Source organism: Euprymna scolopes, chromosome 16 (assembly GCF_053919585.1).
Source record: "Euprymna scolopes isolate OS-2025 chromosome 16, ASM5391958v1, whole genome shotgun sequence".
Classification (NCBI taxonomy): Eukaryota; Metazoa; Mollusca; class Cephalopoda; order Sepiida; family Sepiolidae; genus Euprymna; species Euprymna scolopes.
Window position 1 is genome coordinate 20,084,271 of NC_136497.1, and position 72,089 is coordinate 20,156,359.

General features: G+C 38.0%; 3 protein-coding genes across 4 annotated transcripts; 2 read left to right on the forward strand and 1 right to left on the reverse strand.

The window, feature by feature from the left end:
• The first annotated feature begins 16,336 nt into the window (after window positions 1-16,336).
• On the forward strand, window positions 16,337-30,280 carry LOC145295868 (alpha-ketoglutarate-dependent dioxygenase alkB homolog 4-like). Its single transcript, XM_080141602.1, has 3 exons — window positions 16,337-17,043; window positions 25,161-25,367; window positions 29,401-30,280. Exons 1-3 carry the CDS (start codon window positions 16,927-16,929, stop codon window positions 29,980-29,982), a joined length of 906 nt encoding a protein of 301 aa, XP_079997728.1. The 5' UTR covers window positions 16,337-16,926; the 3' UTR covers window positions 29,983-30,280.
• Window positions 30,281-55,679: 25,399 nt separating this feature from the next.
• LOC145296303 (uncharacterized) lies at window positions 55,680-56,504 on the reverse strand. Its single transcript, XM_080142503.1, has one exon. The coding sequence runs from the start codon at window positions 56,502-56,504 to the stop codon at window positions 55,680-55,682; it is 825 nt and encodes a 274-aa protein (XP_079998629.1).
• A 3,909-nt stretch (window positions 56,505-60,413) lies between these two features.
• LOC145295869 (uncharacterized) lies at window positions 60,414-69,683 on the forward strand. 2 transcript variants are annotated; one of them, XM_080141603.1, is made up of 3 exons: window positions 60,414-60,512; window positions 66,159-66,258; window positions 67,058-69,683. In XM_080141603.1, exon 3 carries the CDS (start codon window positions 67,152-67,154, stop codon window positions 69,552-69,554), a length of 2,403 nt encoding a protein of 800 aa, XP_079997729.1. In that variant the 5' UTR covers window positions 60,414-60,512; window positions 66,159-66,258; window positions 67,058-67,151; the 3' UTR covers window positions 69,555-69,683. The 2 variants fall into 2 exon arrangements, with proteins under 2 accessions (XP_079997729.1, XP_079997730.1); XM_080141604.1 differs by lacking the exon at window positions 66,159-66,258 and having other exon boundaries at window positions 60,451-60,512.
• The last annotated feature ends 2,406 nt before the right edge of the window (window positions 69,684-72,089 follow it).

Sequence of the window (72,089 nt, forward strand, 5' to 3'; positions counted from 1 at the left end):
CTTTTCGCAGTTTATTGAAAATACACCTTAAAAGTGAAAGATCATTGTATTATTTATTCTAAATTTTAGAAAGTGGAACAGAATTTGAAGCAAAAATATTTTTGTCAAACATTTGTACTTTTTTCAGAGCTTAAGAAATCTAACTATTAAATCAGATGTATCTATTATTCACATATAATTTAGGGAAATTATACAATTAAACTGTGCAGTAAATTTTAGGTCAGAAAGCAGTACATACCACATAAAACCTGTTTCGTTGTAAGACAAGTATCCTGATACTAAATTTGATCTTTATTTCTCTGGATTCAGCACTGTTTTCATGTAGTAAAAAACATAATTTATTATTATTGGTTATGAATAAAAAACAGATTTATCAGTTTATGACTTTCTCCTCTTAACCCTTTTGTGTTGAGTGTCATCCTCCATTTTTATATTTCAGCAGTAATTTAACAACGTGACATGGTTCCGTTTTCCTTTAAAACATTCATGCATCACTGAAATATCCTGATGGAATCTCTCATGTTCAATACTCAACTCACTAAGATTCTCAGCAAAATTCTCGAAGTGACATTTCTGAAACAAAAACTCCTTATTTTGACAAAAAGCAGGCCAAAAACGGATTTTCCATGCCATTGTACATATAAAAATGGTCATAGATGTCCTGTACTTTTTCAGGTGTTGCACAGTGTTATTAAATAAAATGTATTTATATATAAATTATGGAAATTATTGTTCGGCATTTTTATAAAATTGATCAGTATTTTCAATGAAGTAGTTGACATTTGATGAAAATTTTAAGCATCAGAATCTTTTAAGGCTGATGAAAGGATTTTTTATATTGTTTTATTCTCTACTAAAGGAGTCATTTTTGTTGGCTTCTCAAGCACTTACACATCACTATTAATGCAAATCCTTAATGTAATTTTGATCTACAACCTTTGAGGAGATTACAACCTGATGAAAAGAAACTAATCTCCCTATACTTAGTCAGTTAGAAGACAATTGTGCAAATAAAATAATGTACTAAATTAATTAGCATTTTTCAATATATATTTTATCTCTATCTCTACAATTATATAAATGCAACTTTATCTGCATGTGTGTGAGTTCGTTTCTTATAGACTCCGAAATGGCCGAACAGATTTTCTTCAAAAATTACAGAATTTTAGTGCATAAGTCTGGGAGTGATCTTAGTTAAGTTTTGTCGCAGAATACCCCCGATAATACTGATAATCGATAATCAAAACCACTATTTTAATTTATTTATCATTGGTAAAGCCATTTTTTTCTATGTCGTCGCTTAGCAACAATGATAGAACAATGGGCCGGGAAAATTCTACTGTGGGTAAGTTGATAGCATTTGGGGGGGGGCATGACGTGGTCTGTAGGTTCAAACTGCACACAAATTTCTTTTTTTTTTTCATTATCTGCAAAGAATTTTTTAAGACTTGAAAATTTACGTGTCTTTTTATTTTTTATTTTTTTTATTTTGCATGAAGTAACTTTTTCATTAATTTTTCATTAACTGGAAAGAAGTTTATATAAAATAATTTTATAAAAGAAACAGTAAGTTCTTTAGAGTGCAATGTAGAATAACATATATTTTGGACTAAGTTACTGCATGGAGGCAAGTGAAGGTTCCTCCCGGGCGATTACATGGATTTCGATGACAATAAAAATAATAGTGTAAAATATTCGTTGATCATCATTCAATCCCGGGCAACGTCGGGTCTCCCTGCTAGTATTTAATAAAGTTATTTTAAATTTGTGTAAACATGCATTAACTCTAACTCTAGACGTTCATTAGACGATACATGCAAATAACAGGATTTTCTGCAGTTCCAAACTATTTAGTAAGAAAATAGAAACCCCCAAGATATTAAAAATAGGTCTGTAATTTTGACTATCCGGAATTTGAATTGTCTATTTGAAAAAAATCAGTGTCATTTTAAACAGGAGTGCATTCTGAGAGTAATATACTTAAAGAAATGATTAGATAGATATGGAGAACCCCTAGACGAAAGGTTTTTATTTTCATAAATTGGCATGATTAAACTTTTCAAATAGCAATTGTCTCAAGTCCCGGTGATATCTACATATATTCCAGTATATTGGAAGAAAAGGTCAGTTATAGTTGGCTCTCTCACCGTCTCATGATCAGTTCAATTTTCTGATAGTTGAGTTTTATGCTTCTCAAGAAGAGGTGAGCTTTTCAGCTCTGAGCTATCAGATTTGTGTTTTGCTTTGATTGGGCTAACATTTTTCATTTTCATGTCATTGTCACTTTGAAAAAAAAATTTTGTTACTTGTTTTAAGTTGTGATTTTATTTGGAAGGATTCTTATATTACAGTATTAACTGACACCACTTAATTAGTACTGTGATTTGTGTTACAATCAATCAACAAATTTAGACCAGCACCACAAGTGGATGATCATAGCTTTTGCAGTGAATGTATGTTGACTCATGTTCACATCTATTGCTAGTGACCAGGATTGACCTGAACATTACAACAGATTCTAGAAGCATATACACAAGCTCATGCACAGTGCTCACGGAAACAGGATCAAATCTGCAGAATGCAGCAACTGATATTTGCATACTTTCAGAGTACTTTCTGCGATGCAGACAGCACAATCACAAATTAAAAGTTTGGAAAATGAAGTTACAGGAGTAATTTTGAAATGAAAAATAATGCCTGTAAAATGCACATATGGTAAATTTCCATTTTACAATAAAAACGATTGCCCAACAAAAGATGCATGCTGAAGAATTTGTGCAGAAAACATTATGTAATTTGTATGAAAATTCCTTGAGATGAGAGAATTTTTTTAGCATGATAAAAAATGTTCATTTGGGTACCGCACGTGGAAACAAATGGGAGTTAGGAGTATATTATTTAATTGGAATTCCTTGAGATGAGTATTATTTATTAATTTTATTTATTGCGGACTATTATCCTCATCTTTTCTTAGTTGTTTCATGACGCTTCGGTCAACTATTCCTCTGGCCTTCGTCAGGTGGCGCAGTTGATAGAGACATTGAATCCCTACAGTTCAAGGTGGGAATTGTCTTGAGATAGCGGTTTCAATCCTACCCAAAGCCGACCAGAGGCTTACTTGGCCAAAACGTAATGAGGCGACAACAACTATGGAAGGCAGTAATTGCAGTGAAGGCAGTAAGGAGATTCAGAGTTCCTATCCGTCGTGGTTACCATCTGATGAAGGCCAGAGGAATAGTTGGCCCAAGCGTCATGAAACAACTAAGAAAAGGCAAATAAGTGACAAATACTTAGCAGATATTAGACAAAAGCAAAATTTCAACATAGTCTGCAATCATGTCATTAATTATTACAAAATGGACTACTGGTCAGAAAGACCAAGCAAGTGCCCCAACTGATGCTGGCTTATTTCTGAGGATTTAACAGTTTACCAAGAACTAATGTATCAAACCTTAGAATCTTAAAATTTGCCCGAGAGTTTCTACATGGGTAAGATGAACAAATCGTCAAATGTCAAGGGCAAGCAAGGTCAAGAGCTATGGGATTTCTGAAAGAAAAAAAAAATTCTCCAGAACCACAACTTAGCAGAATACCTGTGGCATTAAGTAGGAATGAACCTTTCAGAAATCATGGCTCATCAATATGTTCTGATCATTGATTAATTTTCCCAGATGAATTGAAATAGCCAATTTACAGGCCAGAGAATTACAAATCAGTATTCACATGACATCTATCTATCACAAAGACAATTATATCAAACATTGGTCTGCAATTCTTTTCAATGGAATTTATGAACTTTTTAAATGCTTTCATTTTACACTTCTAAATGTGAAGATTGGTTATTTGTATTATTCGGACTACTGTCCTCATTTCATCTTCGTTATGGTTGATGTAACCCTTGATTTTCAGGTGTATCTTATCAAACTCAGAAGTCGGCATAGAATTTCGAACAGAATTCTTTATTTAATTCATGAGGGTAGCATGCTCTTGTTCCATCAGCCATTACTGGATAGAAGTCCTAAGTAATTTGCAATTGTATTTTCAGTCACCCAACACTGAAGATTGAGCCTTCTACCTTCAAACGAATGTCACTTTTACGACTTAATTCTTTCAAGTACTCTAACCACTGTGTCACAAGTCCTTGCAAACGATTCTAATACAAATTTTAGGAGCCCTAAACTAATTTTATTTCTAGATGTAAAAACAATTATTTTTACTTTGATAAATGATTCATTCATAACATTGCTTTTACATCACAGCACTTTTCTGCAACAAAGCAACAGTCATGCAGAACTGTTAACAGATAGAAAACGAAGAACACAGATGCATACCATTCAATAAAACAATTTATTGGATTAGCAACATTATGACAAACATCATCAAAAACCTATACTCTCAATAATTAGGTTCAAGTACTTCCTCACTTGCTCCACTCAGATGATCGCCAGAGGAGATCTTCAGAAGATGCTGCTGAATCATTAATGTTCTTCTAGAATTCACCCCAGTATTTTGCTAAAAACTATCAGCTTTGAGCTTTTGTTTTTTAGTTAATTATGAAGATAAAAAATAAAGTTTCATTTTAACATTTAATAAACAACTTTATTTGTCATCCTCGTTAGTAGCGTTTTTTTTTTTTTTTTTACAGTGATCACCACTTACCAAGGTCCGGAAGCCACTCATGGATAAGGGTTATTGCAAGTACATTACATTAGTGCGGAGATTTGATGAAGTGTTTACTTAAGGGGGAGGTTCATTAGGAATTTGTTAACATTGGACTTGAACAAATCCAAGTTGTAGTCTGGTGGGAAGCAGGCAGACGGAACAGAGTTCCACAGGCGTGCAGTTCTTAGAAAGAAGCTTTGTTCATGGAATCCGCGTTTTGATTTAGGCACAGATATAGAGTGGGGGACATTCTTCACAGTGGATTCAGTTAGATGGGTGTTTTTCGTGAAAGATTGGCGAGGGGGGACCAGAGATTGGAGTTCAAACGAGCACCTGCCATGGAAATAACGATAAAACAAGGATAGGCTCGCAACGTCTCTTCTGTGGGAGAGAGGTTGCAGGGTAGAGAAAAGGGCATCCCCCACTAAGCCACGAAGTCTATTTTGTACTCTGTCAAGGTAGGATAGGTTGTTTTCAGCAGCTCCTGCCCAGATATGGCAACAGTATTCCATCCTTGGACGTACTTGGCTTTTATATAGATAGAGAATTGCATCAGTAGTGAGATATCTTCTGGAGCGGTAGAAGGATCCCACCATCTTTCCAGCGACTTTGGCAACAGACTTGATGTACGTGTTCCATTTCAGATCAGGAGTAAAGGTCAAACCCAGAAGCTTGTCAAAACACAGGGCCTCACCCAGACCAGAGCCATCCATCACAATTGATGCCAGATGGGGATCAGAGCGTTAGTAGAGAGTTCAGTGTTTGTGTGCACACATGTTTTTTATAGTAGTCGTGAAGAGTTCCTGATGTGGAAGATTAGACATTAGTCAGGCCTGTTGAAAAAAAAAGTAAAAAAGAGCAAGGTTTCTCAGTGTATTTATGTGTTGTCATGGGTGATTGTTTGTGGTGGTGTATCGACAAGAGCATTTTTTTAGCATGATAAAAAATGTTCATTTGGGTACCGCACATGGAAACAAATGGGAATTAAGAGTATATTATTTAATTGGAATTCATTAAGATGAGTATTATTTATTAATGACGCTTCGGCCAACTATTCCTCTGGCCTTCATCAGGTAGCGCAGTTGATAGAGGCATTAAATCCCTATGGTTTCAGGTAGGAATTGTCTGAAGATAGCGGTTTCAATCCTACTCAAAGCTGACTAGAGGCTTACTTGGCCAAAACGTGGTGAGACAACAACAATTACGGAAGGCAGTAATTGCAGTGAATGCAGTAAGGAGATTCAGAGTTCCTATCCGTCGTGGTTACCACCTGACGAAGGCCAGAGGAATAGTTGGCCCAAGCGTCGTGAAAATACTAAGAAAGGGAGTTAGAAGGTCGCTATGTTAGCTTGTACTAACATTCGGCGTGAGGCCAAAGACCCAGGCTAATGTCTGCTGCCAGCTGAAGGCAGTGAGAAAGAGAGTAAGAGTTTCAGATTTCGCCTTTTATGTACTCGATCATTGAGAGCTGGCTTGTGATTGGATAAGCCAGGGATAAAGTGGCTTTCAAATCTCGAGCCGTGAGAATTAGCTCCTGCCTGTGAGTGTAGCGAGTTTTGGCTGCTACAGTTTCTTTCCTCTTTTTCAGTTTAAACAGAGACTCGTTATTGAGATTCTATGTAAATCTTCCTCCCAAGACAATAAGACAATCTAGAAACTACAATTTAGAAACTCGTTCCTAATAACATTAGTAAACTTCGTTCTTAGTAAAATTTGGATGTCAAAATATCTTTGGTTCTTTTCTTTTTCTTAGCGTTGAGATTTGCCTTTCATTATTTTTTTTTTTTCTGTGAAAGTGTTTACTTTGCATCTTTTGTTTGTTTTATGTACATTCTCGTTTCTTACTATTTTTTCATATAAGTGTTTTTTTTGTTGCTTCGTACAATCATATAAATGTTCTTTTGCTTTGTTTGATTTTTGTGTAAAGTATTGTTTTTTTCATTGTTGTATTTCTTTTGTTTTTTGCCACAAGTTTCTTAGTACTTATAATGAGCATTTTGTTTCTTAACCCGTCAGCTATTAGGTAGTGTAAAGGCGATAATGGTGAGGATCTGCAATTCTTGCCCATTGGGGCTCGGCTGTCTCTATTCCTATAACTCCCCCCCCCATTGGCATGGTAGAGAGTTTAGTAGTCAGCTAAGGGTAAAGGAGAGAGGGCTATCTAGAGAAGGAATTATCTTGTGCTCTCTTGCGCCCATTTAAAAATTTGTTCATAATTTCCTAATTGAGCAGTCAGGTTTTCTTTAACTCCATCTGCATAAAATACAGACATTAAAAGTTTTGACTGGCCCTGACAGAAGAAAGACAAGGCTAGTTTTTGGCTGTTTCCGGTATTTGAGAAGATGTAGCTTTCATTTGGAAAGAAAGAATTAAATTGATGAAAACTTCTGCAAATTGCTTATTAACTTGCTTATCATAGCAGAACAAGTTCAATTTTAGTACCAAATTGGCTCACATGCCAATTAGACGCTGAGTTTGTACTTCGTTGAAGTTTGTCACGGTTTCAAATCACTGCCTCCATTTTTTTCTCTCTTTCTTTCTTTCTTCGCCCCCGCTCCTTCTCTTACCGGCTAAACACAAGTGAAACGATCGCCAAACTCGAGTGAAACATTTGCCAAACACGAGTGCATTCACCACACATGAGTGAAACATTCTCCAAACACGAGTGCATTCACCACCCACGCGTGAAACGTTCGACAAAAACACGAGTGAAACATGCGGCTAAGCACGAGTGAAACGCATGAACATATATCAACAAAACACCAACAAAACAGGCGATTTAATTTTTACCCTTTAAACAAAATTAATTTAGATGCAATCAACAAACTCCCAATCTACTCTTGACTGCATAAATTTCGTTCAAGAATTAAATAGTCGTTTGTTTGTTTTCGTGGGGACCAACCTCACTAATATTACATCGGCAAAATAAATACAGCTCATTCTGGCCAAGTCAGGACACTCGCAACAGGCACAGAGCAATGACTGACACTACCAGTCACGTTGTCCGAACCCACCAGCAGCAGGAGCAGCCATTCTGAGCAGCAGTTCAAACAGTTCTTATCAGGGCTAATAAGTTTTTCACAAATGCGATTCACCACTACTTGCTTCTTGAGACCCACTGGCAGCGAACTTCACTTCCAGTCTCCTGTGCTCCAGCGCCTCCAGCTCACTCCTGCAGCTTTCCAGCCATTGGTGTCTCCTGCAGCCTCGCCTGCCACAATGCTCGCACTTGGCTCCGTTCCAGTTGCACGTTCCTAAGCACTGATCCCTCCGTTCTCGGGGTCGTCCATTCCTAAACACTGATCCCTCCGTTCTCAGTGTTGTCCGTTCCTAAACACTGATTCCTCCATTCTCAGTGTTGTCCGTTCTCAGGGTCGTCCGTTCCTTAACACTGATCCCTTCGTTCTCAGTGTCATCCGTTCCTTAACACTGATCTCTCCGTTCTCAGTGTTGTCCGTTCTCAGGGTTGTCCGCTCCTTAACACTGATCCCTCCGTTCTCAGTGTTGCACGTTCCTTAACACTGACCCTTCCGTCTCAGTGTCCACCTTCCGTTCCGGACCGCTTTGACGTCCAGCTGATCACTCCAGACCCAGTGAACAACCCTGAACCATGCTACGTCTAGAGTGCCTGTTCCCGACCTTAACCTCTAGTGACGTGTGGCTTTCCAGGCGACCAGCAATCCGATCCAACGATTAAATTTTTTGCTTCCTTTAACAAAATAAAAGGCAAATCCTCGCCTTTAACCAAACAACCAGTGTCTGTCATTCTTCTTTGCCTTTTTGCTGTTTACTTTTTGCCTGTGTTTACCTTGTTCGTTGTTGGGTCGATTGTCCCCGGACGACTGGCCCTGCAACAATTTCAACAAATTTTTGTTTCATTTCCCTTTAAGTAAATGGTGAAAAGGCCCTACTAAGCGAAATTATTTGTTCCAGAGGAAATCAATTTCTCCTTGCTTTGCTTTCATTTGGCCATGTTTTATGCATTTATGAACTGGATGATTTTACGCTATAAAGTCCTCTTTGTGTTTGGTTTTGCACACGTGCCTTAGATATATATGATTTTTTGTAGTTTACTTCACTAAAATAGACATTTATTATTATACGCTACGTTGGTAAATATATACATATAATTGAAAATTATTGAAATTCTTCAATATTGTCATTATTTTTTTATTACATAGACTCGTACCCACAGTGTCCCCCCCAAACTGCATTGTCACAGCCATCTAATACAGTTCTTTTTATATTAATTTTTTTTTTATTTTTTGGTTTTTGTTATCAGTTCAATTGTACCACTATCATGCCCATTCTCTGCATGAAGACATCCTGGGACAACATCAGCCTAATAAATAATGAATAATACTTTTTATGTTACTTTTTTTAGAAAGTTGTTTTTTGTATGTTGGGTGTTAACCAATATATGGTAGAACCATATCGCTCTAAAGAAAACAACACTACAGCTTTATTTTAAAACTTTTATTGCAAAAACAAATTCAGTAACTTGATTATGTAGTAGAGCTGACAGTTATTTAATATAGCCCCCTTCAGCCTCAATCACCACCTTGATATGGGTACAAAACTGGGAGCATGCCTTTTCCACAAACACTGGCAGGAGTTCGGTGAATACTCGGTGGGTGGTGGCGATCAAGTTGGTTTTGGTGTTGTAGGAGGTCATGTTGATGATGTTTTCGACGTATGGCCAAAAAAAGTCGGTTCAGATCGGTGAGTGGGGGCAGTGAGAGAAGGATACAAAATTGTTGCAATCCTTCTGAAGCCAAGCCTGGGTCTCTTTGGACTTGTGGACCAGCTGCAAATCCTACTACCACAATCAAGGTCTGCCAGCCACCACTCGATTGCACTAGGGAATCACCACGTTCTTCAGCACATCTAGGTACACTTTGACTTCAAGTTGACTTCGAAGATGTAAGGTGGCATTATGTGGCCCTCACTTTACACCACACCAAAAACCATAACTGTGGGTTGTCCGATGTGATGAGCACTCCCCTCAAACGTTGAACCGTTTGAACTTGCATTTTGAGGGTGATGGCAATGGTCCTGTTGTCATAATTTAGATTAGTAGAGAGTATGAGTGGTACAGTGGCATATTTCTGCTTCGCTCAGTGAACATTGTGCCACTTTCAGACATGACAGAAAGCTCCTATCACTCTTAGGATTTGTACACAACTAGTAGATGGTCTGCAACAAAAAAAAAAAGAAAAGAAAACCGGTTTTCATCAAACGGAAATGGAATTATGTTGTCTTTTCTATGGCGATAATTTTATGGTTTCACCCTGTACTGAATGCCAGAGAATCACCAATATGTAGCATGGTCCCTGAACAACAATCTTGGACATCTTGGACAACAATAGAATCTTTGAGTTTGGCCAAGAACTATACAGACATTTAATAGAAATTGGGAATAAATATTATGTTTTAGTGAAGGAAGAAAATGAAGGAGAAATATATAGGCATGGATGTTGAAATAGAAATAAGTAAAATATTGAGAAAATATCAGGATTCTCAGGTAGCAGATGCTATCTTAAAACATAAACAGTTCTGCAAATGAAAAATAAGTAAAAACGATATTTTATAACAAAACATTTTTACACAGGAGATAAGAACATAAAAGTTATTTTCAATCATGAAAAAGGTTGATTTGTGGCATGTTTGGCGAAGAAAGTTTTGTTATTAGTCATAATTCAAAATGTTGGTGTGAATAATATGCATATGTAAATAATATACATGCATGAGTATTTGTAGTGTTACATTGTGTATGTTTGTATGTGTTAGTTTACCTTGTTCCTGTTAGTGTGTGTATAGTTGTCGTCTGTTATGCCTTACTGTTGTTTGTGTGTAGGAATGTGGGTGTGCAATGAAGGAAGCTTGTATGCGAGTCAATGAGAACTTTTCTTGTTTATGACTTGCTTCCCTTGGCCCAAAAGGCACAAAGAATTTTGTTAAGCGATGTTCTTGGGTGCTTCAGGTGTAACCAGCTGGTGAAGTCTCTGTGTGCGTAACTTTTGACTATTTTCTTAATAGAAGTTTATAACTTCGTATCAGCTTACTATTTCCACATATATGTGTTACTTTTTAGAGATTGAAACGATTTTCATTGGTTGGAAAATATTTTGAGTACACATTCCTGTGAAAAATTCTTTCATTTGGGAAGTAAAGAAGAAAGCGAACTCCAATGAAGCAGAGAAAGAAAGAGTGTAGCAATTATAATCATTTCTTTTTAGCATTTGTAGGAATCATTTCATAATTAAGTTGCTGCAGAAACATTCGACTTCTAAATGTATATGCTCTGGCTATGCTTTAGTCCTTACTTTCAAACATCAACAGAAATGATGTCCTAATAAACCCCAACATACTATCTGACCCGAATAGCCAGTTATCTGTATCTCAATTTCCATCTACCATGCTTATAGATGAGAACAACTTATATCCTTGGCAGATAGAATCATAGGAAGAACTCCATCAGTGATAAATTCCAACAAGGGGGTAGAAATTTTCAGATATACCTACTAAATCAGCTCATGACCTGGTTTTGTGCTGCTTCTTATTTTATTTTTCTCAGACACACACACACACATTAAAATTTATAAATTAATTTGTACGGGAATTACAGCATTCATCCACACCAAAGTCTTGAGTCAAAAAGCAGGACACTTGAGAAATGGATGATGTAGTTGTAAGTTTGTTTTTTTTTTGTCAAAAATATGAATTTATGACCAATCGGGGCTCGATTTAAAACACTTATTTTTACAAGCCTTTGGGAGCCTCTAAAGAAATATAAAAGGCAAGAAGAACTTCCCTCATCCGAGAAGGACATCAGACACCAGCAGAAAGACAAGTCGCAAGTCGAGATGGTTACTATCGGCGGGAGAATGTGGAGATGTAGAATTAGGTCTGTCAGTGTCTTTGTGTGGTTGTAATTGAGGTCATTTTAGTTTTACACACAGGCACAGAAAAAGATCGTCTGTATTTATTTACATGATGAGAAAAAGAGAGCGAGCGCATGTAAACACTTGTTGATGGGCAAAAATCAGAAGGTGACAGTATTAATGCTGGAGTCCTTCAGGGGTCCATCCTGGTCCCAACTCTTTTCCTGATCTACATTAATGATCTTCCAAATCACATCTTTACATCATTTGTAGACATTTATGCTGATGACACTACCATCTATGGTAGCACATCTAAGACAGTAAACGACCAAGTTCTCTCCGATTCTCTCTCCTCTGATCTTGAGCACGTGATACAATGGGGAAAGGAGTGGCTGGTTACTTTTAATGCATCTAAAACCAAGCTTCTCTCTTTACATCATCAACGTTCTGATCCCCATCTGGCATCAACTGAAATGAATGGCTCTCGTCTTCAGGAGGCCTCAAGTTTTGACAAGCTTCTGGGCTTGACCTTTACTCCTGATCTTAAATGGAACAGGTACATCAAATCTGTTGCCAAGGCCGCTGGAAAAATGGTGGGATCCTTCTATCGATCCAGTAGATATCTCACTGCTGATGCAATTCTCTATCTATATAAGAGCCAGGTACGTCCAAGGATGGAATACTGTTGCCACATCTGGGCAGGAGCTGCTAGAAAGGACTTGTCCTGCCTTGATAGAGTTCAAAATAGATTTCGTAGCCTCATAGGAGATATCCTTTTCTCTTCCCTGCAACCTCTATCTTCAGTCTATGGTCCCCCCTCACCAAACTTTCACAAGAAACACACGTCTAGCTGAAAACACTATCAATAATTCCCCACATTCGTTATCTGTGCCTAAACCTAAATGTAGATTCCATGAACAAAGCTTCTTTCTTAGAACTGCACGCCTGTGGAATTGTCTTCCGTTTTCCTGCTTTCCAGCTGACTACAATATGGTTGTCTTCAAGTCTAACGTAAACAAGTTCTTGATGTGCCATTCCAAATTGTTAAGAAATTTACTGAATTTTCATTACTAATGATTACTATATTGTCCAATTTCTACTGTACACTCTTTAACCCTTATCCTCGAGTGGCCTCTTGGCCTTGATAAGTGGTGATGCCTATGTAAAAAAACAAAACAAAACCCACTCATATATATAAAAACAAAGGGGAGTAACTCTTAATTACTCAAGAGCTTGGATTGAATGTGTCTACCTTTAGATATTTTCTTCTTAAGGGTCAAAGAAAATGGACACATCTCAAGCTGCAGTTTTTCAAAGTCAAAAAGGAAAGAATATTTCTATTCAATCTCATAATCTGAAGGTCGTGAATTCGATCCTCACCTGAAGAATATTTCTATTCTGACTGAACTCAAAGAAGAAATAAGGAAGTTTTTTCACCAGACTTCTTGCCTCTTCAGAGAACGTTAAAATACAAAGTGTTTTTGTAGGTTATTCCTTCAGGAAACATGAGGAAATAAGTTCCTCGCTAAAACAACACTCTTGTAACATATTTCAGATAATGAATTAACTTTGTCTGCAAATATTTCTTCTAATCAATTCAAGATGACTTTTATTTAAAAAAAGATGACATTACAAAATGTAAACTTAAATTGCAAAAAAAAAAGGAACTAACTTTTTGACTTTGCTAAAAATATTACGACCTTCTTTAAAAAAAGCCCAAGCTGATCGAAATCTCATGTCACAAAAAACAGCAGTCAGCAGTAAAAAAAAAAAAAAAAGAAGATAGCCTACTCAACCCGTCTTTCTATTTTTCTATCTTTCGTACTTGTTATACACAAAGAACCTGTCTTTCTAGCTGAAAGCAAAATCTTAGCAGCAGACAGTTATGAATATTTTTAAAATAAAACTGTTCGTTTGTTTCTATCGATCAAGTCTTTTTGCTTCTCATTTTTTCGTTGCTTTTCTTCGTCTTTGTGTTGGTAATATTTTTATCCGTAGAAATTACCCTCATTGTAAATGATGATAATAATTTCGACAACTTAAATTTTTTTTTTATTCCATTGTCACCCCAAATAAGGCACAGTATCAGTTTGAGCCATAGATTTTTTTTTTACATAGGCATCGGAGCCATAAGTTGCAGGGATACTATGTAGAGAGTTGAGCAGCAAGATGTCTGTTCACATTACATTTGAACTTCTGCATGTCAGTACAGTTAGGAAAGCAGGAACCCGGAAGGGAGTCTCAAAGTCTAGCAGTTCTGGTGAAGAAGCTATTAGAATAGAAGGCCTTCTTACATCTAGGGATCTATACTGTTGGTTTTGTTGGGAGTATTTATGCTGAGGAGATACAAGGGCTTGTAGTTCGTCGGAGCATCCACCATTAAAATACTTGTAGAACAGGCAGAGAGAGAAAAGGCTGAAGCTTAGATGACAGTTCAGGACTTATCAGGTTGGTAAGCATAACATAGCTTCATTACTCATCTTTATATTAATGTCATTTGTTGTTCAATTGTTCATCTCTAGTTTAAAAAAAAATAACCTTGTGTCTAACTTTGCTCTCGTAAGGAGGCAAGTAAATTTGTTACATTGGTCAACAATTTTATACTGTTTGAATGTTGTCTAGATTTCTACAACCGATTTAAGGTATTTTTGTGCTGCTGAATCAGGAAACTGCATCCGTTTTTCTCCATCAGGTCAAATTTTTGTGCTAAGTTGATTTGTAAAAAAAACAAAAAAAAAACAAAAAAAAATCAGATTTTGTGACAAAATCGATTACATTTTTGTGGCCTTATCAGCTGATTTTTGTCAACACATATCATCCTGAATATGTTTGTAAGAGAAAAAAAGTTTTGTCAACAACATAGACTGACTATCTGATAAAAACATTGATTACTATAAACTGAATAGTTATCATTGCTAAAGGTAAGTGCACGTAAATTGCATGTTGCTTCACCATTGTTCAAACTTCAAGGCTTAAACCTCTGTTTCTTCAAACTCCTGCAATGCTCATCAGCAGCAAGGTCTCTCTTCAGATTCCAACAGTAGTCAGCCATCATGATAATGTCCCAGCAACCGAAACCTGGTCTCCATCTCTTTCAAGTCCTGATGGAATTTTTTCCCTCTATTTGTCACTCATTGAATCCAGGGTCCCAGGAAACTGGTCCATATGTGAAAATATGTAGCGTATGTTGATGCTCATGTTGCAACCCAGATTGTCAGAAAGTTATCCACTTTCAGATAAATTCGACTTGAAAATAACGGCCTGAAAAAAAAAAAAAAAAGCATGAAATAAAAAAGGGGGGGGGGGGAGGGTAAAAAATAAAATATAAAGGTCTTGTTTCAAAACAAAGAAGAGATTTTATTTACAAAGAACTTGGTTGCAAATTTTTCCCTTTGCGGGCATTAAATTCAAAAACAAAGAAGGCCAAGGTAACAACATATAAAGCAAAAAAACATGCTGGCTCTTATATTGAAAATTTATCAATGAATGAATATAATATGATTCAAATAGTAGTTCCTAATCACTCTCTCATATGCAATAAATTTTACTCACAAAATTGATGACAGCCAGGCAATGTGCCTTTTTCTTTTTTTCTCAATTTAAAGTCCTTCAAAAATTACACTCCTTCCAATTACATGCAAACGTCTTCAGAAGTTTGCTTTCAACGTGTCCGGTGTATTCTTGCCGGGTTTTCTTCTTTGAACGAGGGCTTGTCAAAATTCCATATCAGCGCCAGGCAATGAAATCACGTCCAATATACACATCACCGGAATTCAAAAGAGGCCGAATTTCACGCTGACCTCGTGACGTCATCAAGGAGCTAGCATTGCTCTTTTTCTTTAAATTAAAGGGAGTTTTGTATGAACCCAAAATATACGAAACTAAGAATCATAAAAGATACGAAATACAGAAAATCAAATATAAGAACCAGAATCAAAATATAATAAACAGGGAATGCATAATTATTGATACAAAAAATTCGAACAAGATTTCTGAAAGCAGTCAGCATGTTGTTGAAAAGCTCTTTGTAGTTTCTGGCATTATTGTTGCCAAGAAAGTTCTTCACTAGCAGAACAAATGTTTTCTACTGCGTTCATTGATTTTTCCAACCCTGGATCTCTGATGAGCTACTGGATCTGAGGATTATCAAAGATGTCAGTTTTCAACTTCTCCATGGTCAATCCTGGAAAAGCCTGGCACAATTAAGTGAAGCAGTCACCATCCTTGTCTGGTGAATTGCTTGATTAAGCCAAGTTCTTTTCTTTGCAAGGCATCAAGTTCTTCTGCCCAGATGAGTCTTTCTTTATGTAATGCTGAGCACATTGTCACACCAAATTTTGGAAGATTTTGAGGTTTTATGATTTCAAATTAATCCCTTTTTGACATAATCGCCCAGGACTATCGGATCTGAACAGTTATTATTATTAAAATAATAATTTTCAATCAGAGCATATATTCAACATGGTAATTTACTCTCACCAACTTCTTCTAAAATGCCCCAGCCTCACATCATGTGAACATGAACAAGTATGTAAAAAAAAAATTAAAAAAAATGTGGCTACAATTAAAAAAAATAACCTAATTGAGAAAAAAAATACTGATTTTTTAATTTAATAAGTATCGTCCTAATTCAGCTCACCCCCCCCCCCAAAAAAAACGCAGACAACAAATTTGTTGATGGCAATGTTATTGTTTACTTTTTTATTTGAAAGTATTTAATGAGTTATTGGCCTTGAAGTGTAACTCACTTTTATTGAAATTAAAGAAGTTTTAAGCATCGGTGTAAAGTCGCTTTATGATTATTCTTCCGAAAACGACCTTCATCGATTCGATATCATCTTTTGTTTTTGAGGCTACAAAAGTAAATTAAACTCGAAAAGCATTTTTATTTGTATTTTTTCACTCATTATCGATTTTAAATAAAGTTTGTGAAAAGTCATGAACACAGAAAAATAAATATCTTTTTGGCTTTACTGAACTTACTGCTTAGTGCTTCTCGTTTCGTCCATCTGGTAAAGTAAAGTTTCAAACTTTAAACAGACTGCTATAATAACATTGACACATTGATTTCAATCAAATGATTGAAGTTAAGCGACGTTGAGCCTGGTCAGTGGTTAGATGAGTAAACATTTGGGATTACCGGCGTGTGAAATTTGTTCCAATATTTTCAATGGATTCTGCCAGTTAAGTGCCAGTTGATTACCTAGATGAAAAATACTACTGTGCCTTTCGTTCTGATCTGCTCAACCAGACACTGGCAGGCGAATACATCGATGTCAACTAAAAGAGAGAAAGAGAGAAGAAGAAAAAATTTAAAAACAAAGATATAGACTTTCTTTTTTTTTTTTTTTTTTCAAATTTTTATATAATTCCCTAAATAATGGAAACCAAACCCTGTTCATGTAAAGGCATTCGCACTTGTCTGATTTGTGAGAATCTCTCAGTAGACGATAACAAAACGAGAAAGAAGGGGGAAGAAGTCTTCAACAATCGAAAGGTTTGTGGACACTCTTTAATTTTAATAAGATAATCTAGCAATCTATGTGCTGATTAGTCATCCGTATCGGCGTTTTCTAGGGTAGTAGTGATGATTTGCATACTAGCCCTTCCCTTCGCTGTCAGTTGGTCTAACCCTAGTAATTATGATACTTGTGCAATTCACAGACCATCCATTCTTAACATGGGGAGAGGGGGAATTGTGAACTGTCACTTAACAATTTTACAAACAAAAGATACCATACAAATTGAATTTAACTTGAAAATCGCTGCTTATTTAGAATTGCACTTGCTTAAAAAATTTTTTTTTTTTTTTTAAATACAGAAAACATGGACTCAATCAAATTTGATGAGAGCGCGAAACCGGGGCCGGGAGTCCGGGACACGACACAATCTTTAGAATGTATTAAATTTCAAGGTCGACAACTAAATTTGGCTACCGTTTATTCCAAATAATTAAAACTTTTTAATAGCAAAAAATCGTAAACTTTGATTTTCTTAAAAAAAAAAAAAAGAAGAAAAAAAGAAAGACTCAATTTACGTGGCTTTTGGAATATGACATTTTCGTTCCGTGACGAGTGTGTTTTTTTCTGTATTTATGCTTTTATTATTATTATTATTAATAATAATAATTACGCGTAATTCGAAACAAACACCGAAAATCCTATCACAAGTTAGCACGATCTGTAAATTATAAAATTATTCTAAAAAAAATGCAGTATTTCTGTTTCTGGGAACCCGGTTTCATTTTGTGTGGTTGTTTACCCCCCTCCCCTTGCAGGCACACACTTGCACTTTGAAAGGGAGAAGTAATGCTTGGGAGATATTGTTTACTCTCATAAAACTAAGCGTCAGGTTACACTAGAGAAAAGGTGTCCACCTTTGATCAGAAACTAAAATAAAAATTGTCTTAGACTTTTTCTGACCTCCTCCTCTGACTGAAGGCAGAATAGAAGAATGTCCCCTTTCGCATTCCAACTTTTACAAAAAAAAAAAATGGCCAGATAACTGTGTTTGGCTTCAAATTGTATATTTATAGACTGAAAACGGTGTTTTAATTGTAAGTCTAAGGCCGTGGGCCAATGGTTAGAGCTCTCGCTTACTGACCGGAGTACCTGTGTTCGATCTTAGATGAAGGCAGTTGTTTGTAGTGATGGCTTTATCATCTTTCGGGACCTAACATTAAGTTGTGGACAATTTATACTGCTGAACATCGACTGACCTTTTATTTATTTATTTTTTGTAATTAACACAAGTTACAAACGATAACACATTTTGAATGAAATTGACTTTAACCCGTTTATAAAATATTATTCTAAAATTTACACCCCCTCATTGATATTTATTATAAAATATATAGGCCCTTATCCAAAATCTCTCCTATATATAAAAAAAAAAGAGAAATTTTTACTTTTTTTCCACCTAATATTCACATTTAAAATAACGACTTTTGTAGGTTTTCGGGTATTTAAATTTTGCGTACACAAGTAGTTTTCTGGCTATTAAGGCATATTTTCACAATGTATTACTTAATAAATATCTGTGGTGTTCGCCATTCGTAACATGGGGAAGAGGAGGGGTGCTTTGTAACATATATGCGCATTACTTTTCAGTTCGGGGGGGGGGAAAACATCTATATATCTATAAAAGTGAACGTGTCTGTCTGTCTGTCTGTCTGTCTGTCTGTCTGTGTACATTTCCCTACGCAATAACTCTGTCAATTTTTAGTCTATAGACTCGAAATTTGAAATACCGGGTACTGAGATTTGGGAAAATCGATGTGACGGGTGTCAGCCAGAAATTTGGCTGTTAAGGGGTCAAATTTCAACGATTTGACCTTTAAGAACTCTACCAAACTCCTCCGACAATTTTGGGTCTAGACACTTGAAATTTTAGATATAGGTTCCTTGAACCTGGATCTAACTTAATAAAGTGATTTGAGCCCGAAACTATAAATTTTAAGGGGTCATAATAGGGGTTAAATTAAAAAAAAAATTTACTCTTTTTTTTTTTTTTGCTCAGCATACACCTCCAAACACCCGGGCAACGCCGGGCTGAAATGCTAGTAATCTATATATCTATAAAAGTGAAAGTGTCTGTCTGTCTGTGTACATTTCTCTACACAATAGCTCTCTCAATTTTCAGTCTACAGACTCGAAATTTGATATACAGGGTAGTGAGATTTGGGAAAATCTTTGTAATCGGTTTTCGGCCAGAAATTTGGCTGTTAAGGGGCCAAAGTTCAACGATTTGACCTTTGAGAACTCTACCAAACTCCTCCGACAATTTTGGGTCTAAACACTTGAAATTTTAGATATAGGTTCCTTGGACATGGATCTAACTTAATAACTTGATTTGAGCCCAAAACAATAAATTTTAAGGGGGCATAATAGGGGTCAAAGTTTTTAAAAATTTGACCTCTGCAGTCTCTATCAAATTACTAAAGACAATTTCTGGTTTAAACATTTGAAATTTTACATAAAGGGTATTCAGAGATAGGACAAGCTTTTTAATCGGTTTAGGTCGAAAATTTGAGCTAAAAATATATAAATCTATGTATGTATGTTTGCATGTCTGCCTAAAACTTTCGACAGAGGCGACGGATTTTCACAAGATCAGTATCGTTTTGAAGCTCGGCCCTTCAGATGACAAATACCGAAAAATTGGCTAAAAGTATTAATTTCTTCACCCGCAATTGGGCACTTTTCTACAGGGAGGGCCACTTTTTTTGCTGATATTTTCAAAAGACATCCCCTCTTTTCGATTGTCTAGCCTTAATTTAAACCTACATCACTTCCGGTTTGGTGGTAGTCGTAACAGCAAAGGTGTCACGTTTTTTTCATGTTCTTTTCCTCCTTTGTGGTACAGGTTCGAGTCTGCCTTCCTACTACCACTTTTTTTTTTTTTTTTGCTCAACACACACCTCCAAACACCCGGGCAACGCAGGGCATCCATGCTAGTCACCAATAAAAACATAATAGATTACATTGAATAATAAAAGTCTTAATATCCAGAAAACTACTTGTATGCACAAAATTTAAATTTGATATTCGTTTTCAACATACCCCAAAACGTTGATAAGTCGTCATTTTAAAGGTAAATGTTAGGATGGAGAAAAAGTAACAAATACAAAAGAAAAAAATCTGTATAATGTATTCATAGCAGAAAGAAAATAATCACATTAATTAATCAAGTAATTTTATTTTTACAAAGAAAATCATTTTTAAGCGAATTTACATTTTCCTGATGTAACCCTACCTATGTTAATAATGGCTTTCTAAGATCTCACAAGTTTGAATTATTTGGAGTTATCTTCCGTGCTGCCTGTTTTCAAGATGGCGTCGCAAGATTGTCACTAAACCGTGAGCCATAAAATGTGATGTTCTTATTTAAAAATAATACTACTTGATAAATGTGGGTGATTTTTGGAGTATGATGGTTTCCTTCTGTCACAAGCATGTATATCATACAAATTTTTGTTTATTTTCCATTTTTCAAGAGGGAAAATTCTGGACAAGCACCAAAAAATCTCTAAGTGTGACAATGTATCACTGAAAAATGTGTAACAATAAAATCATATAGTTGTGTAGGTGTTCACGATCAAGGAGATTTAATCACCAACTCAGACTTAGGGTTAGTGGTTCGATTAATGAAGGGCATGTTTGTTTGTTTTTGAAACAAAAACAAATGAAAAAAAACTGATGATCAACAAAGTTTTGGCTATGGTTTTGGGTCTGGTTCATTTGTTGATATACACGAGGATGTATAATGATATTTGCAATATCATTATAAGCAAGCCACATGTTGATGTAGATAGTGACAAAATTATTGAATAAAAAAAAACATATAGAAAAAGAACAAAGTCCGTTTTTAATATTAAAAATAAGCTTATGGGGTCATCTTTTTTGTGCTATGAATAAAAGGGAATGAAAGACTGGAAATTGTAAATAGGATGCAACCATTGAAAAAAAAAAACCCTTAAAAAGTTGTTACTTGGACAAAATATCTGCCTCACACAATAAGTTCTGCATTGCAGTAAGGCTAGACATTACCTCTGTTTATAGAAGGGAATCTCTTTGAAAAAATGCCACTCTGGGTGGGTGCAAAAATTTCTATGATAAGACCTATCAGTGCATTAGACGACAGGTAATGCGGAGTCAAAGAATTATAAGGTCCAACTCCTGGGATTCTAAACATCTCTATCCTAACTCTTAGAATTTCAAAACATCCGATTCGGATTACTGACTTAACATAATTAGTTTAACAATAAAAGAAAAATCTAACTCTTTTCATACTCTGAATCTGAAATGGAACACGTACATCAAGTCTGTTGCCAAGGTCGCTGGAAAGATGGTGGGATCCTTCTACCGCTCCAGAAGATATCTCACTACTGATGCAATTCTCTATCTATATAAAAGCCAAGTACGTCCAAGGATGGAATACTGTTGCCATATCTGGGCAGGAGCTGCAAAAAACAGCCTATCCTGCCTTGACAGAGTACAAAATAGACTTCGTGGCTTAGTGGGGGATGCCCTTTTCTCTACCCTGCAACCCCTCTCCCACAGAAGAGACGTTGCGAGCCTATCCTTGTTTTATCGTTATTTTCATGGCAGGTGCTCGTCTGAACTCCAATCCCTGGTCCCCCCTCGCCAATCTTTCACGAAAAACACCCGTCTAGCTGAATCCACTGTGAAAAATTTCCCCCACTCTATATCTCTGCCTAAATCAAAACGCGGATTCCATGAACAAAGCTTCTTTCTTAGAACTGCATGCCTGTGGAACTCTGTTCTGTCTGCCTGCTTCCCTCCGGACTACAACTTGGATGTCTTCAAGTCTAATGTTAACAAATTCCTAATGAACCGCCCCCTTAAGTAAACACTCCATCAAATCTCCACACTAACGTAATGTACTTGCAATAACCCTTATCGCTGAGTGGCTTCCAGGCCTTGATAAGTGGTGATCACTGTGTAAAAAAAAAAAAAATAATAAAAAATAAAAATACTCTTAAACGTCCAACTCTCTCAGACTATGTCTCTGCAACTCTGACCACATTGAAAATCTATCAATGTTGCTGAAGTTTTGAATACTGAAGAATTGTCTCTCTTTAATCCTTATTTTCAATGATGTAAGCAACCTCGAGTTGCCTCCCTTTTATTGATTATTTTTATATAAAAGACATGTATGCATTGTGTTTCTTTCTTTTTTATGTGTATGGATATAAAAATAAACAGACGTGTCTTTGTGTGCTAAGAAATGTTAGGTGTTAATTGATTTGTTTCTTTGTCATCATCGATACCCTCCACGATGGAGTTATTTAAAGGGGTCCCCAGTGTTGCTCGGGTGTTTGTAGATGTAAAAGAAAAAAAAAGTGTTTTGAACTCAAAGGCCGAAAAGAAAGTGAAATAAAACAGGAACTTTTACTGCAACACTGCAAAGCCATAGGAAGTGAAAAGCATTTAATTTTAGCAATGTCAATCAAAAAGTTGACTTGCAGAATTTATTTATTTCCCCCACAATGTTGGGGAAAACCAACTCGCCACAAAAAGGGAGTGTCCAAATGAATAGCAATTGTCTGATATGAGGAGTTTTCCCCACATTGATCCAAGCTAATTGCTTTCTGGATGTTCCGGCACGAAAGGCCAGGAAGCTGCCTTTGCTTTTGATTTAGTTTTGCTTTTATACGAAAAAGACGAATAAATATGCGAGAGGAAGGAATAGTGTGAATTTCATAAAAGTCGATCAAAACAAATCTAGAGACGATGTCCGTTTGCAAATCGTACATATTACGATCTAGGGAGTATATAAAAAGTTCTAAAACATAGTAACCCCCCCCCCGAAAACCCTGGCAAAAAAAGCCTTTGTTGAACATACAAAAACGCATGCGGCCGTTTTGTCTTTTATATATATAGAAGAAAGGTATGGTTTTCTTTATTTACTTCATAATTAATTTAACTAAGTATTATTAATAATTAATTAACAAAGGTGATGGATCTTAGCTGCACAAGCTGTCGCCAATCATTATATATATATATTTTTTTTTTTTACTTCAAATTAGATAAAGTAAGTTTTTGGAACTTTTGCTAATACTAACCTGAAGATTACTACCATTTTGGACTTTGGGAAGAGTCGATCAAGCATGTATATCCTGTGTGATGATGTATAGTATCATATTAAAACCTGACCAGTGAAGGTTGAGGATATGTGTTACATGGAGAGAAATAATATGAAAATAATGGATTTGTAATGTGAGTTTTAAAGATCTGATGACATCAATGAAAGATTAAATCAGCACAATACATGGAGCTGCATGCAAAACAGGAGACTTTGTAGGTATAGTCACATATAAAAATTGGGAGTGAGTTTTGAGTTTTTAGATGCAGAAGAGTTGAAGTAGCAGAGTCAGTTGTGAACGAAAATGTGTGAGGAAATGATGAAAATGGATTTGAGCAAAATGTGGGATAAATAAAGATCTGGCAGAGATAGGTTAGTTTGTAAGTCAATTTCTAAAAGAAATGCAGCACATGCCAGCATCTAAAATGAACATTAAACCAAATTAATTATTTATCTACCTCCTATCGCAGGATGATGTGACACAAAAGTTGGAAGTTAGGATTTGAAAAGCCAGCGACCTAGAGGAAGAGCACTCTGGTCTGCAAAAAATGCCTGGACAGTCTGATTGGTATTTCCCATTCTGAGCGTATCAAACAATCAGCAATAAACTGACCTGTTCTCAAAGACAGAAGGTAAAGCCTGAGAGGGTGAATCTCAAGACTGCACAGGACCAGCAACTCTAGTTGTTTTGATGCCAAGAGAAAAATTCCATGATGATGATTTTAAGATATAATCAAGACCTTTGAATTTTTAAAACTTGCTTTAAATTTCAAAGTGAAATTAGGTAACAATAAATAGCACTTTCTATTGCACTATTTTTTGAATAATTTTATTTGAACTTTTAAAAAAGATGTTGACATCATTTTTATAATATTTTTCTGCTGTAACATATTTTATGATTTATTATTTTACATTGTCACAGTTTGTGACTAGAAAATATTTTCTTGGTGCGGTTTGTGAAATGAAACAAGGAAGTGTGGAATCTAAAAGTCAATTTCTAAAAGCTGTCCAACACATGCCATCATGTAATGTTAGATACGTAGTCAGATAACAGTTGTCTAATGTTTTTGTAATGTCTATATAATTTCTGGTTGCACTTTTGTCAGAAGTTAGAAGTGCACGCCTGTGGAACTCTCTTCTGTTTGTCTGTTTCCCACCTGACTACAACTTGGATGTCTTCAAGTCCAACATAAACAAATTCCTGATGAACCGCCCCCTTAAGTAAGACACTTTATCAAATCTCCAATACTGACGATTACTATGATACTATCCCATTGATTACTGTACATGCAATAACCCTTATCCCCAAATGGCTTCCAGCCTTGATAAGTGTTGACCACCATGTAAAAAAAAATGTGTACAAAATAATGTGCGTACTGTTAGTTCCACACAACAGAAGAACAAATAACATAAACAACTTAGCTTTATTTACAAAATCGATGGACAGCAGTAAAGTGGTCGGCATTGAGGTATGTGGGTGATGCAGGGCAGTGCAGAAATGTCTTCACTGCTTGGTCGTTGTTGACTCTCTGTCTCTCCTGTTTTTTTTTTTGTTATGAACCTTGTTTTATTTACATTTCATAAATTGGAATTCAGTTGTTCTTTTTGTTTTGGTCACTGACACAATTTCAATCCCTGTTAAAATGTACAATGTCCCATTGTTTCCATTTTTAGGTCATTTTCCATGACCCCAACTCTCAATTAGAATGTAGGTTGACGTCATCACTCAGCAATCACCTGATTTCTGGTATTGCATGTGTGCACATATGTCTGATATTTTTGGAATTGCCTGCCACCTATCCAACAGTAAAACAAAACTGATTATGATGTTGAGTTCTGGTTTTTATTAATTCAATTTAAAGACTTTAATTTTTAAAATTTAAAGTTTAAAAATGCAGGCAAATAAATTTTTAAAAGTACTTGTTCATTCCGAAATTCTTAAAAATAAATTTTCATTTAATTTAATATTTTGTTTACTTTTTTTTTTTTTTTTTTTTATCTAAACAGAAACATGTCTACATTTATTGCGAATCTTGCAAAAAAGGTTGGAAAGAAAATGTCCTGGGAAAACATCCAAATCATTCAGGAGATTCAATTGAATTTCTTGGAATTTCACTTGTGGAAAATTTCATATCCGAATCTGAAGAAGAATTTCTTGTGGCAGAGATTGACAAAACTTCATTTGTAGATTCACAATCTGGAAGGAGAAAACAGGTGAGCGAAGGATAAATCATAAATAAAGGTTTCTTGTCAGATTAAAAGGTTTCTTGTCAGATTAAAAAATTTGACAAGAAAACTTTGCATATGACAAATCAAACTTTGATGTTTTTTTTATTTGTCTTTGTTGTACAGGATGGAATGATAAAATTGTCACCCTAGAAAAGATGACATGATTCCATTTCCATTTGATAAAAACTGATTTTCTTTTTTGCTACAGACTATTTACTTGTTGGTCAGTCATGTACAAATCTCAAGTGCGATAGGAGACTTCTATCATGTCTGAAATTGGCACAGTGTTTAATGAGTGAGATCAGAGATGCGCCGCTGTACAACTCATGCTCTCTACTGATCCAAATTATGACAACAGGAACATTACCAGCACTCTCAAAATGAATCACTGGAATGCCACAAATAACAGGGACGTGCCCAAGGTGATGAAAATAAAGTATCCAGCTACGGTTATGGTCTTTGGTGTGGTTTCAAGTGAGGGCCACATAATGCAACCGCATATCTTTGAAGTTGGCTTGAAAGTCAACACCAAAGTGTACCTGGATGCACTGAAGAGTGTGGTAATCAAGTGATTGCTAGCAGACCTTGGGTGTGGTAGTAGGACCTGGTGCTGGTCTACATTAAAAAAGACTCAGGCTTGGCTTCAGGAGTGCTACTACTTTGTACCCTTCTCTCACTGACCCCCCCCCCACCTCCTTCCATGATCTGAACCTGCTGAACTACTTTGTTTTTTGCTCATACATCGAGAACATCACTAACATAACCTTCCACAGCACTAAAGCCAGCCTGATCACCACCATCTTCCAAGTGTGTTGCCAAGCTTCCGCGGGTACTTGTGGAAAAGGCATACTCTCAGTTCTGGTCCCATATCAAGGTGGTGATTGAGGTTGAAAGTGACTACATTGAATAGATGTCAGCTCTACTACATAATCAAGTTACCTGAATAGATTTTTTCAATAAAAGTTTTAAAATATAACTGTAGTGTTGTTTTCTTTAGGGTGATAATTTATTGTTCCACCCTGTACTGTATCATTGGCAATATGATAATGTTCTTCGTTTTATTTTAAAATATAGTCCCACTTAGATGACTGCTAATATGAAATATTTTTAAATTCTCATCTTAAAATAAGGATGATAATTTATTTTAAATTATTCACTAAATATTAATATTTTTTACATATTCTTTTATGATGTACCAAAATTAATTATCTTGAAATATGAATTAGCATAAAAATAAATCGTTAAATTTTGGACACACTGTATAATATATAAAATATTGAGTTTATATAAAGAAATATTTTTAAAGTATATATTCCTTATAATATAATCTAAATTGATTACAAATAACAAGTTCAACGCATATTCCCAGCTTCAGTGCCTATATCTTTTCCATTGCTGTTTTTGTACAGCTGAAACATGTATACACATATGTAGCCAATAATGTTTATATAAATAAAGGAATTTATACTATAATACAGCTCTTATTGAGTAATACTTTTTAAACACTGGAGTTTTATTGGATTAACATCTAAGAAAAAATAACAATCCAATATATATATATAATATATATATATATATACAGAAAAATTGTGATTTTTTACGTCACTCTGAGATTGACCTTAAAAGCCTATTTTATCTATGTAAAAATTATTAAAATTAACTTTTTAATATACTCAGTCATTGATATGTGAGTGACTACATGAAGGTTAACTAGTTTGCATATTCCTTTGAAAAAGATCATTAATGAATTGCTTATTTTTGTGGTTTCTTATTAGATAATTCGTTTCATTTGACTATTATGCTGAATTTTATTTATACATAATTTCTACATTCTGCATAATTGCATAGAATTTAAGATGAAAGCGATCTAGCACACAAAAAATAATAGAAATATCTTTATATACATCTGTACATTTATATAAAAGTAACTTAGTCGGTGTGTATGAAAATCTCTAACAAAATCCTCTGAATATTTGGTCTACAGAGTTGAAATTTGATATATAGAGTATTTGTACCTGTAGCTGTTAAGGGGTCAAAATTGAAAATCACAGTTGACCTTGGCAGAGGTAAAGCAACTATCTTCAGAGCATGCATATATATACATTTTTATCTTGAAGTCGCTTAATTTTGGGCCTTTCTTATTTATCTGCCAATAGTTTAGATGGTATCGATAAAGGCTGAAGCACTATGGCTGAAGCACTGAATGTTTTGGTTTTGATGCTAGCTGATGGTACCAATGTCATTTTTTAAAAACTTTTCAAACCATTACTATATATATTAGGTACAATATAAAAATCAATAAAGAATTTGCTCGATGTATTCATATGCTATACATAATCTGCATAAATTAAAGCATCATATTGAAGCATATGCTGGGCGGCCTGCTAGTGTATATATATATATATATATATTTTTTTTTTTTTTCTACACAGTGATACCACTTATCAAGGCCCGGAAGCCACTCAGGGATAAGGGTTATTGCAAGTACATTACGTTAGTGTGGAGATTTGATGTAGTGTTTACTTAAGGGGGCGGTTCATTAGGAATTTGTTAACATTGGACTTGAACACATCCAAGTTGTAGTCCAGTGGGAAGCAGGCAGATGGAACAGAGTTCCACAGGCGTGCAGTTCTAAGAAAGAAGCTTTGTTCATGGAATCCACGTTTTGATTTAGGCACAGATAAAGAGTGGGAGAAATTTTTCACAGTGGATTCGGCTAGACGGGTGTTTTTCGTGAAAGATTGGCGAGGGGGGGACCAGAGATTGGAGTTCAGACGAGCACCTGCCATGGAAATAACGATAAAACAAGGATAGGCTCACAACATCTCTTCTGTGGGAGAGAGGTTGCAGGGTAGAGAAAAGGGAATCCCCCACTAAGCCACAAAGTCTATTTTGTACTCTGTCAAGGCAGGATAGGCTTGTTTGCAGCTCCTGCCCAGATATGGCAACAGTATTCCATCCTTGGACGTACTTGGCTTTTATATAGATAGAGAATTGCATCAGTAGTGAGATATCTTCTGGAGCGGTAGAAGGATCCTACCATCTTTCCAGCGACCTTGGCAACAGACTTGATGTACGTGTTCCATTTCAGATCAGGAGTAAAGGTCAAATCCAGAAGCTTGTCAAAACACGGGGCCTCTCCCAGATGACAGCCATCCATCACAATTGATGCCAGATGGGGATCAGAGCGTTGATGATGTAAGGATAGGAGTTTGGTTTTGGATGCATTAAAGGTAACCAGTCACATCTTCCCCCCCTGAACATCGCGCTCGAGATCAGAGGAGAGAGAATCAGAGAGAACTTTGTCATTTACAGCCTTTGATGTGTTGCCGTAGATGGTCGTGTCATCAGCATAGATGTCAACGAATGATTTAAGTATGTGTTTAGGGAGGTCATTGATGTAGATCAGGAAGAGAGTTGGGCCTAGGATTGACCCCTGAGGGACTCCAGCATTTATATTGCAGGCCTCTGATTTTTGTCCATCTACCACTACTCTTATGAGCCTATCGGAGATATATATATAGGTTTCATTGAACAGCAGAAATAATTCCTGTTTATTTTTTGCAAACCATTTTTTCCATTTGGCAGGCTAATATCCGAGTGTAAAAAGAAATTTGTCATAGTCACGAACATTTTTGACTTCCATGAGTTGTCTTCAGGCAAATGATGAATTAAAATTTGCGTTTGGTGAATTTATTGAAAAATTGATTAAAATCGTTTAAAATCATGAAAAGCACTTAAACATGCCTTCCATCCATACTGAGCCTGATTGATGGTTGGTTTGTTTATGCGAATGAGTAGGACTTCAATGGTTGGTTTGCGAATGAGTAGGACTTCAATGGTTGGGAGGTGCAGGTTATAATGTAACCTTGAAATCCTGAGTAACATCGAGTAACCTTACCAGTATCAAATATAAGAATCTAATAAAAAGTCAAAAAACTGTAATTTTTAATAAATTGATGCCTTTGGAATAATATTTGAAATTTTGAAATTTATTGGGGTTTTTTTTTCATTTCAGGATTATGGCCCTAAAGTAAACTTTAAGAAAAAACGATTAAAATGCAACTCTTTCACTGGACTTCCAGCCTTTTGCAAATTTGTGGTGGATCGTTTTATTGCACTGAATAACCTCAGTGATTTTGTACCGGTTGAACTCTGCAACCTTGAATATGACCCCAAAAGGGGTTCTGCTATTGACCCACATTTTGATGATTTCTGGGTTTGGGGCGAACGACTCATAACGGTCAATCTTCTCTCAGACACATATCTCAGTATGACAATCGACAACCGTGACTCACTCTTGTCTCAGCCATCAGCTGATTTGTTAGATCTTCATGATACAGAAGTTTGTATTCCACTTCCACGACGATCACTTGTTGTTGTTTCTGGACCGGCTCGTTATAAATGGAAGCATGCTATTTTGCGACAGGATATCACAGATCGTCGATTAGCCATGACGTTTAGAGAGTTTACACCAGAATTTCTTCCTGGTGGTTTGCATTATGAAGATATGGGCCATCAAGTGATTGAAACAGCTTTAACATATTGTGGTATATCAGTTGGTGAATTTACAAAAGACTCAAAAATTCACAGAAAATAACATGGTAGAGACTACATAATTATTTTTTTAATTATTAGATTTTTCATCACCAGTGTTTCTTAGCCTAAGTTCAGTGGAACCCAGGAGTTTGTAAGGCTTCTGCATAAACAAGGGAGATAAGGTCATATATCTCTTCTTTTGGGATGGTATTGTCACTGTAATAACACCCCAACAGCATTTTATTCTGCTATTGTCATTCACTGGATTGACTTGACTTTGATTACACCTGAGTAACCTTTTGCTGAAAATATTTTAAGGTGATGCTCATCAATTGTAATAAAAATTCAAATTTCTTATTTATTGTCTTCAGCTTCCTGTTTGTATCTTTGCTTCTTGTTTTTTTTTTCATTTGTTTGTTTTCTCTGATTCTTTTCTCTTTTGTGTTTAATAGTCACCTATCAACATTTACCAAAATTGTCGCAAACTTTATAAAGACCTAAATGAATATATTACTTGCTTTGCTTGGACTATTGTTCTCATCTTGAGTGCTATTTGTGCAACGTTTTAGTTGATGTAGCCTTCGACCTTTGTCAGGTATGTTGGTCACTGTCTTAGAAAAGAAAAGAGAAAAGTTACTGGCTCCATAGATGGTCTTGTATTCTTGGAGTTGTTTTTGTTTCTTTTGCTGTGGTTTCATATGTGTGAAAAAAAATTTGGTTGACAAAGGGAGGTAACTCTAACCTCCATTATACCATTGAAATTTTAAGGAGGGCTTGTATGATTTATGTTTTTTTTTATATATAATTAGAGGTTCCCATATGCTTCTGATCTCTATGCTTAGTCTGCTTAATAATTTTCTTTTTTTTTAGCACATGTGCCGCTCCTTTAAGTCATCTAACTCTCCATTTTGCATCCACGTCTATTATTTTGACCTTGTTCCATAAAAGGAAGTGTGCTCCTTTTTCTTTCCATATGTGATCAGAACTGTAATATCTAAATGAATGTTTCAACACAATTGCAGCAATTTTGTCAGCGACTGTTTGTATGGACATCATGGACAGTGAGTAGAGCTCCACATGAAATATTAGCTGAAAACTAAGTATTTATTAACTACCTATATCCCATGGAAATTTCATGTTTGCTTTCTTAATCTAGCTATCTATAATATAAATCTCACCTGCCTGTTTAAATGTATGTATGTATGTTTGTATGTCTGCCTAAAACTTTCAACAGAGGCGACGTATTTTCACGAGATTGGTATCATTTTGATGTTCGACCCTTCAGACGACGAATATAAAATAAATTGGCTAAAAATATTAATTCCTTCACCCTCAATTGACCACTTTTCTACAGGGGGGGGGTCACTTTTTTTGTTGATATTTTCGAAAGTCATCCTCTCTTTTCGATTGACTAGCCTTAATTTAAACCTACATCACTTCCGGTTTGGCGATGGGCGCAACAGCAAAGATGTCACATATTTTTTTTGCACATTCTTTTCCTTCACAGTGTGGGTTTGAGCCTACCTGCCTACTATCACTTTTTTTTTTTTTTGCTCAACACACACCTCGAAACACTCAGGCAACATCGGACACCCAAGTTAGTATATAATAAATGACAACAACATAAGTTAATAATGAGATTGCATATCTCCACCTGACAATGTATGGGCCAAAGTTTTATCTGTGTTTGACTTCTCCATATTGTATGAAGTATTCTCAGTAGTATTCTACATGATATGTTGGCTGCAGATTGATTGTTCAATAAATATTTATTAACTAATCTTATCCTGTGCAAATTCCATTGTTGCTTTCTTAATCTATCTTGTATTAAAACTTATGCTTGCCCCTCTCTTAACTAGTTAGGACAGCTGTAGCGCTTTTTTTTTTTACATGGAGGTCACCACTTATCAAGGCACAGAAGCCACTCAGGGATAAGTCTTATTGTGTGTACAGTAATCAATGGGATAGTATCGTAGTAATCATTAGTATTGGAGATTTGATAAAGTGTCTTACTTAAGGGGGCGGTTTATCAGAAATTTGTTTATGTTGGACTTGAAGACATCCAAGTTGTAGTCAGGTGGGAAACAGACAAACGGAAAAGAGTTTCATAGGTGGTGCACTTCTAAGAAAGAAGCTTTGTTCGTGGAATCTACATTTTGATTTAGGCAAAGGTAAAGAGTGGGGAAAAATTATTTACTGTGGTTTCAGCTAGACGGGTGTTTTTCATGAAAGATTGGTGAGGGGGGACCAGAGATTGGAGCTCAGACGAGCACTTGTCATGGAAATAATGATAAAACAAAGACAGGCTCGCAACGTCTCTTCTGTGGGAGAGAAGTTGCAGGGAAGAGAAAAGAGCATCCCCGCTATGGTACTTAGTGCTGTTGATACGATGTGCTAATTCAAAAAGAAGTAATTCATCTAAACTCTACATAATAGTAGTAGAATTAATGTAGCTTTCTTTATATATGAAAATAAGAAATAGAAGATAACTGATTGTTAATTAATATTTGCTGCTTTTATTGTTTTTTGGGGATTGTATTACTGTACACATAGATTCGAAAAAGTTGTCAAAAAACAAATATATAACAAATAAATGTTATCAAAGGCAAGATAAGTTACTTTTCTACCAAACTGGATACATTTTTCGTGTTTTTATTCAATGTAACATGTTTATTCAGCTCGAAAACCATACAGTGTTTACCGATCCATCGGAACATTCAAGATGGCGTCTGATTCTCTCTTTAACACGGTAAGTTTGGGAAAAGGTGTTATAAATAAAAAAAACCGGTTAAAATACTGTTAAAAACTCGCTCAATATATGTTACCGTGACATAGGTTGACATATATTCGGCGGGTTTTTAATAGTATTTTGTATAGGTTTTTATTTATAACACCTTTTCCCAAACTTACGGTGTTAAAGAGGGTGTGAGACGCCATCTTGAATTTTCCAATACATCGGTAAACACTGTATGTTTTTCGAGCTGAATAAATATGTTACATTGAATAAAAACACAAAAAATATATCCAGTTAGGTAGAAAAGTAACTTATCTTGCCTTTGATAACATTTATTTGTTATATATTTGTTTTTTGACAACTTTTTCGAATCTATGTGTACAGTAATACAAACCAGTTTTTTTCTGTCAAAAAACTAATTTTTTGCACCAGCCCCCAAAATATCAGCTTTATCAAAACATTTGTTGATTCAATATATTTTTCATTCTATGAAATTTCTATTGGTCCTGCTAGTAAATTAATGTTGTAGCGATTACATATTTCTGTTGATGCAAATAGATAGCTGTGGGTACTGGCCAATCAGATGCTTTGGCATAGTAATATAATTTGTTGAATTACATTTAGCGTTGTGCAACCTTCATATTTTTCTGCATAGAGTCTATTGGATTTCAAAAATGTACTGGCCGGACGTTCTGTTGTTGGCCCTTCCCATTCATCCACGATGAGATGAAATCTATAAAGACGTCTTTTTGTAAAGATTGGCTGTTTCTAATTTCTTTCCAGCATTGTGAAAATAATCTGTATTATCTGTTAATTTTCAATATTGTCTGTCTATGTAACCTATGAATCGCAAGAATATTCTATCGTAGCTAAACTTTAATTGTAATCAAAATAGATACTCTTTACCCTATTTATCGTTAAGCATTGTTATAAATGTGTACGAGTTAGTTCTCCTTTATTGTCTGTTATCTCGTTTACCTCTATACATCGTTCTTGGCCTTTTGGCCAAGATCAAAGTGTAGATATTGCCGCTATCCAGGAGACCCACTTTGTTTGTGACGCGGATTGTCAGGTGCTGGTAAACGATTACGATGTCTACTCAGCATATGGCAATACCTATAGTCGTGGAATCTCCTTGCTAGTGAGTCGCACCCTGTCAGCGTCGGTGAATGTTGTTCACGCAGGCAGGGACGGGCGGGCGCTTGTTGTTGATGTTGCTGTTAATTGTAGTGTTTTTCGGATTGTTGCTGTTTATGCTCCCAATGCTGCTGTAGAGAGGGCAACCTTTTTTCGACGGTTGGAGGGCTTCTTAGTGGATCCGGAACGGTTAGTTTTAATGGGGGATTGGAATGCAATCCTTGATCCCAAAATAGATAAGGTCGGGGGGACTAGCGGGTCGGCGTGGTGTGACAGCAGTCTGTCTGACCTGATGGCCTCGTGCGATCTCGTCGACAGATTTCGTCTGGATCATCCGGGGCGGGAGATGTGGACGTGGCATCCTGTAGTGCCTTCCCATCCAAGCACTTACTTGGATCGGATGTTAGTTAGAAGAGGCGATGTAGACTTCCTATCTTGCCCCACGTTCCACTTGCTAGGACACTCGGACCATAAACTTGTTATGGCCCGTTTGAACTTAAGTGCTAGGCCTAAACTGGCCGGATACTGGAAGTTCAACAGCACCTTGTTGGAGCTGGAGGACTACCGGTTGAAGGTCACTGAGCTAATTCAGCGGGCTTTAGTGGGGGCGGTTACAGGGTATAAGTGGTGGGTTAGTCTCAAGGCCAAAATTAGGCGCTTCTCTGTCCAGTATAGCCAACGCCTCGCGATAGATAAGGCTAAGGCAAAGAAGCGTTTAGAGGATAAGCTGACCCGGGCGGTAGAGGGGGGGGACCCCCTAGAGTTAACACTAGCTAAACAAGATCTCAACCGCTTGGCTAGCGAGCGGTATGAAGGTCAAGTAGTTAGGGCTAGGTTAAACAAAGTTTCTAACGAGGCTGTGAATGTTGACGCTGTTGAGCGTAAGGCTGCCTTAAGGCGCGGTTCGGATGGGTACATTTGTAAAGTACATAACCTGGAAGGACACCCCTTAGTATCGACTCGGGAGATCTGCGAGGGGTTTCGGGAGCATCTATCGGTGCGCTTCACCCAACTACCCGGACTCAGGGTTGATGAGTTTGGCAGCTATTTGGCTGACTCGCCCCGCCTCACGGCGGCTCGGGCGGCTAGCTGTGATGTTCTTATTACTGAACATGAGGTCATTACTGCGTTGAAGCAGGTCGGCTATAACAAATCCCCGGGGCTTGATGGTTTACCCTACGAGTTTTACTTGAGGCTGTCGCCCATGTTGGTCCCTATTCTGAAGGATATGTTCAACCATTGGTTTGCCCAGGGTTCCATCCCTGGACAGGTGACCAAGGGTGTGATCACATTGCTGAGGAAAGGTCAACGGCATGGTGGGAGGGAAAACTTTGATGATTTTAGGCCCTTGACTCTGCTAAACACAGAGTTAAAGATTTTGGCAAAGATTCTTGCGAATCGCTTGCAGGTTGTCATCACTGACTTGATCGAACCGGACCAGACTTATGCTGTGAAGGGGAGATCGATTCAAGACAATTTGCACTTGATACGCTCGATCATAGAGGGGACAGAAGACGACGCCGAAGCCGCGCTGATCAGTTTGGATCAGTCCAAGGCATTCGATAGGGTCGACCATCGGTTCCTAGGATCTGTGCTAGAGGCCGCCGGATTTAATCCGGACTTCCGCAAGTGGATCTTTGTTCTGTATGACAGGCCGACGGTAGCGGTGCAGATCAACGGTAAGCTGTCGGAGTCATTCGCTGTCTCTCGGTCGGTGCGACAGGGTTGTCCGCTGTCGCCTCTGTTGTATGTCCTGGCGTTGGAACCCCTCCTTCGCAAGTTAAGGGACGAGGCGGCTACACCAGTCCTGCGCGGAATAGCTCTCCCTGGAGACACACGAGCCAGGGTTTCCGCGTTCGCCGATGACGTCACCGTGTTCGTGTCTTGCCTCACGGACGTTCAAGCGGTGGTCGAGGTGCTCGCTCGATACGAAGAAGTAACAGGGGCCATCTTCAACCGTAGCAAGTCTGTTGGCCTGCGGTTGGGGGCCTGGACCGGGGTAAACTCGCTTCCAGGTATTTTCAGCTGGATCGATGGACCGGTCCGCATTCTCGGTGTCTGGTTTGGACCGGGACTTCAGCTGGAAAAGAATTGGTCGGAAGTACAGTCTAAGGTCAAATCGTCAGTAAAGACTTGGATTGGAAGGAAATTGTCCTTGAAGGGTCGGGCGGAGGCATGTGCTACATACGTCTTTCCGCTCATCCTTTACCGTTTGTCTGTACTTCCTCTCCCTGCAGAACGACTAACCCGCTTACAAGGGCGCCTCGATTCACTTTTGTGGAACGAGGGTAAGCATTATGTCTGCAGAGAGGTCTGTGTTCAAAATCCGAGCGAGGGAGGCCTGGGTCAGCCCAGTCTCTTGTGTCATAGAAACGCCGAGAGATTGGCTTTCCTGGGTCGTTCGCTTGAAGGAGACGCTCCTTGGGTCCCTGTGGTTGAGAACTCGTTTCCCAATCTCAAACCCACCCCTTCGGTAGAAGGTCGTCGTAGACCGAAGGGGGAGTCCAAGTTCTTCTCCGAATGCCGAACCGCTCTTAGAGCTTTGCCGGGGACCAATGTCCTCGATCAGCCAAGGAAGAAACTGTATCGGGATTTAGTGGAGGGGACCGCGAAGGATCCACTTTGTAGGCGGATGGGATGGTCGATGGAGGTTGTCCGTTCTCAATGGTGTTGGGCGCCGGGACGGGAGGTTCTGAATAACTCGGAATTCTCCCTGACTTGGCGACTGGTCCGAAATGCGCTGCCCCTCTTCGACGTACTTTTCCGGTATAAAGAACATACCAGTCGCTTCTGTCCGCGCTGTGACGAACGCGAGCCCGAAACAATCGAGCACGCGTTTTTTAGTTGCAGCCGGATACAGCCCCTATTAAAGTACGTCGAGGGGGTAACAGCTCGCATCGATGCCGAGTGTCTGCTCGATCTCGACGTAGGAACTTTTGTGTACAACATGGAGCCGCCGTTCCCCAGGGAGGAAAGTTTGGTTTTCCTGGCGATCCTAGCAGTAGCGCGCATGACCATTTGGATTACGCGCCTCAAGTTGGTCCACGAAGGGACATCTGTTCCTGATCGGGATCTGATCGTTTACTTTAAACATTTGCTTAAAGTAAAGATCAGATGCGATTGGAAGAGGTTGCCTAGAGTGGAATTTGACAAGAGGTGGGTGCACAGCACTAGTTTGTGCATCCGTCGAGGAGCCAAGTTTCAATACGTGTTCCCTCCTTAGGCATGGCATGGGCGGTGCTGGGTCCTACGGAACCCATCCCGCCTAGGTTAGCATTATAAGTTCAGTAAAGTAACTCTTGACTGGTGGTACAAATGAGATCCTGTTCCTGATTTTATTTTTTGGTACTAGAGAACCTCTGAGTCTGCCCAACCCCCCTGCTCCTCATCTTTATTTTCTGATGCCCCCGGTCATCCCCCTACTCAGAGGTCACCTTCCTACCCCCTCCATCCGTTGCTTTATTTTCTCCCACCTCCATTAAGGCGACTTCCCCAAACCCCATTAGGGATGCTCTGCTTGTTTTCGGTTCCCCGGAAAACAGTGGGGGATCTAGCCACATAGAATAGTACAGGGGGGTCTTACTAACAACACATTAGTAGTTTTTTCCTTTTTTTTTTTTTGAAATGAACATTTTCATTAGTTTTTTCCAACCCCCCGAACATTTTATGCCAATTAATTCAAGAACTCTTTCTAATGAAATCGAACTTTATTTTCTCACACATACACACACACAAAAAAAAAAAAAAAAAAAAAAAATGCACACACAACATACAGAAATGAATATACAAATTGTACATAGTTAAATTTTACATTGAACGCTGGGGTTATTAGTTAGATTAGGATCCACAAAGTGATTGAGGTATTTTGGTAAATGTTGCCAGTCAAGAGTAAGACTTCAAAGTCTCATCTGTTACATAGTCAAAAAGACCCTGTACCCTCCCCCTCCCAATTTCTTGTAGGGCCTTGTGCCTAATTTTGTTGAATTGAATTTTTTGTACGTTTTTTATGTTCAATTTTTTCTTTCTCAATAAAATATATAAACAAGATCAAAGTGTAGTATCTGTTCCGGCAGATACTGCACTTAAGATAATTTGTACCAGTCAATGGAGGGGAAACCCTCTATACTGGGACAATTATTATTTTTGGTAACCAGAGTGCCCCCTTTTTGCCTACTTTAAGGGGAGCTGGTTTTTACCTCACATTAAAAACGGCCTTGTGCCTAATTTGCTCAGTGGGGGAGCAAATAAATACCATCTGTTCCGGCAGATGCTGCACTTAAGATAATTTGTACCAGTCAATGGAGGGGAAACCCTCTATACTGGGGCAATTATTATTTTTGGTAACCAGAGTGCCCCCTTTTTGCCTACTTTTAGGGGAGCTGGTTTTTACCTCACATTAAAAACGGCCTTGTGCCTAATTTGCTCAGTGGGGGAGCAAATAAATACCATCTGTTCCGGCAGATACTGCAAGCTATGACTAGCTATGACTAGCTATGACTAGCAAAGACCAGATGTGGGGGCAACCCCACATGCCTGACCATTAACCAGCTCCCATTTCCCACCTCTCGGGAGCTGGTCCCCTTTTTCCCTTCCCCCTCCCTTCACTCCTCACATTAAAAATCGGCCTTGTGCCTAATTTGCTCGGTGGGGGAGCAAATAAATACCATCTGTTCCGGCAGATACTGCATGCTATGACTAGCTATGACTAGCAAAGACCAGATGTGGGGGCAACCCCACATGCCTGACCTTTAACCAGCTCCCATTTCCCACCTCTCGGGAGCTGGTCCCCTTTTTCCCTTCCCCCTCCCTTCACTCCTCACATTAAAAATTGGCCTTGTGCCTAATTTGCTCGGTGGGGGAGCAAATAAATACCATCTGTTCCGGCAGATACTGCAAGCTATGACTAGCTATGACTAGCAAAGACCAGATGTGGGGGCAACCCCACATATCTGACCTTTAACCAGCTCTCATTTCCCACCTCTCGGGAGCTGGTCCCCTTTTTCCCTTCCCCCTCCCTTCACTCCTCACATTAAAAATCGGCCTTGTGCCTAGTTTGCTCGGTGGGGGAGCAAATAAATACCATCTGTTCCGGCAGATACTGCAAGCTATGACTAGCTATGACTAGCAAAGACCAGATGTAGGGGCAACCCCACATGTCTGACCTTTAACCAGCTCCCATTTCCCACCTCTCGGGAGCTGTTCCCCTTTTCCCCTTCCCCCTCCCTTCACTCCTCACATTAAAAATCGGCCTTGTGCCTAATTTGCTCGGTGGGGGAGCAAATAAATACCATCTGTTCCGGCAGATGCTGCACTTAAGATAATTTGTACCAGTCAATGGAGGGGAAACCCTCTATACTGGGACAATTATTATTTTTGGTAACCAGAGTGCCCCCTTTTTGCCTACTTTTAGGGGAGCTGGTTTTTACCTCACATTAAAAACGGCCTGGTGCCTAATTTGCTCAGTGGGGGAGCAAATAAATACCATCTGTTCCGGCAGATACTGCAAGCTATGACTAGCTAGGACTAGCAAAGACCAGATGTGGGGGCAACCCCACATGCCTGACCTTTAACCAGCTCCCATTTCCCACCACTCGGGAGCTGGTCCCCTTTTTCCCTTCCCCCTCCCTTCACTCCTCACATTAAAAATCGGCCTTGTGCCTAATTTGCTCGGTGGGGGAGCAAATAAATACCATCTCGTTTACCTCTATACACTTTGGAACATCAAAAAACAAAAACAGAGATGAAACTCCTTTATAACATCACAAAGTACAGAATTTTTATGACGTCATAAATGCTGCTGTAAGAAACTTCCATCGACTATTTACATATGAACTATTTACATATGAACTATTTACATATGAACTATTTACATATGAACTAGTGTATTCTTTCTAGGTCATATCTTTTTTTCTCGTTTTGGACTCTGTGCTACCATTAAACTTGTTTCATTAATAAATAACCCAAAATGTTTTCATATGTCATAGAGCAGACATTGTAATCAGCAATTGGGAAGATTAACTCATTGTTCTAAGGGAGGTTACTCTATTTTAATAAAATAGTTGAAAAAATCAGTTTTTCTTATAATTACTTGAATGTTTAGTTCAAGAAAAATTACAATATCATAACATTTTACTTTTTTTGTTATTTATATTATAAAACTTTGTTGCATTAAATAAAATAGTTGAAATTTTTTTTTCCAATTCTTAGTAAAATAGAATTACTTTCCTTTGAGCAATCAATTAAACTTCCGAATTTCCCTGTAATCTAAACAAGTTTATAAACAAAACAAATATATACGTAAACTGACAAAAATATACAAACATACACAGGATAGAAAATCCATCTCCTCAGGACGAGTTCATAATATTGCAATATTTTAGGTTATTTGATAACAAGAAAAAGGTTTTATCTAATAATTCAAAACAAACATTTACAGTTGCCATGCCCTGTGGTGCATGGATGTGTATTAATAGATAAAGATAAGCCAAACACATGTGTTAATTATAATTGAGAAGCTGTAATGGCGTTTATTTTATTGAACAATGCGTACGTGTGTTTAAAAAAAAATGGATGAATGTTCCTGAAATCCAAAACGAAAGTGTAGGTGATATCATTTCATCCCCCTTTCTCTGAAACAAAGATCATAATACTAGGTCTAGAAACAAAACAAACATGACAAATAAACAGGAAGGTTAGTTACTACAGTGAATCAGGAGATTTTTCTGCCCCATGAGGTGCGTGCTGAGGTTATGATTATGTGTTAATCATAGATTCATCTTTGATAGCGCTCACATCATCCTACCACTACGAGTATGCTTTTGAGGGTCATTTGGCATGTTTGAAGCCACCCACACAGATAGATACATAAAGGTCGCATATTTCTGCAAAGCAATTTGGGCGGGGGGGGGTGTCTTTTGACATTTTTGGTGTAGACATCATCGGAATACTCCTTATGTGTTGCTGATTTCTTCGCATACATAGGAGATGGGAATGGTGACCATCTGTCTGGGATACTACAGCTTCCAGACACAGGGTTTTGTACCCTTACTCTTTCTTTCTTTGGCCATGGTATAGGGGTGGTAGATCCTCTTTGAGTGCATGTTGGTTTTGCTGCCATTGGATTGCACTATATATCCAATCCTGATTGTGGTGGTCATTTCTGATTTAGGTTATAATGAAGATTTGATTCATCTATCCATGAGTAGTTGTGCAGGACTTGGTATGATGCTTGAAATTGGAGTGCAGCACCAGTGCAGTAGCACACTTTCAAGCGTTGTTCCTGACTGTTTAATTTTCTTGAGAATGATCTTGATAGTCCTTGTCTGACGTTCTATGAAGCCATTTCATTGTGGTCTTTGAGGTGAAACGATCTTATGATAGAAATCCATTCTTTAGCAAATTCACGACAGATAGGATTTGAAAAGTGTAGTCCATTATCGCTGACTACCTGTAATGTACGTAGGTACACAGGGGACGATAACAGGAGGAACACCGGGAAAACGGGCGGTGCAGAAATAGACAGCATGTAGATACTTGCGGTCAGCTCTCGGCTGAATAAAGTCTTAAAACCAACTCGGCGTTTGCATTCTCAGTGAGAAACACCACATGGCGACGAGGATGAGATCATTTCTCATAAAGGGGAAAGTTATTTAAACTTTTTCTCTGAAAAACATCGCATTTAATAGAAATTAAATAGCGACATATTTCTACCTGCACACACGCATTTTAAAAACATGACGTCTTATGGTAAAATCGATGAATTCTCACCGAGTGGAGGTGATTGGGACACATACTCAGAAAGATTGGAGTATTATTTCGAGGCTAACGGAATACAAGATCCAGGAAAGAAAAAAGCCGTCCTTTTTTCTGTTTGTGGTGGTGAAACATTTTCTCTGCTGAAGGATCTTGTTACGCCGCACAGCTTAAGAGACAAAAGTTATGAGGAACTCTCGCTCTCATTAAAAGAGCACTGCAACCCAACACCGTCCGTAATTGTTGAGCGATTCAACTTTTACATGTGCCGCCAACAACCAGGTCAGTCCATTTCGGATTTTATTGCTCATTTAAAAAAAATTACTAAGTTTTGTGAGTTTGGAAATATGATAGAAGAGATGTTGAGAGATTTGCTCATCGTTGGATTGATGGAATCTGTCGACGACTGCTTTCCGAGAGGAAACTAACATTTCCTTATGCCCGACAGATAGCTCTTGCCATGGAAAGTGCAGACAGGAATGTTAGGGACATGATAGCCTGTTCAACGTCCAATTTTACAATACAGACGAAAGTCAACCAGGTTGAATGGCCTACTCCACTACGGAGACAAAAACAAAGACCATGTTTCCGATGTAACGGAAAACATTACCCTGACTCCTGTCGTTTCAAAGAGGCAATGTGTAATTTTTGTCACAAAACCGGTCACATTTCGCCAGCCTGTTTGACCTCGAAGTACAACGACAGAGCTGGAAATCATAAAACCCACAAGGTCACCAGTGAAGAACCAGTAGACGAAGATACAGGCAGCGACTGCGCCTCGGGGCATAGGCTGTTTAACCTGCCAGCAAATAGCAAAACCGAGCCCCTGATGGCGTTGGTGGGCATAAATGGTCGCAATGTCGAGATGGAGATCGACACCAGAGCTGCTGTTTCATTGATCAGCCGCAATGCATTTGAAAAACTATGGTGTGAACCTGATAAGCCGGTACTTAAGCCTATGTCACAGAAACTAGCAACCTACATGGGAGAAAGTATCACACCGTGTGGTACGTGTCAAGTGTCGGTAGACTATGATGGTCGACAGTTTTGTCTGCCATTAGTGATTGTTCCGGGTTCTGGCCCTGCACTTCTTGGTAGAAACTGGTTACGAGTAGTGCAACTCAGCTGGAAACGCATCCATCAGCTGAAAGCAGTAAATGCTACACCTGCAATTGAAGACATTATTGCAAAATACCCCGATGTTTTCAAGGATGAATTGGGTGCACTGAAGGGTTTCACAGCAAAACTTAGTGTTGACCCGAAAACAAAGCCCATATTCTGCAAGGCTCGACACGTGCCCTTTGCATTGCATGAAAAGGTTGACAAGGAGCTGGATCGACTAGAGTCTCTGGGTATTATCGAACCAGTACAATACTCAGAATGGGCTGCCCCTATAGTAGCAGTTGTCAAAACTGACCAAACAATATGGTTGTGTGGAGATTATAAAACTACAATAAACAAATGTTCAAATCTCGACCAGTACCCTATCCCCAGGATTGATGATTTGTATGCAAAATTGGTGCAGGGAAAGAAATTCACCAAGCTTGACTTGAGATCAGCGTTCCTGCAGGTTCCGTTAGAGGAAAACTCAAAGCAGTACCTTACAATCAATACACCACGGGGTCTCTGCAGGTTCAACCGCCTCAGTTTTGGAGTAAAATCAGCTCCTGGCATCTATCAATGCTGTATGGACAATTTGTTGGCAAATGAACCACATGTTGTATGCTATCAGGACGACATGCTAATTACAGGATCATCAGACGCGGAACACTTGAACACCCTTGACCGAGTGTTAGGGAAACTCTCAGAATCTGGTCTCCGCGTTCGTTTGGACAAGTGCAAGTTCATGGCACCTCCGTAACCTACTTAGGTCATTGGATTGACTCCGAAGGCTTTCACCCTACAGCAGAAAAGATCCGTGCCATCCGGGATGCACCAGCCCCACGCAATGTGACCGAACTTAAGGCTTTCTTGGGCTTATTCCAGTTCTACGCTAGGTACATCCCCAACGTCGCAGATAAGTTGGGCCCCCTCTATTATCTACTGCGGAAAGGTGTCTCTTGGACGTGGGACACCGCCCAATTAACAGCTTTTCAGCAAGCCAAAGATGCATTGCAGACCACAAATGTCCTGGTTCACTATGACCCGAAGAAGGAACTGGTACTGACCTGTGACGCCAGTCAATATGGTGTCGGAGCTGTTTTGTCGCACATCTTTGCTGACGGTTCAGAGAAACCTGTTGCTTTTGCTTCTAGAACAATGTCACTGGCTGAGAAAAATTATAATCAGTTGGACAAGGAGGGACTGAGTATTATCTTTGAGGTTAAAAAGTTTCATCACTACTTATTTGGACGTGCATTCCGTATCATTACGGATCATAAGCCACTTATCAGCCTCTTTAGCCCAACAAAGCCAACATTGGACACCCTGCCACCAAGAATAATACGTTGGTCACTGTTGATGAGTGCTTACGATTATACGATAGAATATAGGCCTGGTTCATGCATCGTCACTGCCGACGCAATGAGTCGTCTCCCCCTGCAGGAAGCGTTAGATGTCCCAACATCAGGCTGCATTATACATCTCATGGATCACCTGGACAATTCCACCGTTGACTTGACTGACATTTATGCTCATACACGCAAAGACCCCATCCTCTCTAAGGTTGTTCAAACCACACAACATGGAGGGTGCAATCTCCCACATGATGCTCCGTATTTACCATTTCACGCTCGTAAAAACGAACTAAGTGTTGAAAGGGGGTGCCTGCTGTGGGGTTCACGAGTGGTAATTTTCCACCATCTCAGGCAGAGAGTGTTGAACGAGCTTCACCAATGCCACCCTGGCATAGTCAAGATGAAGGCCCTCGCCCGGACCTATGTATGGTGGCCTGGGATAGATGCTGACATCGAAAAAAAGGTGAACAACTCTTACCCTTGTCAGTGCTCCAGAAGCCTACCTGCTAAGGCACCACTACACCCCTGGGAATGGCCAGCTGAACCTTAGCAGCGGGTTCATGTTGATTATGCCGATTACAATGGCCAATACCTGCTTGTCATTACAGATGCACACTCAAAATGGGTTGATGTCTATACCACAAGTGCAGCTACTTCAGCCACAACAATTGAAAGGTTGAGGCACTGTTTTGCTACTCATGGTCTCCCACACATTGTTGTCAGTGATAATGGCCCATGCTTTACCAGTTCAGAATTTGCAGAGTTCATGAAACGGAATGGTATCAGACACAAATTTGTCAGTCCACATCATCAGGCATCAAATGGTCTAGCCGAATGCTCAGTTGGGCTGGTTAAAAACGGTATTAAAAAAAATGTCGGGAGGAACTCTGCAAACAAAGATATCCCGTTTTCTGCTAACATACCGAACAACGCCTCACACAACAACGGGATCTACCCCGGCAGAATTGTTGATGAAGCAAAGATTGCGCACCAATCTGGATTGTATGAAGCCCGCCACCTCAAGTGTTGTATATAACAACCAAGAATGTCAAAAGTTTCACCATGACAAATCTGCCCAGATGCGTTCATTTGATGAAGACCAAGCAGTATTTGCACAGAACTTTAGTTCCGGATCCATGTGGTTGGCTGGTCACATTCTGGAAAGAGTATCTCCTTTATCCTTTTTAATCAGATTGTAGGATGGCCGGTTGGTTCGTCGTCATCAGGATCACATCAGGTCTTGCCGTTGTATCACCAAGCCAGCACCTCAATCCCCAAGTGAAAACAATCCAGAACGCATTTTCACGGAACTAAACATGCCTCCAGATATGGCAACAGAAAATAACACACATTCACAGACTCCATTGACACATGAGAATTCGCCCGATTATGAGCAGCCAGATAGAGAAGTGAGTGAGCATACCCGACTAGCCCTGCCACGACAATCGGGCTGTACAATAAGACCACCAAATCGTTTTAGTTCGGATTGACTAAAGATTGAACAATTACCTTTTATTTTTTCTTGACTTTAAAAAAAAAGGGGGGAGATTTCAATGGTCACATACTGAGGCAGAATAATCCTCGACCACAAAAGGGTCACAAGGGCAGTCTACCCTGACCTTTTTCCATGATAAATGGACCTTTCTTTTTTGGGGGGAGATGTAATGTACATAGGTACACAGGGGACGATAACAGGGGGAACACCGGGAAAACGGGCGGTGCAGAAAGACACAGCATGTAGATACTTGCGGTTGGCTCTCGGCTGAATAAAGTCCTAAAACCAACTCTGCGTTTGCGTTCTCAGTGAGAAACACCACACTACCTTTGATGGCATGCCAAAGTCTGCAAAGATTTGGAACATGATGTTCACTATGATACTGCTTGGTGAAAGCAGGTAGGCTTTTGATGTAACAGAAATGTGTAAGGAAAAATTCAAGATGGCGCCCGACTCTCTCTTTAACACGATAAGTTCAGGAAAAGATGTTATAAATGTTGCAGCAATTCAATAATCTTTTTACACCGGTTCTGCACGGATTCCAACAACGGTAAAATATCCTCACACGGCACAAGAAGCACCAGCCACACGATTCCCCAGCCAACTCAATCGTCCCTCGCCGACGTCTTTCCCCTCACCCGCTTTTATCGTCGTTCTAGGCCGGCTAAATTTGCATATTCCGAGAATTCGTGTGACTTTGCGAGACATCATAATTTACAAAAGACGGCGGCCGCCATCTTGGTCTTTCTTTTCTATTTTTGGTCGGTAACGCTGAGCTGGTCTCGAGGTAAGTCTTTTTCCCCTCATCCGTCTCTCCCACGTACCCACACAACATGCAAACACGCGGGCGCTTATCTCCTGGATGCACGTTACACTCCCCCCTGATCTGATGATCACATAGAGAGCACTGGGGGGGTGGCCTTTTAGTGCGTGTGCTTCTGCGAAGAGGTACATTCACTGTTTCAGATTTGGGCTCTGGATCTGGTTCCGCCTCATCAGATGAAGTATCGCTATCAGTCTCTGGAGGGGGCTCACTGAATCCGTGCATCGGCAGCTCATCGCTAGATGCTTCACTGCTTTCTTCTGTAGTTGTTGTGTCGCACCTCGGTAGCTGGGCGAAGATCTCGCACATGTCGTGGGGTTCCATCGACCAAAACAGACTGCTGGCTAATCACTCCAGATATTTGTCCTTGCTTAAACTTGTCGGTGCACCGATTTCCTGGGGGCCGCACCCACACTGGATCTCCCACTACATATCTGTTATATGTTCCCTTGTCGGTTGGCTGCGTAGTATTGATTCCCTTCACTCCGACTCGGTACGTGTAAATAGCATTTGCAGGTGCGGTTGAAGGGGACGTCCCGTCCTTTGGTGTAATGTTGTACCAATATGTGGCTTCCGCAATAGTACATCGCTTCCTGGCAGCAATTCTCTTGATGCTGCGATGACTTCTTTCAGCAATGCCATTTCCTGACAGCACATGCGCACATCGCAACCGTAGTCGGACGCCCCACTCATCTAACAACTGCCGAACTTGCTGGCTACAAAACGCTGCATCATTGTCAGTCAGGAGCTCTTCCGGGGCACCTCGCTCAAAAAAAATGGATGATAGGTGGCGAACAACATTTGCTGAATCCTGTCTGGTCATCTGCCGCCACACCGCAAATCTTGTAGGCCCGCAATCAATGAGAGTTAGAAAGGGCTTGCCACTGTAATGGGTAATATCCATGGCCAGCCGCTGCCACACACTCTCAACTTCCAAGCGACCCTTCTGCCATCGCTCTGGTGCAGGATCAATAGACTGGCAAGCCTCACAATTTCTGACGATCTGTCTGACATCCATCTTGGTCACTGCTGGGTATGCGCGCCTCACAAAATAAAGGGTCCTCTTGATACCCGGATATCCGCTCTGTGCATGAATTTTTTGTATTTGACATGGGTCGATTGCAACTGCACAAGATCGAGCAGTAATCTCCATTCCCATCTTCGCGGCTTCATACCATTTGTGAGGTACACGGGTCAGTTGGTCAGCACGATTACAATGTGATGGCACCAGAGTGACGCTCAGTGATAGCCCATACTCAGATACCAGGTTTTTTAGCGTGTCTAGCCTTCTCCGTATTAACATTTCGCTTGCTGCCTTGGTATGGATTCGTGTCCGTCCTGAAAGTGTGTCAGACACCCAGTGGTAGACACAGAGAGAATCTGTGTACAAGGTCAACTTCTTAGACTGCCACTGCAGGGCCAGATTTACCCCCTTTACAACAGCGTCCAGCTCTGCCAGGTTGATATGCTGAGAATCTGTTACGGGCCGCAGCCAACACGCATCCTCGAACACGTTTCCTCCTTGCTCCAACGATACTCCCAACGCCAAAGAACTGGCATCAACCCACACACCTACGTTGTCTCCGATAACACACCACCGCCCACAGGCAGGGTCCTTCTTGTTCACTCTCTCCAGTGTCTCTTTAATCATCAGAGTTAGTAGGACATCATCGGATATGTCATCCCAACCCATGGTTGTTAAATCTGCTCTGCGTTTAATCACACCAACAGCTGCGCAGAGCCAGCTACAGACCGGTAAGTGACCAACAAGTTTTCCACACCAAGAAAAAACGGTCCGCCTTGTAACGATGTTGGGGATGCTTGGAATTTCACTGCCACGCCTCCATTGTAGGGTGCCATCTTCTTCATAAACATCCAATCCCAATACACGTGCTCCTTCCCTTAAACGTTCAGGATTCTTGCATTCCAGACCAAACTGAGCCAACTTTTCTTTGACACACGACGCAGACTGTACATCTTCATTGACGTATACGTCATCAATGTAAGCTGACGTTGAGTCCCTCATGGGCTTTTCTTGGGACAATACTGTGTTGACAATAGTCTTCATGATCTGTGGTGCCACATTTAGGCCAAAGCCAAGGCGTGTAAGGCAGTACCTCTGCCCCTGGAACCAAACTGTCTGGAACGGCCACAACGTCTCATCAACTCGCACCTGTAAATAGGCTTTTCGCAAATCCAATATCGAGACATTAGTGCCTTTCTGACGCCATTCCCTCAACTTACTGGCGCATACGTCAGCATCGGCAGTGTAGGCTTCAATATGCTTGTTAAGCTCCCTATAGTCCAGCACGGGCCGTACTTTCGACTTGTTATGCTGGACTACTGCCATCAAGGGTATTAGACCCTTGGGAGGCCCAAGCTTGTCCTCAGGGTAGGGGATTAACCAGCCATCTTGGATCCACGCCTTTAGTTCCCTTTCGTATTCTGCTCGGGCCTCACTGGGTATAGGGTACTCTGCAACCCCATTCTTGAGTTTAGTCGGTGCCATTCCCTCGGTCCACTTCCAAGATGCAATCCAGGCCCTCTTGCGCGAGTCGTAGTCCACTGTAAAATCCGGCCGATCGATATGAAGCGCTGCACACACTGGGGCCTCCAAGAATCGCACCTTTCCATCCCGATGAATTGCGACTCCCCCCAGCGCCTTGATGGCATCGTATCCGAGCAACAGGTCAAACCCCAGGAGATTTCCTTGGGTCACGAGCACATTGATCTTAGTGGCTGCACCGGTGTCTGTGTAGATCTTGACAGTTCCAGCTCCACAGCATGTCTGGGTCTCGCCTCCTATTGTGGTGACTTTGATCTTCCTCTTAGTCCAACTTGGACACAGCCTGGCGTTCACTATAGTATGCGAACAGCCTGAGTCGAGAAGTGCTGAGCAGGGTATCCTGTTTACGTAGACGGTCATCACTGGTTGCGCCTTGTTCAAATTTTGCTCGGGGAGCAGGGCGGCGCTGACATCCTCTCCCCTGATACGTTTCCCGCACAGTTTTGGGCTAGATGCCCCAAACCGCCACACTTAAAACAGCGCACACGCCCCCTGTTGGTGCAATTCCTTGCAAAATGTCCGCGTCGGCCGCAGCGAAAACATTTCCCATTGCTTGCAGGGTTCTGATTCAGAATCTCCCGAGCGCCAATCTGGCCTGTCTGTGTCGCCATCACAACTGGTTCCCCCAGGTCCTCCTCATCTTTGATGATGGCTCGAGCACGTTCCATCAAGTGTTCCATGGTCGTTGTTGACATGCTGGTTGAGGCTCTCAGTAGCTGCTTCACCCGAGTGGGAAGGCCCGCCACAAACGCGTACGCGAGCGTCCACTCCGACACCCCTCCACCGAACAGAACTGCGAGTTTCTTTAACTCAGTGAAGAAAACGTCCACGCTTTCCTCCGGTAGAAGTTTTCGGGAAGCAAATTTTTCATAGGCCGTACAAGGATCCATGGCAAATGCCTTGTACAGCGCAGCTTTAATTGCGGTGACATCTCCCTTTTCGGCAGCACTGAGTTGCTGATATACACTCAAGGCACCCCCAGCCAATCTCAGGGGAATCACAGTGGGTACCCTTTTCACCTCACAAAGGTCGCACGTCAGCTCGACCCTTTCAACCCAGTCGACGATGGATGTAGACCCGTCAAACTTGGGTATGAGCTTTAAGTCAAATTTCGACTCGGTCATAGTCCTAGAGGCCAAATGGCCGAGATAGCTTGTAACAGAAATGTGTAAGGAAAAATTCAAGATGGCGCCCGACTCTCTCTTTAACACGGTAAGTTCAGGAAAAGATGTTATAAATGTTGCAGCAATTCAATAATCTTTTTACACCGGTTCTGCATGGATTCCAACAACGGTAAAATATCCTCACACGACACAAGAAGCAACAGCCACACGATTCCCCAGCCAACTCAATCGTCCCTCGCCGACGTCTTTCCCCTCACCCGCTTTTATCGTCGTTCTAGGCCGGCTAAATTTGTATATTCCGAGAATTCGTGTGACTTTGCGAGACATCATAATTTACAAAAGACGGCGGCCGCCATCTTGGTCTTTCTTTTCTATTTTTGGTCGGTAACGCTGAGCTGGTCTCGAGGTAAGTCTTTTTCCCCTCATCTGTCTCTCCCACGTACCCACACAACATGCAAACACGCGGGCGCTTATCTCCTGGATGCACGTTACATTTGACTATAGAATACTTCGGGTAATAGTCAGCTACGATCAATCATTGACTGTCATGGAGATCAAACAGGTCTATGCGTACTATGTCTGATGGCTTTGTTGGGATGTCGTGTTGCATAAGAGGCTATTGCATTTGGGAGGGCTGATGTTGTTGGCAGATGCTGCATGACTTTTTGAACTGTTCAATGTCTCTGTTTATATTTACCCAGTATACAATGTCCTTGCCAAGGAGTTTTGTTTTCTCTTGTCCTAAATTAGCAGCATGAAGTTGTCTTAGTATGTCCTTTTGAAGTGTCTGGGGGAGGGATGACAATTTGTTTTCCTTTGAGGATAAGACCATCATCAATTGAGAGCTGATCTCTTAGACCCCAGAACAATCTGATGTCAGTGAACCATATCAACCTTGACATCAAGCTCAATAGGATCCACATTACCAGGTGGTGATAGGCGTGATAGGCCATTAGCCAAAATGTTGTCAGATCTCTTGTTGTAGGTGAGTTTGAAGTTGTATCTTTGGAGTTGTATTAGCATTTGTTGTAGACGTGCCAGGGTCGAGGTGAGCAGTTTGTCAATAATCATAGTGACGGGTTTGTGGTCGGGACAACTAGAAAATTGTGTCCAAAGAGGTATGTGTGAAATCACTGTATGCCAAATACAATGGCCAGTAGCTCACATTTGATACATGCATATCTTTGTTCCATGTGTGTGCATATGTGACAGGCAATAGATTGCCATCTGTATCTAGTTGTAGCAGAGCTGCATCTATTCCCCATATACTCGCGTCACAGTGCATGTAGATTGGAAATTTAGTGTCAAAATAGAGAAGCAAAGACGTTTCATATATTTCACTCTTCAGTTCTTTGAAAACTTTCTGGTGGTGTGTTCCCATAGAAAATCAGAATCCTTGTGTAACAGGTCACGCAAGATGGTAGTTTTGGAACTGAAGTCCTTGATGAAGCAAGATGGGCATGTCATCAAACCCCAAAATTGCTGTAATTCTGTTTTGTTACACGGTTCTGACATCTCCTGTAGATCAAATAATTTTGCTGGATCTTGTTTCAATCCAGATACAGGTTTCCAAAGAAACATATTTCCCGGCGTTTGATCTTGCATTTCTCTAAGTTCAAGGTAAGGCCTTCTTCAGTAGTGACCTCCATAAAACGTCTTAGGTTTTGATGTGTTCATGTTCTGTAAACCCATATATGATGATATTGTCAGCTATACCACAGGCTCCAGTGGACTACCTGAGTATCCTGTCCATCTTGAGTTGATAGATATCCTGAGTGACACTCAAACCGAATGATAATTGTTCAAAGCATTACCTTCCTAAAGGCTTTTAGAAAGTTCTTAGTGGCTGGCTTTCACGGTTTCATGGTTGAGCTTTATGGAATAGTATCCAGACTTAGTATCCAACTTTGAAAAAATTTTGCTCCTATTTATTGATGGTTGAGCTTTTCAACAGTTGGAATTTGGTGATATAGCCATATGAGAGCATTGTTTTGTGCTCGTGGGTCTAGTTAAACTCTTATTGTGTTGTCCCATTTAGTAACATAAGTGTGAGAACTTACTCAGTTTGCAGGTTATTCAATGTGGTGAATGACTCCTAGTGATTCCATCTTGTCGAGTTTTGCTTTGACTTTTTTATGCATGGCTATGAGTTTTCTTCTTGCCGGTGGATCTATGTGGCATGGTACACAAACTTGTGAGTCTTCCGAAATTCACCAATATGGTCGAATATGTCATGGTAGAAGTGCATTAGGTCAGCTACACTGCTGCTGCTGATGGGTTGATGCTGGGCTGAGTAGCAGGCCCAATATGGCTGCTCCTGGTACATCGACCACATAGAATTGGGTATCTAGCCATGGAGAGTTTTTGTATTTGCACCTAATATTTATGGTGCAAAAACAGTTTATCTTGGTGTTGTAGGCTGTTAGTAGGCGTTGTGTTGAGGTGAATGATCCAGGCATTGGGTTTCCAGCTTTTTCTATACTGGTGGGATACATCTTGCGGAATATGCAGATAGGCAAGGGCTTGTGCCCTCCTATCAACCTTCAGGCTGAATGTCAATGACTAGGTGGTCAATCATCTTGTTGCTTAAATAAAAAATGACTCATTTCAAGGGCTTTTCATATTTGGTGATTTTCTGCTGTTGGTTTCGATGGAACTAAAGGTGAGGTTTTCCATTGCTGTGTCTATATCAGTCATGGCTTGGTTGTCATGTCTGGCGATGCTGTTGACTTTTCTGACAAGCTCCTGTTGTGGGTGTCTTAATTGGTTATGCCTGTTAGACCAGGTTTTCTTTATCCTTTCGTCTTTTGCTTCTCTAAGATGCAGACTGTCGCCCAGTGGTCTATTTTATCACGATTTCCATGTGTCTTTCTTGGCAGGGTAGTGTTCTTTGCCAAAACGGTGGCCTTGTCCACAATTTTTGCAAGCCTGTCCATGTTTTCTATCCTTCCCTTACCGTTGGTATGTACCATGGTTTATTGTGGCTATCTGTGGTGATCTCTGTAACTCATGGAGCTGGCTGACATATCCTATCGATGCCTTATGTGGACGGATTAGTTTAACAACCTCTTCGATTTTGTAACCCTTTGGTTTGTTCACTAGTTTCTTTTGTAGTTCGGATATGTGTGTACTGACAATTAATAACTCAACGAGGTGTTCATTTACTTCATCAGCAGTGAAGTGAAATTTCTTAGCTAGCAGTTGACATCTATTAATGAAGACGTCTGTTGTTTCAGTTGTTTTTTTGTTGATATATGCTGAGTTCAAGTCCATAGATGCAGTGGTTGGTTGCCAGTTCAAGCTTCTCTATGAAGGCAATGAATATTATTTGTGGGTCTTTGCAGTCATTGTCTGTCATCAACCAATTGTTGTATTGGCGTAGGCCTTCTTCACTGGCTGCAAGAAGAATTAGTGGCACCTTGTCTTTGTGTTTTGTTGCTTATACAGTAAAGTAAAGCTCCATATGTTGTCAAAATAGTTTAAATGACTCGGCAATGTTTGGCAAGCGCCGGTCAACACTAAGTATTTGTATTGACACTGTAGCAAAGATATCTGCCTGTTAGTAGCAGTTATGTTCTGAACGTTATGTGAGTGAGTGAGAATTTGTGTAGCATCCATGTTAAAAACAAATGAACTACTGATTGTACTCACTGTTTTATTTGTGTACCATGATCTCATACGGTTGTTTATAGTATCATCCAATCATGCACCATCATGTCATGTCCTGTGGTGCATGGATGTGTATTAATAGATAAAGATAACCCAAACACATGTGTTAATTATAATTGAGAAGTTGTAGTTTATTTTGTTGAAAAAATGTGCATGCATGTACATATAAAAAATGGATTGACATTCTGGCAATCTGAAATGAAAGAGTAGTCGATATCCTTTGTTGCGGGCCAGGATATAAATACCCTAACTCGCTACAAAAGAAAATAATGAAACGAATGGAATGAAGGAAACAAAAACTCAATTGCTGGATAAAATAAACATGTCGTTTATTTTCTGTCGTAAATGTTAGAGGTTTATGATCCGTATAAATGGAAAATTTTCTGCCTTCGAGGAGATGTTTAAAGTGCTTAATTGCAAGGTAAATTGCAAGTAACTCTCTCGAGAATGTGCTATATTTAGTCTGCGCTTTGTTTAACTTGGCAGAGAAGAATGAAATAGGGGTCATTTTGTTGTCAGAAATTTGATGAATGACAGCTCCTACTGCTATTTCCGATGCGTCCGTCATAAGTGTAAGTTCCGTTGTATCGCTATCTTGGATATACGTAAGTTTGGTGAAGTTTGGCAAAGCAGTTTTCGATTGTTCGAAGGCCTGTAGTGCAGGTCCTTCCAAAACTAACTGTTGGTTTTTGGTTTGTTTTTTTTAACAAGTCCGTTAAAGGTGCGAGTAACGTGGAACAGTTAGGCAAAAAGCGTCGGTAATAGTTAATTATGCCTACAAAACGGCATACTTGTCTGACAGGTGTCGATAGAGGGAAATTTGAAATGGCACTTACTTTTTCAGGCAAAGGGGAGATTCCATCCTTGTCAATTAAATGACCGAGAAATTGAACTTCCTGGTGGCCAAAAACACATTTGTCGGTGTTTAGTTTAAGACTGAAATGTAACAGTCTTTCGAAAGTTTGTTCCTGGTGTAGCCGGTGTTCTTTGAGGTTTCTGCTGGCGATTAAAACGTCGTCCACATAAGCGAATATGAACGGCAGACCTCTGAAAACTTTGTCAATCAAACGCTGGAAAGTTTGACAGGCGTTTCTCAACCCGAAAGGCATCCTTAAAAACTCGTAAAGGCCAAATGGTGTGGTCAGTACAGTTTTATGAATGTCTTCTTCTGCGACTGAAATTTGAAAATATGCCTTTACGAGGTCCAGTTTGGAGAAAATTGTGGCGCCTTGGAGTCCATTGGCGAAGTCATGAATATTGGAAATAGGATATCTATCTGGAAATGTTTTCACATTTAAGCGTCTAAAATCGCTGCATGGGCGCCATGTGGTGTTGTCAGCTTTCTGTACGATGTGGAGTGGTGATGACCAAGCACTTTTTGAGCGCCGTATTATTCCCATGTGGAGTAGGTTTTGAAATTCGGATTTTACCAATTTGTATTTATCCAGTTTCAAGCATCTGGTGGTTGAATAGACGGGCGGTCCTGTTGTCTTAATATAGTGCTTAGCGCTATGTTTGATGGGGTCCGTGTTTTAAATGGCTGGGAAAGTTGGGGAAATTTTTGGAGTAACTGGCAGACGTGTAAATCTTCGGGTAGGGCAGTGCTGATTCTGGTGGTTAAAAATTTCGAGGTAGTTCCTCTCACCGAAATCTTCGTTTCGTTGTCTGTCAATGTGTGACGAGTCATGTCGACAGATAGGTTGAAATGGGTTAAAAAGTCTGCCCCCAAAATTGGAGTGGTCACGCTGGCTATGGTGAAATTCCATAAAAAATTCCTTCACATTCCAAGGTTTAAATTTAAAGTTTTTTCGCCAAAAGTGGGTATTTTTGTACCGTTGGCGGCTTGTAGGTTGAAAAATTGAGTCCCTGTTGGGTGGCCATGCGGTGTCGGTATGACGCTGATTTCCACTCTGATGTCTATTAAAAAGTTATATCCATGAATTTTCTCACAGATATAAAACAGACGACCTTTTGTTTTGTGCTCCAGCTACAGTCGTTGTCGTTACTGGCTGGAAGTTTCGTTTCCCTGTGCTGGTTTTTTGAACACGCAGGGTGTAGTGCATCTTCTCGTGTTGACGCCAAATCTCCTGTGGTAGAAACAAACATCTTGTCTATGTCGTGACGTGGATCGGTTCCTGCTTGAACTTCTTTGCCTGTAACTTTGCCGCGTGTCATTGTAGTTCCTGGGATAATGTTGACGAGTTTGAAGTGTGTCGGCTAACTGCTTCGAAAGCTTTTCAACGGCAGACTTTAATTCTGCTAATTCCTTGTCTCGGTTTTGGTCAGGTTGTTGTTGGTGGGCGTATACTTGTTGGCTCCGGGAACTTTCATGAATTCTGTCGGCTATGTCGGCGAGCTTTTCTGTTGCCGTCTCCTCCGACATTGGAGCGAGGATTTGCTTGGTAGTTGGGGGTAATTTACCCAACCATAGACTCTTCATGATGCTGTCCGACATTTTGTTGTCTCCCAGCAAGGTTTTCATGTGGCGAAGTAGTTGAGAAGGCGTACGGTCTCCTAACTCAACTTGTGTGAACAAGTTACAAAGCATGGCTTTGTTGGAAATACCGGTTCGTTGCAGGATTGCTTGCTTCAGCATGTCATACGGTCTTTCCTCAGGTACCTTTTTGAGAAAATCAGTGACTTCCTCTACCACCTCCAATGGCAGTTTTTCCACTAGGTAACAATAACTCGCTCGTTGTGAGGTTACCCGTTTGGCGTCAAATATGGCCTGTAATTGGACGAACCATATTTTTGTATTTGTCGGGTTGAAGGGTGGAATGTTTAATACCATTCTTTCGTTGTGGGAGTCCGTCTGTTGAAGTTCCATTTCTTTTTTTTTGTGATTTTTGTTGAAATTTTTATATTTCAATTTCTTGTGCGCGGTTTGAAAATGTTCCTCCTCATGATCCACAAGTTTTTTTTTTTTTTAGAGAAAAATTATTTTTCATGCGTGCCGTGAATTTGTGTGGGAGAGTTTAGTTTACCGTGTGCTTCGTTCAAACTCATTCATTTCATTTTAAAATAATGGGGTCACCATCGTTTGTTGCGGGCCAGGAAATACCCTAACTCGCTACAAAAGAAAATAATGAAACGAATGGAATGAAGGAAACAAAAACTCAATTGCTGGATAAAATAAACATGTCGTTTATTTTCTGTTGAAAATAAAATGGTTTAGGTGAAACACGTGTTCATTCAGGCGTTGACGACTACATGCATGGAAAAGAAAGGGATGAAGTCGAGGACGAGAAATGGCCGTCTCGCACGTAGAAAGGAAAATAGAAAGGGAGCGTTTGCCTCAGCAAAACTGTGTTCATGATAGCAGTCGTCCACGTGGAAAAGGTCTCCAAATCAAGAGCTATGGACGCCGAACTTGCCTGGTTGACGAAACCAGGCAAAAGGGAAGAAAGCGGAAGTTGAATAGTGTTGTGGACTTTTATATCGGGGTGAGTGTTCTGACTGCGCATGTCTAGAATTCCTTTCAGGGGAAGTGACGTTTCGCATGTGTGCGTACTTGTGCGCATATGTGTGCATACATGTGTGTGTGCGTATGAGGATGTGTATATGCGTGCATGTGTGTGCGTATGTGCGTGCGTACATGTGGGTGTGTATATGTGAGGAAAACATGTTCGAACACATTACATCAGTTACTTACAATTGTGAAAAATACACATGACAGTTGAATTCATGGGTTTAAACACATGGATTTTTTCAAGCTCTTAGGGCAGTTTAACTCAATTAAAATGCATTCAACTTTATAGAATAGCCATTGTAACATTGTTTTTAACAGTCATTTAAATGTCATTAAAATCATGGTAAACATATTCAGTGATGGCTGCTTTTAAAGTTGTAAGTGATTGGGTAACATAATATTTGATGACGTTTCTGAAATTTTGAGATGAAGATTGGTTATTAGTATTAGTTGGATTCACCGGACTACTGTTCTCATCTTGAGTATCATTTTCACAACGTTTCAGTCGATGTAACTTCCAACTTTCTTCAGGTGTATCTTGTCGAACTCGGGAATGTTTCTGTCAAACTCGGGAATTTGGATGGAATTTCAAGTGAGACCCTTTATTTACTTCATGGGGTAGCATGCTCTTGTTCTGTCAGCCATGACTGGATAGAGATTCTAAGTAGTTCACAATTGTGTTTTTCCATCCATCACATTGAGGATTGAACCTTTAACCCTCAGAAGAATGTCACTTTTTACCAAGTACACTAACCACTGCGCCACAGGTCCTTGTGGACAATTCTAGTACGAATTTTAGAAGTCTTAAACCTATTTTTATTTCTAGTTGTAAATATCTCTATTTATTACTGAGCCAAACCTTGACAGAAGAGTCTGCATGAAATCTTGCTTTTCCCGACCCCATCCTCAACCACAAGCTGAATAGAAAGGAACTATGTAAGGAATTAGTGAGGGGGCAGTTGACGACCTGTTCATTCAGCATTTGGGGTTGTCGAAGGAGGACATCTGCTCCCAGTGGCGCTAGGTTTTGAGTTTTCCTTAACTTGGCAATTGGCCCAAAACATACTGAAAAGTGCTGGACTAGTGAGGACTCAGATGGTTCTGGGTATGATGGCTCGCATCAATCCCACTGGATGTGTCCTACATCATCCACAGTGCCGAGATGCCGTAGGACAGGGAGTGATGAATGGTGTTTCTTGTGATCCTGGCCATGGTGATATGGAGTTCAAGAGAAGCGTCGGGTTGAATCTTTTACTGATCAGGATCTGCTCTCCTTCTTCAAGCACCAGCTTGATGGATTAAGATAGCAAATCTGTGTGTGCATAGAGGTGCCAAGTTGGAGTTCATATTCCATCGTTCAGATCCTGCGAGACCCCTAAAACAAGTGTCTAGATTGGATTCTTAGCTAGCCCTCCATCCCTGAGAGGAAGCCTCCAAAATACCTACACCTCGATAGATATTTTCATCTTAGAGCACTTTCCTACACCAGCCCTTTGGCCCCAATTAGAGATCTATCTGCTTGTTTTCAGGCAGCAAGCTGAAAAAACAGTGGGCGGTCTACCATTTAGATAGGGTTGGGTCCTACTAACACTTTTCTGATTATTTTTCGACCTTTTTTTCCAACCCCATGCCAATAAATTAAACAAATAGTATGTAATTCTATTTCTATTCACATTTTATAGTTACATTGTTTTTATTTAAAAAAAAAAACGATTTGATTTGGGAATTTTAAGTAGGACAACCCGCGATGTGTGTAAGGTAGTGTGGTGAATGATAATAATAGCTAGAACTAGCATAGACCAACAAATGTACAGTGACGAGTGTGTTGTCTGAGAAATTCCATTTACGTCGCTATGTTTCTTGTTTAAGCTGCCTACGCAGTGCTAATAGACAGCCCATGATTGGCTAGTTTGTATGAGTCAAGTTAATTACTTAGCGCCCTTTTTTGTATCATGCTTTTCTTTTTCAGTCCACGTGAAACCCTCAGCAGGAAAATGACTCACCAGGACAGCTCCAAGAAGAAAGCCTTACAGAGAATGGAGCTGTCACAATTTCTTCATGTTATATCACCAAAATGTTGGTGAACAAAGGACTACAAGCAGAGGCACCTTTATATTATGCCGAAGATATCCTAATTACAGGATGGCATCCTTTGAATATTTTCTTCATGTTTGTATCTACTAAATATTGGAACTTTTCTGAATTCAATTAGAGTCCCAAGGGGCTCGCTTGGGGCCTAATTATAGGACCCAGCATTCTTGCCGAGAACACCATAAATTATCATAAATCCTTTCGAGGAAATGAACTAACACTCCACCAATGGGAGTTTAACTACCGGCTTCCTGCTTAGGGAGGCAAAACTTGCCCACCGTTTTACAATGGACTGTACCAGGACCAATAACTTTTCTCTGCTGTTATTATTGAATAAATTTTGAATTTAAAGGTATGGCTTTGGTAATTTGTGGATTTATTTTGCCTCTACCAGGGAGTATTGAGTTTTTGAGAATTAAATTTCTCACAGTTCACAGATCCCCAGTCCTCAATCTTTGAGTGACTTTGTGCCTAATTTTTTGTTTTTTATTGTCTTGTCTGTGGAACGAACGTTACATGAAAAATAAAAATATACATAACTCAATCAAGAGCATCATCAACTGCTATGATAAAAATTGGGCTTGTTTTATAATGAGCATCATTGATGAACCCGATCTTTGAACTAATTTGAAAAAAAAGAAAAAACAAAACAAAACAAAACAAAAAATATGTCCGACATTTTACTGTTCTCCCTTGAGTCTAATAAAAAATAATAATGAAGCTTTTTGTGGTTTTATTTAAGTCTTTAGGTCTGATAATATGTTTTATAAAAAAAAAGAAAGAAAGCTTTTTATGGTTTAAAAATAAAACTACCCGGAACGCTAAGTTCGTTTGTTTATTTTAAAACTAGTAACCATTAAACAGAAGGGAATTTTCCTGGGGATTCGCTGTGAAGCAGAGTAGAAATCGGAAGTAAAAAAAAACAAAACAAAAAAACAACCAACCAACAAACAAAAAAAGGAAAAAAAGAAAAACACGGAACTCAGGGACAACCACATTGAAAAATAAATTCAAGCTTTTAAATAGTTCAACTCAAGCAACGCCGAGTAAACAGCTTCTTTTTTTTTTTTTTTTTTTCTTAAAATTGGTAATTTAAATTTTCGTATCATTGTTATCGTAAAATGAAATTAGTCGACTAACGGTGTTCTTAATTAATAACGGTCATCTTTAAAGAAAGGGACATTTTTTTTCTCGACACCGATTCCTGATATTTACTTTTTCTTGAAAGTAATCAAGTTTCCGCCACGTTTAGGTTGTTAAATCGACTTGTTTTTGGTAAGTAAATATTGAATATTGTCGAGAATGTTAAATTAACGAATTCCAAATCAAACAGCAGAAGGAAATTCGAAATATGATTTAAGTTTACAAAAATATAAAATTAAATTTGTCTTTAAAAATTTGGGTTTGTAGGGGTACGAAAAAGTTGTAAATAAAAAACAAAACAACAAAACCCAACAGCAACAAAAATAAATATATATTAAATAAATATTACTAAAGACAAGATAAGTTACTTTTCTACCTAACTGGATAAGTTTTTGGTGTTTTTATATAATTTAAAATGTTTATTCGGTTAAAAAATGAGTACTATTGAATGCTGCTGAAGAACAAGAAAAGATGGTCGTGATATCTTTGAAGACTCGATAATCACTTTAAAATAAGAGATAAAACAAAATTGTGGTAGAAACCCACCCAATAAATGTCACGATGTGGGAACCGAGTTACATATGCAAGCGAACACATGAACACAAACTTGGTGACTGGAAATCATAATTATTGAGTGGGACCGAAAAACGTTCACGATTTCTTGTTTGTTTCATTTCAATATTGTCTTTAACTTTAAGAATATTTTTAAACTGTTTTTTTTTTTTTTAAATAAATATGTTTATTTACTTTTATGAATTTATCACATTTTTTTTTCTTTTTTTTTTTTCAAATGAATGTGTTTATTCTAGGTATGGGCAAAAATGGGCGGACAAAGATAGGGGGGGGCCTAGTTTTGAAAGCCGATTTATGATAATTTTTTTTTAAGGTTTCCGACTACTTTTTGATTGTATTTGAAATATTAGAGACTAAAGTTAATTTTCAAAAGGGGGGGGGTTATGAAAAATGTTTTCACAGCGAGCTACCCAATTCAGCTAAATTTTGAAGTTAAATAAATTCATTGTAAAAATCCTTTGAAAGATAAATATTAGTTTTCTGGGTCTATTTCAAAGATAATTTGTTAAGTAAAGTCCTAAGATATTGAGTTAAATAACAATAAAAAAAACACCTTGTTTGTAAATTAATTAGCCCAAAACGGGGTATTCTGCCGTTCGTAAAACGTTACTAGAGTTTTTCTAAACACGTAATACGGAGGCCCAAAATTTCAGCCAGTCGAAAGACTGTGAAAATGACGTCATGCAATTAAAAGGGAGAAAGGGGTGTGATATTTGTCTTTTGTCCCTAAACGTGCATCCGTACATTCCTATTCTGAACGTTTGTATAAATTTTTCCATTTTTTAATTTAATTATTTTTCTGTTCCTGTTTTTAAATTATTATTTTTAAAATTATTATTCAATATTATATAAAAAATATGTTACACCAAAAGTTTCACATTCTTGCGAGCAAGGAATTATTAAAATCTTGCATATAAAAATTATGCAAAATCTGTAATTTAAAAAAAAAGTAGAAATATTTTTTGCAATTATAATTTTTTTTGTGTGAAAATGTTAAATAAACAATGCTTAATTCAATGGTAATATCGGTAGTTTGAGAAATTAATTTTTCTTTGAATTATATCGAATTCCTTAATACGGACTTTAGGGGCTTTTCTGTAATGTTCCTGTAAAAATTATTTTATTTTATTTTTATTGTTACAAATTACAATGCTTTATTTATATAAAAAAGCAAAAATAAATTCTTGTATATTTTATTTACTACTGAAAACCATAACTTTAGTAAAGGTATTTTTTATTTAAACAAAATAATACATTTCCACTAAGATTTAAATAAAAATAATTAGTTCATTATATTCCGCGATTATTATTTGATAAATACTGAAAATTTCATTAAAATTGGTTTATTTTATGATTTTTGGTGATTTTTTAAGTAAAAGTAGGGGTCAAAATGTTTATACATTTTGAGCATCGGCATTCATTTTTCCCCGTACCTAGTTTATTCTGATATTTTTTTAAAATATATATTTATTTACTGGCACATTTTCAGAGAACTGAATGTTGATTTAAAAGTTAAAAAAATATACATGTTTAACAATTACAGAAATATGAATCGGGTTTTCGGATTAATTAAAAGAACGTAATTGAACGTATTAAAAATATTTGATTAAAAAAGAGTAAATAAACATTTATTTGACAAAAAATACGAATATTCTTATTTTTTATATTTATAAGAAATATTTTCAATCAAAAGAAAATTGTGCAAAAATAAACATATTTACTTGTAAAAAAAAACAGTTTACAAATATTCTATTTTCATATTTACAAACAATATTTTGTATCACAAAATTGTGCAAAAATGAAATGAAACAAACAAGAAGTCCTGAAACATTTGTTGTTCAGAACGCCAAATCGCCTGCCATTGTGTATTTCTTATGAGGTAGCACAAAGCAATCGCTCAAATGGGTTAATATGTGTGTTTACCAAATAATATATAGGCGATAATATATATATATATCATAAGTTATAAAATATATATGGCGATTAAGCTACACAGAATAATCCGCATTTCATCCATGCTAGGATTCATCAGGCTTAAGCCTGATGAATCTTAGCATGGATGAAATGCGGATTATTCTGTGTAGCTTAATCTCCATATATATTTTATAACTTACTACCTAGCTCTACCTACGTATTGAGTACTGTTGAAGTAAATACTTAAAGTTTATGCATAAATCTATACTTTCGGTATATTAATTTATGTGATTAAATGAAGTAGTCCTATATATATATATATATATATATATATAGATATAGATATAGATATTTAAGATTATGACATGATGAATGTTTTTAAGTTAAAATTAATTTAGTATTGTGTAGTAATAATAGGGGAAATACATTTTAACACATCATGAGTGATTACAAACAGAAGAAAGAAAGAAACACAATCATAGGTTGTGAGAAAAATAAGTTAAACAATATATCACGAGAAAGTTAGTAATCGGTCAATTCCACTTTTGACTTTGCAAAACCTAGTGACGTTTTTGGCTGTAGTTTTATGCTTCCTGCTGACAGGAAATGATTTGCTTATGTGTCAATTCCTGGTTATTTAAGACCATTACTTTCTTCCAGGAGTGTCTTTTGAGTAGGTTATTATGACGGTTATACTTCTAGATAACCTACTTGGTACCTGTACTACAGTTAATGCACACTGGTATATAGTCTACAGTTTGTAATCTTGTGTTATTTCACTCTTGACAGAGTTAGGGTCGCGATTTAGCAATATTTTGCAACCTCTACACCAGACCCAACTCTGATCAACCTACTATCTGTGGTTTCAGAAAAATTTTGACAAGCACTAGGAGCAATACAAAAAAAAAAAAAAAAAAAAATTATAAACGATGTGTAATGAACTGAAGTAAAGTCAGTAAACATTAACATACTAAGTGAGTTGGTAACAGGTTTTATTTTAGAAAACGTTCTAGTATTTAAAAAAAAATTCTTAGCTAATGATGCTATATGCAAAAAGAATCCTTCAATTTTTATCCGTGTTTCAAAGTTGTTTGGTAGGAATGAGGGAGTTACTTATTAGTGTACCTATTTACAATGCCTCCCCACGGTACAGAGTAAGACACCAGGGTCGTTTTTTAACGTGGAGAAAAGGTACAAAAATAAAAATTGTCTCAGTCGTGAAGGATTTCTCCTCCACTGAAAGAGAATGAGAAATGGAAGTGCCGCATCTGAAGATAGATACTACACTTTGATCTTGGCCAAAAGTTACTTATTAGTGTAGTCTATTTTCTATGTTCTTTTATTCAAAAGAGAGTAAAAAAGTTCTAGTGTTAAGAATATACTTATTGATTTTGCATGGAAATAAAATCCAACTGTAAATGTGCTTTTCAGTTTGGTAGGAGCAGTGAGCATATATGGTCTTAATATTTTAGTGAGTGTTCATTGAATATAATCATTAGTGTTTCCTGGCATCTAAGTGAAAAGTCTTCTCAGATTTTAAATACTTTCTACCTTTTTCGATAAACTATGCAAATGAGTTCTTTCTATTTATTAAGATGTTCTACACTAATAACACACATCAATAATTGCTCACCATTATCAGTGATCTTCATTGGAGTCTAAGCTACAAGTTTCTAAAGATTTTCAGTACTCTCCAACTATATAACACTTGCAAAGTAGTTTGTATTATTACACCAGCCGTTTACCATTGAATTTTTGCTGGCATTGATTATTGAATTCATGAATTTAAATGGCACTAAGTCTTACAGTGATTCTTGTATTATCCGCACTGTAGAGGTCTACTTAGTATACACTTTTCTCAGTATTGTTCTATTTGAATTATACGATGATTGTTCTTTTGTTATTACTGTATTTACTTCCTTCATGATGTTTTTATTTTATGTAAAATATCATCTGTTCTTCATGTTGCTTTCTGACATCTTTTTGCTTCCATGGAAAGTAGTCCACAGTTATTAAAGACGTGATATGTTATTTCAGTTATGTAGTCAGGATTTCCCATAGATTTTTGGTTTCTAGTTTCTTGTGATTGGTTCCTTCTTGCTGTATTTTCTTACAGTCGTTTTTCAGCGTTTCTTCATTAATTTTAACTTACAGAAGTTTTGGTTTTCTTTCATATTTTTCAGTCGTTTGTCATTCCTGTTGTGGTGGTTGTTGTTGAGGCATTCATTCATTTTCGTATGAATCAAATGATTATTGCTGGCATTCGTTTCTCTGATGTCTTTCTGGTTATAATTCTTTCTAGAAATACATCAGATACTTATGGGAGATATCACATGATAGTTGCCAACATCCCTAAGTAAAAATGTTTCTGTTAAACAAATTGGATTCGAACTTGACTCAAATTGGCAAGTCTATCTCATTACCCACTTATCCACCATCAACTTCCTTCTGTTATGGTCTTGTTGCTTTTCCAATATATTGCTCGAGCAATGTTTTGTTTCTCATCAAAATTGTTGTTATTTTTGTTTTTCTTTCTCCATTTACGTTTTGGTTGAATTGATTTTTGGTAAAACTAGCTTTGCAAAGATCATATCTATCAGCTCAATGCATCATGTCGCATATTCTATTCAGTTTTGTGTATATTTGCTTTGCTCTGTTAATATTTCTAGTACTATTACATTTACTAGCAATTGATTACTTGATTACACAATACAAAAAGCACAGGGATCAATTAATTTAGATTATGGTATACATTTTTTTTCCTTTTTATTTCTTTTTTATGTCAATCGATTTATATTTTAAAGAAAATGTATTTAAGGAAAAGGTACATAAAAAAGTATTAGAATATGCGACATATGCTAATGAGACATTTTCAAATATCTAACAAAGGTTAGAAATGTAAAAGTATCAGTACAAACTCAGGCACATTAAACCAATGTTTCTGTTATTATTCGTAATTCAGTTTATTCTTATAAAACTTTTCATTCCCAATAAATCATAAAACTCGTACTTAAAAAGAAAGAATGTTTAACAAAATTTCAATGATAAACTTTGCCAAAGATATTGGATTATTTTTTGGTAGCAATCTTTCATATTTATCATGATTTAAAACTATTTCTTCATGGTGTGTCTCAATGTATATGTATTAAATGAAAATTGTTATTTTTATTTATTGTCATGAAAGGGGATATCATTTATTAAATAAAAAGGAAATGTTTGTATAAATTTGTTTTAATATAAAATATTCTTATGATGTACGATTTTTAAATAATATCTATTCTTAATTTACAGGTAACAATCCCGATTGGAAATGCATGAACTTATCAGATAAGAATTTCCTGCTGAGAGATTTTAAACAGATGCAAAACTGGAAGTGGAGAGAAACGCTTATGTAGTTCTTTCTCTTTTTATTTTTATTTTTGGTTTCATTTTGTCAAAGGTGTTTCTCTGAATATCTCTGGCATTTGTATGTAAATAAAACATGCAATGCTAACTGTTCACCAAATAGAAAAGTAAATAATCCTGAAGAGATCATAATATCTATTTACATTAAAAGAAATCCATTGTGTCTTCTGTGATCCTATTTATTTGCTATTATTTATTTTCATTGTCACTCGTATTGTTCATTTTTACTATCTTTTGCTGTTGTTATCAGTCTTTCTGTGTTCTGAGTTATATATATTTTCAAAGGCGTTTGTGTCTTCCACACAATCTTCTACACTTACCAGTCCTTTATCCCCCCTCCATTCCTTTTTACATAGAACCAGTCATTATTGTCCTTAGTTTCTATGTCTTCTGGTAAAGATGCCTTTGTTTATTATTTATATGCACATGAATTAGTTTTGAGGCTCAATTAGATTTCAAGAACCCCAGAAAATATGCAAAATATAAAAAACAAGTGTGTCTTCATCATTGCATCTGTAAACAGATATTAAATCAGAGTTGTTTGGTTTTTTATTAGCAAGTCGATTTGCAATATAGACAAAGATTTTATTTTTTGGGATCATTAAAGACTAATTGGTTCGATTTCGATATATATAAAATATTCTTGTGATGTAAAAATTATTTAATATTTCTTATATTATAAAATTTAATACCTATTGTAGGCTGAAATAATTATACAGTTTTTTCTTTTTGCAAATAAAACCCCAAATTTTGAAATGAACAATTAATTTTTTTTTCATTCACAGATAACAACAACTGTTGGAAATTCATAAATATTAACTGCGGGAAATTTTTGTCTTTCAAAGTGAGTGCAACAACATTTTCGCAAAATTCGTGGAAATGCTTGAAAACGAAGAACTTTATTTTTGCAACGTATGCAAATTAGGATTTATGTGCAGTTCAGATTTTAATCAACATCTACAAACACACAGTGGAGAGAAACGTCACAGTTGTCAAATATGTGGTGCTTCGTTTTCATCAAAATCAACATTAACGAAACACGTTCGCACGCACACAGGAGAAAAACCATATTTGTGTAACACATGTCAATCCGCGTTTTCGCAACTGTCATCGTTGCAACGACACATCCGAACGCATACAGGGGAAAAGCCATATCTGTGTCGAACATGTGGATCCGCGTTTGCTGATAATTCTAATCTAACAAAACATATAAGAACACACACTGGAGAAAAACCACATTCTTGTCAAACATGCAAAGTAGCATTTTGTGTGAAATCGTCTTTAATAAAACACATGAAGAAACATGCAGGTGAGGAATCTTGTGTGCTATCGGCAGCAGCAGTCACACAGAGTTCAAATTTTGAAACGCAGTCTGTACCAAGTGTAAATGAAGAAAAGTCTTATTCGTGCAATGCATGTGGACTTGAATTTCCACATATATTAACATTAAAAGAACACATGCGAAAACACACTGAAAAACATATCTCGGTTGGTATGCATAAAATAGAGGATAAATGTTTGGGATCTGGTAAGATACCCCATCCCCAGCTAATACAAAATGATAAAAAAATTGAAAGCAAAAAGAAACGTTATCTTTGTAAAGTATGTACATTTTCATTTTCACGCAGTCGTGACTTAAAACTACACATGCAAACACACCCAAACAAAAAATCATATGCTTGTAAAATTTGTGGGTCATCATTTTCTGAAAAGTATTCTTTAAAAATTCATATGCGAACGCATACAGGTGAAAAACCTTATTGTTGTAACGTATGCGATGCAGCATTTTCTGTGAAATCGTCATTAAAAATACACATGCGGACACACAGTGGAGAGAAACCATATTCTTGTAAAGTATGTCAGTGTGCATTCTCGCAATATGCTAACTTGGAAAGACATGTGAGAACACACACTGGGGAAAAACCTTATTCTTGTCAAATATGTCACATGGCATTCTCACAGTACACTTCATTGGAGGGACATTTGCGCAAACACAGTGGTGAGAAACCCTATTTTTGTAAAGTTTGTACGTTTTCGTTTTCCACATGTTCTGATTTGAAACGGCACATTCGAACCCACACAGGCGAGAAGCCTCACGTTTGTAAGATATGTGGAAATGCGTTCGCGGAGAATTCAGCTTTAAAAAGCCACATCCGAACTCATACTGGAGAGAAACCATTTTCATGCAAGATATGCAAATTAGCATTCTCACAGAGTTGTAATTTAAAAACCCACATCAAACGGGCACACAATGAGAAGCCTTATTCATGCAAAAAATGCGATACTACATTCCTACATTTGTTTACTTTAAAAGAACATATGCAGATACATAATGGAGAGAAATCTTATTCTTGTGAATTATGTACGTCTTCTTTTTTGACAAGTTCTGATTTGAAACGGCATATGCGAACACATACTGGAGAGAAACCATATATTTGTGAGGTCTGTGGCTCTTCCTTTTCACAGGATTCGAACTTAATCAAACACATGCGAACACATAGTGGAGAAAAACCATATTGTTGTGAAGTATGTGGCTCTTCTTTTTCAAACACTTCAGCCTTAAAAGTCCACATGAGAACTCACACTGGGGAGAAACCATATTCTTGTGAAGTGTGTGGTTCAGCATTTTCACAAAATTCTTCATTAAAAAGCCACATGCGAACACACACTGGAGAAAAACCTTATTTTTGTGAAATGTGTGGAAACTCCTTCTCAAAAAGTTGTATCTTAAAGACGCATATCAAACGAATACACATGAAAGAAAAAATATCTTATTCCTGCAAAGTTTGCACTTCTGAATTCTCAGATACGGCTTCCTTAAAAGAACACATGCACACACATGATGGCGAGAAAATTTATTCTTGTAAATTATGCTCCTCTGCATTTGTGGATAACTCAGCTTTAAAAACACACCTGCGAACACACTCTGCAGAAATGCCTTATTCTTGTAAAATCTGTGGTTCTGTATTTTTAGGGAGTTCAGATTTAAAGCGTCATGTGAGGACTCATACTGGCGAACGCCCGTATTCTTGTCATTTGTGTGAATCAGCGTTTGCAGAGAATGGTTCTTTAAAGAAACACATGCGAACTCACACTGGAGAAAAACCTCATTCTTGTGAAATATGTTGGACTTCGTTTTCTGAAAGTTCGTCTTTAAAAAACCATCTTCGAATACACACAGGTGAAAAACCTTATAAATGCAAAACATGTGGACTTTCATTCGCACAGAATGGTAATTTAAAAAAACATATCAATCGAAGACATACAGGAAAAACCCTGTGAAAATGTTGATAGCAACTAGTGATGAAATGACTCCAATATTATTCCCAATTTCAATACAATTACTGATTCTGTTCTGAGTTCATGATTCTTCTTTTTAATTTCTAAATATAGAGTTGCTTTTGGGGGGGGGGGTAAACAAAAACCATGAAAAATGTACATATTATTTCTCAAAATTTTAGTTTTACTGGTAATTTAAAATCAATAAATATTTATCGTTTTGTCATTAATATGAATCATGGAAAATTAAGTTTTAACCAAAAACAAACATTTAAATTATGAAAAGAATCGTTTTCAGCATCGAAAAATAGGCACAAATTTTTCTGATTCTAATACCTCCAAACTTCTGATTTTTTTTCGATTCCAAATTCTGATTAATCGCCACAACACTAATAGCAACATCTCAGAAAGGCACATAAAGCCACCTTTGAACACACATGGGAGAAAAAAACTGAAACATGTAGTCTCGTTCGCACAGAACGATAATTTAAAACATCAATCAAAGACATACATGAAAACCTTGAAAAAATGTGAAAAAATGTCAGTAGCAATATTCACATATGCTTATCTTAGAACACATGAAAAAAAAACTGGAATCTTAGGAAGATCTCCCAGTAATTTCAGTGATTATATGAGCAACTAAACACATAAAACGAATTTAAAAGAGACGTTCCACCACTCTTTATCTGTGCCTAAACCTAAGTGTAGATTCCATGAACAAAGCTTCTTTCTTAGAACTGCACGCCTATGGAATTGTCTTCCATTTTCCTACTTTCCAGCTGACTACAATATGGTTGTCTTCAAGTCTAAGGAAACAAGTTTTTGATGAGCTGTTCCATATAAGTTAACAAATTTACCGAATTTCTATTACTAATGATTACTTTATTGTCCAATTGTCTACTGTACACTCCTTAACCTTGTCCTTGAGTGGCCTCTGTGCCTTGATAATGTGGTGATGCCTTTGTAAAAAATGATCTCTATCATTCCAGTAATTATAGAAGCAACCGGACTTATGGAAAAGAATTTCAGAAACTACCTGTCAAATATAATTAGTGAACTAAGTGCAAGAGAAATATTAATAATTGCACTCAAAGGAACAGTTAGAATCTTAAAAAGATCTCTTTGATGGAATAACTGAAATTGTGAATGCTTGTCTGCCATACATATGAAAAACAAAATGATAAGAATATTAAAACAAAAGATAAACACTAAGTGCGTCTGCATTTTTGCAGCAAGACTAAGGTTTGATAACCAATGCTTTTAAGTCTTCGTGGATTGGTTGTTCAAAATTACCTAGAAGATGAAAGGGGGTCTACACAGACTTCATTCTTTTTTGAGTCAGAGACATATATGATGTATAAACTCAGAATTGCCAAACTTAACATGTGTAATATCCAGGCCTTTGTGATGTTATCCGATACTGTTTTTGTATATATTGTATTTATTTTTACTTATATGTATATAAGAAATGAAAAACATAGAAAAACACTTTTACTGTACAAAAATTACATTTCTTCTCAACTAAACAAGTAAATATAAGCCATTAAAATGTATTTGCACTAAATTCATGCAGACAATAATTAATAAATTACACCAGCAATAATAATATGTAAGACTTATGCAGAATAACTTAACCAAAGCTTTTATAATTGCACCAAAATAGAATAGAAATGAAGTGGAAACTGAAGGATCTGGAAGCTATATTTCTGGACTGTATTATCATTTAAATTAATTATCCCAAGACTTGTGAATATATATATGATGATTAAATTTAGTGAGTATGGGTATTTTTCTTGGTAAATAGCAAAAGATATTTAATGCCACATGATTCACTGGCATCTCTAAGAACTCCACCATTCCACAGAGGGTTAAGAAGAATATTCTCAGCAACAAAAAGTTCAAGTTCTGTCACACAAAGTAGAGAGTGTAAGCCATCTGATATCCAGTTGGTTTTGGCTACGATTAAATTTGATACAATAAAGTGTGTAAATAAATATCTTCACTGGACGATCTGTAAAAAATTGAATATTCAGCGTAGCAGCAGTTTCTTAGGTCATATACTAGAAATAAAAGTTCGGGATAAGTCATACGTAATCCACTATGATTATGCAATTCCTACAACTACATATTTAAAAAAGGGAGCTATTAAATCTGACGTAGTGATATCGTACAAAGGGAGAAAGTAGCAACCCGACTGGAAGTCAATGTCTCTTATGATGCTGGTATAAATATTGAGAGGAAGAAGATAATGAAATAGCAAAGTCATAAACACAACATTAAAAGAAACTGGACACAAACACTTTTTCATTTTAGACTCACGACTTATTTGTTACTCATAGCAACCCTCTCTGACTCGTTTGGTGGAACATATATATGTGTGTGTGTTTGCAAGCCTCTGTTCAGTCTTGAAAGACAATGGATACTCTCTGTGAGGGTAGCTGCATATGAAATTGTGAGGTAAAGGTTGTGTAATCACCAACCACACCTCTTCTGAATCGGCACTGCTTGAGTCTAGTGGGAAAGAGAAGTCTGGGACAA

What these genes read in the sequence shown, in the direction of transcription:
- LOC145295868 (XM_080141602.1), top strand. Translation starts at nt 16,927, where the DNA reads ATGGAAACCAAACCCTGTTCATGTAAAGGCATTCGCACTTGTCTGATT. An exon ending in AAGTCTTCAACAATCGAAAG is followed by an intron (nt 17,044 to 25,160) that starts GTTTGTGGACAC and finishes TTATCTAAACAG; the next exon opens with AAACATGTCTACATTTATTG. An exon ending in AATCTGGAAGGAGAAAACAG is followed by an intron (nt 25,368 to 29,400) that starts GTGAGCGAAGGA and finishes TTTTCATTTCAG; the next exon opens with GATTATGGCCCTAAAGTAAA.
- LOC145296303 (XM_080142503.1), bottom strand. Translation starts at nt 56,504, where the DNA reads ATGGAACTTCAACAGACGGACTCCCACAACGAAAGAATGGTATTAAAC.
- LOC145295869 (XM_080141603.1), top strand. Translation starts at nt 67,152, where the DNA reads ATGCTTGAAAACGAAGAACTTTATTTTTGCAACGTATGCAAATTAGGA.